We start from the raw sequence: 72,089 nt of genomic DNA, 5'->3' as shown, positions 1-72,089 counted from the left end.
ATGAGGCCACATGCCCTCAACATAGGGAGGTGCTTTGGTGTTGGAGGGCACCCCCCTCCATGTTGAGGGAATGTGGCCACATATGGTTTGGGGGGGGGCTCTCGCTCGTCCCCCCTTTTCCTGGCCTGCTGGGCTGCATGCTTGGCTAAGAGTCTAGTAATTTTGTCAAGGGGTTCCCGTCAAAATCCATAACAGACCTATGTCCCTCCTCAACCATACCAGACCACATTCCCTCAACAAGGAGGGGGGTGCCCCCCAACCCTAAAGCACCCGCCTTCATGTTGAGGGAATATATTCTGGTATAGTTCAGGAGGGGAGCGCTCACTCATCCCCCCTTTTCCTGGCCTGCTGGGCTGCATGCTTGGATAAGAGTCTAGTAATTTTGTCAAGGGGTTCCCCTCAAAATCCATACCAGACCTATGTCCCTCCTCAACCATACCAGACCATATTCCCTCAACATGGAGGGGGGTGCCCCCCAACCCTAAAGCACCCCCCTTCATGTTGAGGGAATGTGGCCTGGTATGGTTCAGGAGGGGAGCGCTCACTCATCCCCCCCTTTTCCTAGCCTTCCAGACTGCATGTTTGGATAAGAGTCTAGTAATTTTGTCAAGGGGTTCCTCTCAAAATCCATACCAGACCTATGTCCCTCCTCAACCATACCAGACCACATTCCCTCAACATGGAGGGGGGTGCCCCCCAACCCTAAAGCACCCCCCTTCATTTTGAGGGAATGTATCCTGATATAGTTCAGGAGGGGAGCGCTCACTCGTCCCCCTTTTCCTGGCCTGCCAGACTGCATGCTTGGATAAGGGTCTGGTCATTTTGTCGAGGGGTTCCCCTCAAAATCCATACCAGACCTATGTCTCTAGTATAGATTTTTGGGGGGACCTGACACTGTTTTTAAAAAAGTATTTTTGGAGTGGGGTTCTCCTAAAATCTATACCAGACCCGAAGGACCTGGCATGGATTGAGGGGCCACGTAGTTTTTGTAAAAAAATGTTTAATACCGGCATTGTTTTGCTTACGTTCAGCTGATAAATCATTGGTTGGTAGGGGTGTGGCGGCTGCCCACACCTTGACAACCGATATTCACAGCTCTTATGCAGGCCATAGACGGGTCGAAAATCAGCCATTTAAAAAAAAAAAAAAAAAAAACGAAAAATTGGTTGTTCAATCGGCCAAAGTTACCACCAACGGTTTTTGTTCCGTCTATGGCCGGCATTTTTACTTCTGTCCCTTGCAGAGAACTCCGCTATTATATTTTATATGAAAAGTCTTGCGGTTGCAACAATGTATCCATTTGTATCCATTTCGGATACAGATGTTTTTATTTGGATACAAATAGATACATTGTTGCAACCGCAATACTTTTCATATAAAATATAATAGCCGATTGGAATTCTTCTTCTTTTTTTTCGTTTTTTTCTTTATCTTCTTTTTCTTCTTCTTTCCTCTTCTTGCAGGTCATCGGTAAAACAATCGGCCGATTTGCCCATCATTGCCTGTAAAATAAGCCGATCGTCAAAATCGCTTAAAAAAACGCCTGTAGACTACAAAGTGTTACACAATGGACACAGATTACTGATGGGATCACTTTAGCTGCTTCTAGAGGTAAAAAAAAGCCAAACATTTGTAGAAGCAGCTTTTTCTTTTAAAGCCAGTGTGTACGGTGTGCATGGAGCCTCAAGATGTTCACAGATCCTGAGCCCAGAAGCAGAGTGAGCGAGGATGTCAGTGCCAGCGGCGGAGGTCAGGGACGTGACATCCGCCCATTACCGTCCACAGGCGGGTTCTACCTTAAAGAGGAACTCCACCTTTACAATAATTAAAAAATAAATCCTAAGAATTGTACGGGGCTCGGGTACATCACAATTTTTAGAATTTTTTTTTTAATTATTATTACTATTGTAAAAGTGGAATTTCAGGATTCAAATTATTTACCCAAATTTTTATTTTTTTGCAATTGTGTTATAGTTAGGGGGAGGAGGTGGGGGAGGGGAACATTAAAAAAAAAGGTGAAGGTTCGCTTTAATGAAGCAGCATTACAGTTTATTGTTATATCACATGTATGTGTGTATTTCCTGCCTGCGAACCAATCACAGCCAATACTCAAACTAAGGCCCCGCCTCTTGCTTCTGCTAACCAATCACAGTAAGCACTCACAGCAAGGTTCCGTCTCTTGTGCCTGCTTAACCAATCATAGTCAGCACACAAACTAAGGTCCCGCCTCTTGCATCTGCTAACCAATCACAGTAAGCACTCACAGCAAGATCTCGTCTCTTGTGCCTGAGTAACCAATCACAGTCAGCACTCACATTAAGGTCCCGCCTCTTATGTCTGCTAACCAATCACAGTCAGCACTTAAAACAAGGTCCCGCCTCTTGTGCCTTCTTAACCAATCACAGCCAGAACTCACAGCAAGGTCCTGCCTCTCGCGCCTTCTAAACTAAACACAACCAGCACACAAACCAAGGTCCCGCCTCTTGCATCTTCTAGCCAATCACAATAATCACTCAAGCAATGCACCGCCTCTTGTGCTTGCTTAACCAATCAACAGTCAGCACTCGCATCAAGATCCCGCCTCTTATGTCTGCTAACCAATCACAGTCAGCACTTACAGCAATGTCTCTCCTCGTGTGCCTGCTTAACCAATCACAGCCAGCATTCAAGCAAGGTCCCGCTTCTCGTGCCTTCTAAACCAACCACAGCCAGCACACAAACCAAGGTCTCGCCCCTTCTGCCTGCTAACCAATCACAGCCAGCACACACAGAAAGGTCTTGCCTCTCGTGCCTGCTAACCAATTACGTCCAGCACACAAGCAAGGTTCCGCCTCTCGTGTCTGCTAAACCAATCACAGCCAGCACATACAGCTCTAAGGTCCCATCGCTTGTTCCTGCTCATCAATCACAGCTTGAGCCCCCAAGATGGTCTTGTCTCTCGTGTCTGCTAACCAATCACAGCCTGCAGCAAAGTCCTCTCCGTGTATGACATTCAGTGCACGCTAGAATCTATTGCAGGGTTGTGTGTAGGTGGGCACCAGATAGGCGCAAACCAGCGTGAGATCAACAACCAATCGGCGTAGAGCAGACACCATATACGGTAGAGGAGATATCTCGGAGCTCCTATTATCACCCCCTAGCGGTGACTGGAGCTACGAGCGTGGCCAGAGTCCCGGGAATCTGATTGGCTTTGGTGTCTGCCTAATGGGCGGAGGGCCGCATGGGACACACCCACCCAGGTCTTCCCTATATGGAGAGGTGTGGCAGTTCAGGGAGGGGCGGGGTTGTCTGGTGTGTAAATGACCAGCTGAGCCCCGGACGTCGATAGGAGGGGCTGATTGTCATGGCCAATGACCAGCTGTGTGTGTTAAACAATGTCCCATCGTTGGTGTCATTGGGAGGAATTGTGCCCTAATATTGATCATTGGAAAGAATGTGCCCCGTCTGGTGTTATTGGGCCCCGTCATTGGGAGGAATTGTGCCCTAAATTGGTGTCATTGGTAGGAATTGTGCTCCGTCATTGCTAGGAATAGTGCCCCAACAGTGGTGTCATTGGGAGGAATTGTGCCCTATTATTGATCATTGGAAAGCATGTGCCCCGTCTTTGATGTTATTGGGCCCCATCATTGGTGTCATTGGAAGGAATTGTGCCCCATCATTGGTAGGAATTGTGCCCCAACATTGGTGTCATTGGTAGGAATTGTGCTCCGTCATTGGTAGGAATGCTCTCCAAGGATCTAGACCTTTTCAATTTTAGGTAATGTCCAGTTATCCGCTTTCCCGCCATCCTATACCAGAAATACTGCTACAGGGCGGCAGGGGTGCGCTAAGTCACATATATATGCGTGATTTTGCATTTCCTGGTAGGGGGCGTGAGCAAGCTGTGCGCACGCCCTACCTGCGCCGCCATTGGCGGCCTCACCTGTCAATCACCAGGTCCCGGATGGTGATTTCCCGCCGGCACCCGGCGATCGCCATGTATCACCATTGGGGGAGAGACCTGTATGTAAACAACACAGATCTCTCCCCTGTCAGCTCCTGCATACTGCTCTGCTTAGCAGAGCCATACAAAGCAGTATGCTTACAGTGAAGCACAAACACAGCACACAGTCAACCCTTTGTTCTCGCCAAATGTTAACCCCTTCCTGCCCAGTGCCATTAGTAAAGTGACAGTGCTTTTTATTAGTACTGATCACTGTATTGGTGTCACTGGGGATGTCAGTGACACCAAGTCAGTTCCCCCCCCAGTGTCAGAATGCCCACCACATTCCCTCTATAAGTCGCTGATCGCCGCCATTACTAGTATAAAAAAAAAATTCCAGTATCTATACTGCCATTTGTAGACGCTATAACTTTCACGTAAACCAATTAATTTATACGTATTGGGATTTTATTTTTTTTTTTAGCAAAGACATACATTTTGGCCTAAATTTATGTTGAAATTTGAATTTCTAAATTTGTTTACTGGACATGTTTAATAGCAAACTGTCAAAAATATTGTTTTTTTTCTCAAAATTGTCTTTTTTTTTTTACAGAGGTGATCAAATACCACAGAAAACTCCATATGTTGAAAATAAAGGGCATAAATTTAATTTGGGTGCAGTGTTACATGACTGCACAATTGTCAGTTAAAGAAACGCAGCACCGTAAGGCAATCATATATTATAACCTTTTTGTGATAGAATTAAATAAGAAACTAATATTCAAATTAATATATCATATATACTCAATAATAATAATACACTCAAAACATATAAAAAAAAATATTTTCCAAAAAATTGAAAAGAAAAAAATGGTCCAATGAAAAACAGTGTCCCAATAAAAAAACAGTGTCCAAAAAAAAAAAGTCCCAAATTTTCAAACTTTATGATCCAATAGGAAGGAATCCTATTTCATCCCGTGATACCTCAAAGAAAAATAAATAGATACTCTAGTGCATTACTTTTAAAACAATATATATTCACTCAGTGAAGAACACAAAAAATTGTGCAAAAACTATATATATATATTTCGTGCACATATAAATTAACTGTGACCACTCCGTGAACACTGCAACACTGTGAATCCACCGACACCAATAGTATTACATACTATTACCCTCTGTATTTATATAATCAGCATTCAATCAGAGATCTTCTATTTCCTCTCCAAAGAAATTTTCCAAGGTCCTCAAAAGACAAGAAGGGTCTCAAGACTCATGTTCAAGGTATAGGTAAAAGATTTAATAGCAACTTACATTAAAATTCCACATATCCAGCTCCAAACATGGCTCCTATGCGAGTTCTGCCAAACAAATGCAGTAAGCCATGTGTGAACAACCAAAAAAATGGCCGCGGCGACACTTCCGGTCTGCGTACGTGCGTCTCGACGTCACACCTCTAACGCGTTTCGTCACTTCCGGACTTCGTCTGAAGGGATACGGACGTCCCACATCTCACTCCTTATGAATCAATGTCTCTTAATAGTGTGAGGCCACCGCCGCCATTTTACAAAAGGGAAAACCAGGCAATACCGATTCCTCTGTCTCTCTTATGAGTACACAGGACCTAACGTATATCGGTCTGATCCAATTACAATACCCAAAGTGTAACAGAGGACTGCAGATTACTAATACATATGATAAATTACAATATATAAATATTACTCTATACATCCTTGCCTTGGTATTAGCCGAAAATAATAAATGAAATAAAACATTACACCATATATTAAACTATCTTACCTATAATCATCACCATATTAAAATCATTTTAATGAATACTAAAATAATGTTAATTATAAAATATTAATATTAATAATAGCCCCTCAGAAAAAAACACATATTTCGCTATATATCCTAACCTTTCATTGCAATCTTAATACTTTACTCCCTCCAGTGGTCATTCTCATAAATTAATTGACCTTACAAATTAGAATATATTTAATTTATTATTTAGTAGCTGCTTTTTTAGAAATAGAGGAAAACTCTTTTATATCTCAAACCTCTATTTCACCTCAAATAATATATTTCCTTTTATTAAAACTATAATAGGATTACAAATCAATAATTTTTTTAAACCATAAATTTCAAATAACCTATTATCTTACATCATTTTATAATACTCTCCTACAATTAAAACATATCATCCTACAAACCCAAACCTCTAAAAAATTCCAAAATCTAAAAATCCCAAAAAATCCTAGTTCACAGCTCTCAACTGGTATATCTAAATTTTCTAAAAATCTGAAATAAAACAATTTAAGTCAAGTTCTATATTAAGACCCCTTGGTTTTAGTGTATTCATCCTAAATATCCAAAAAGTCTCATTTTGAGACAATTTTTGGATTTTATTCCCACCCCTCCAATGTCCTTTCACAGTATCAATCCCACAGAATTTTAAAAGACTTGGATCTGAATTATGAAATTCTTTGAAATGTCTCGAGACACTATGGTCTTTTTTGCCCTTAATAATATTCCTCACATGTTCTTCCAATCTAACAGATAAATTTCTTTTAGTCCAACTATGTATTGGAAGCGGCATGGACATTCCAACAAAAATGTTACGTAACGTGTGTTACATGTGATAAACCGCTTAATGGGAAATTCTTCTCCGGTTGAATGGGATCTAAAAGATGAAATCACCCTATCTTTTATCCCAGTACTTCTACATATTCTACACTTTTTGCATGGATAAAAACCTTTAAAATTGAACATCTCAAAAACTTTATCCTTTGGTGGGGAAATCACGCCTTTTACTAAAGTACTCCTTAAATTATTTGCCTTTCTATAAATGAAGGAAGGTTTAACTGGTAGCACCGAACTTAAAATATTATCTTTTTTTAGAATTGGCCAATGTCTCATAAATATATTTTCTATTTCTCTGTATTGACAATTAAAATCAGAAATAAACGCGTACTCAATTCCATTCTTCTTTTCTTTAATTTTTAATTTATTCTTAATTTTTCCTCCCCCTAAATAATTCTGACTAATTTTAAATCTAATTTTTTCCAATTTAATTGGATCATATCCCTTAGCAATAAACCTATTTGAAATGACTTCTGATTGTGAAATGTAGTCCTCCAGTCTGGAACAGTTTCTAAAAATTCTAGTAAACTTTCCTTTAGGTATGCCCTGTATCCACCGGGGATGGTGACAACTATTTGTAGGGATGTACCCGTTTCTATCTGTGTCTTTAAAAAAAGTTTTAAAATATAACTTATTATTCAACTTAAAAATAGTTAAATCTAAAAAATTGACCAATTCCTTACTAACATTATGGGTAAAAGTTAATTCATAATCATTCTTCCCAATATAATCCAAAAATTGCTGTAGACTTTCATCCGTACCCTCCCAAACTACCAGAATATCATCAATATATCTTTTCCACGTTTTTAACCCTTTCCACTTTCTGCCAAAGATTTCCTTATCCTCCCATTTTGCTAAAAAAATGTTGGCCAAACTGGGAGCAAACTTCGCGCCCATCGCGACACCTCTCCTTTGCTCATAATATCCACCGTCATACCAAAAATAATTTTTCCCCATGGAAAATTCCAATAGTTGTATAATAAACTTTCTTTGTTTAATATGTAAGTCCGTATAGTGTTTTAAGGCCCACTTTATTGCATCTATTCCATCTTTGTGTTTTATACTAGTGTATAAAGAATTAACATCTATGGTAATTAGATACATTTCTTGCGTAATCTCCATACCCTCCAATAAATTGATAACATCTTGGCCATCCTTTAGATACGAAGGCGCTTTTTTGACCACTGGCTGTAAATAAAAATCTATATATTGTCCCACCCTTGAATGAATTGACCCTATTCCATTAATAATAGGCCTACCTGGCGGGTTAGTCAAACTCTTATGAATTTTAGGTAGGATGTATATATATGGAACCTTACAATGCAATGGAACAAGATATAATGCTTCTTTTTCATAGATAATTTTATCTTCTTCTGCTTTTTTTACCAATTTCAGGAGCTGTTTTCTATATAAAGCTGTAGGATTTTTTGGAATTTTTTCATACGTACTCCTATCTCCTAAGATTAAATTCATTTCCTCTTCATATTTCAATCTATCCATTATGACCACCCCTCCCCCCTTGTCCGCTGGTCGAATCACAACATTATTTTTCTCTTTCAATGTAAGCAGACCCTTATATATGGATTCTTCTTCTTTAAATTTCCGTACCTTTAATTCATATAAATCATCAATAGTCATCTGTTTAAACACCTCCACATTCATATTCCTAGAATTTGAAGGGTTGAACGTAGATTTGTTCTTTAAATCGCTGTGAACATATCTAGACCTAGATTGCAAATTTGCAGTAGATGTCGGCCCTGGTAGAGAAGCAAAGTATTTCTTAATAATGATTTTCCTAATGTATTTATTAATATCAATATATGTATCGAATTTGTTTAAATTCGATATGGGAGCGAACTTAAGACCTTTATCTAATACTAGAATTTCCTCATCTGTTAACGGAACTGAACTAAGATTGTAAATACCTTCCCCTATACTTCTTTTCTCTTCCTTTTGTTCTCGTTTCCTCCTTCCGCTGTGCGCTCCTCTACTTGATAATACCTTCCTGTTTCTTCTCTCGGGGCATAACCTCCCTCCCCTTCCGCTGGTTGGTAATATTGGGGATTTCTCTGTCCTCCTCTTCCCCATTGGGGTTGGAAGTATGGTCTCATAAAAGGTGGACCTGGTGGTCGACCTCTGAAGTCCCTCTGAAAAAAATTTCCCCTTCCTCTGTTTCGACCTGGGCTATAATAAACGTTCCTCGGATTGTATTGATTGTATTGGTTATTCCAGCCTTCCAATGGTTGAAATCTATTATAAACTGGAACGTTATATTCTTGATTAGCTGAATTCTTTGCTTTATAATTAGTTTTATTATCCATGGGTTTAGGTCCCTCTCCCCTCCCTCCATTTGGTATAACTTCCATCGACTTTTTTTGGCCCTGGGATACATTTCTCATATCTCCTAGGTTTTCATCAATAGATTTGACTGGAGATGATTCAGTAGACTGACAATTTTTAGAAATTACTTCCTGCCATTTATAAACTTTATTAGCCTGGAAATCTCCCATATCTCTAACAAATTTCTTATGTTTCTTTTTCTTAATCTCCCCATCCTTCTTATTGAGTTGTTCTTGTAATTTCTGAAATAATCCATACAAATCCCTCTTGTCTTTCAATTCCTCTACTTTCTTTTTCATCTCATCTAATTTAATCTCCACTGTCCTTAATTTCCTTTTTTTCCTTTCTATCAACATTTTAAGCAATTGAGTCTCGCATGTGTGGAAAAAATTCCTCCACTCACTCAGAGAATCCTCATCATGTAATCCATCATTTGGAATCAAATCCCGGGCTATTATTAATATTAATATTTTATAATTAACATTATTTTAGTATTCATTAAAATGATTTTAATATGGTGATGATTATAGGTAAGATAGTTTTAATATATGGTGTAATGTTTTATTTCATTTATTATTTTCGGCTAATACCAAGGCAAGGATGTATAGAGTAATATTTATATATTGTAATTTATCATATGTATTAGTAATCTGCAGTCCTCTGTTACACTTTGGGTATTGTAATTGGATCAGACCGATATACGTTAGGTCCTGTGTACTCATAAGAGAGACAGAGGAATCGGTATTGCCTGGTTTTCCCTTTTGTAAAATGGCGGCGGTGGCCTCACACTATTAAGAGACATTGATTCATAAGGAGTGAGATGTGGGACGTCCGTATCCCTTCAGACGAAGTCCGGAAGTGACGAAACGCGTTAGGGGTGTGACGTCGCGACGCACGTACGCAGACCGGAAGTGTCGCCGCGGCCATTTTTTTGGTTGTTCACACATGGCTTACTGCATTTGTTTGGCAGAACTCGCATAGGAGCCATGTTTGGAGCTGGATATGTGGAATTTTAATGTAAGTTGCTATTAAATCTTTTACCTATACCTTGAACATGAGTCTTGAGACCCTTCTTGTCTTTTGAGGACCTTGGAAAATTTCTTTGGAGAGGAAATAGAAGATCTCTGATTGAATGCTGATTATATAAATACAGAGGGTAATAGTATGTAATACTATTGGTGTCGGTGGATTCACAGTCTTGCAGTGTTCACGGAGTGGTCACAGTTAATTTATATGTGCACGAGATATATATATATAGTTTTTGCACAATTTTTTGTGTTCTTCACTGAGTGAATATATATTGTTTTAAAAGTAATGCACTAGAGTATCTATTTATTTTTCTTTGAGGTATCACGGGATGAAATAGGATTCCTTCCTATTGGATCTTAAAGTTTGAAAATTTGGGACTTTTTTTTTTGGACACTGTTTTTTTATTGGGACACTGTTTTTCATTGGACCATTTTTTTCTTTTCAATTTTTTGGAAAATATTTTTTTTTATATGTTTTGAGTGTATTATTATTATTATTGAGTATATATGATATATTAATTTGAATATTAGTTTCTTATTTAATTCTATCACAAAAAGGTTATAATATATGATTACTGCACTTTCTAGGGAGAAAGTATGACTTTTTGAGAAATTTTGGGGTGGAGGAGGTTATACACTGATTTATTTAACCGTAAGGCAATGGCCTGGTCAGGAAGGGGGGGGGGGGCGGGAATCCTCTGAAGGGCAAGTGGTTACATTTGTTAGCGTATGAGCTGTTTAACTCTTTCAGTGTCAGATCTGTTTTTGCATTATATTTTGCAGACGTTTAAAAAAATACATTAAAATATATATATATATTGGGACTGATGATTAGTTAATCCCCCTGACCCCAAAACATATATTTTCTGAAAGCAGAGACTCTGCAGACTAAAATAATGGTTGTTCCAATGTTCTACGTCACATGATATTGGCACAATTTATCAAGCACACATTTTCAGTAAAAAATACACTCAGGTTCATTTTAGGACACTCACACATATTATATTTTTTGGTAAAGTATAAGGCTCCATGTACACGGGACGTTTGGAAAACACTTCTGAACGATGGAAACTGACTGCTGGAAAATGTAGGTGAAAAAACATCCGTTTAGCCACATTTGCATACTGCATTTATGCGCATTTGCGTTTAGAAGCGTTTTTTTAAGATAACCTCAGGAGACCTTCCAAAATGCCCAGAATGCTCAGAAAAACAGTTAATAATTAAGATGGCATCACCCCTACTGGAGACGTGTATTGACACGAAACGCGTCTAGGAGGAGCCTACGCACGCCTTGACGTCACGCCGCCGGATCAGGAGGTCCGGCGGCTATTCTTTGATCTGTACTGGTTAGTGCTTTAGGTGTTTTTACTGCCAATTTCATTAATCTGCAGGCGAAAGGCACATTAATGTATGTGTTTTATCTCTGCATAGTGGTTTTAATAAACTTGTATTGAGTAATACTACACTATGAGCACTTCTATTTTTTACACCTGGCACTGAGCCTTCATACCCAGCATTTCAGGCATCTGTGTGTGGATCTGAGGAGCTATGTGATCTGACCAGTCCGGTACCCCCATACCAGTGAGGAGCCATCAGTGTATCTCCAGGCAGTATCCATACAGGACCTCGGCTACACATGATCTTTACATGCGCTCTAAGATTGCGCTTCTGGCAAGTGGGCAATCTATCTATTCCTTTCGGATTGTGATATTGGATGACATCAGAGCTGTCTGAAGCTGTTTTCTGGACTACTCATTTAATTTGATATGATTATATCGGACATTTACTGTTTGTCATTTTAAAAGGACAATTTATCTGTTTTTTTCTTCTATAGCGCTGCACTTTTCATTTTTTGTCTAATTTTTTGTCTAATTTTTTGTCTAATAACTATTTCAGACATTTTTAGAGGAATAGAGAGAGCAGAAGCAGAGAGAGCAGTATGTGTGGAGATGACCGGTCTTTTCTGGTTGTAGTCACTATGGATCCCATCATGAGCATAATGCGGCGTGTTCTACCATTTTTTTCCTTCACGCAAAACCTGGAACTGACTGCGGTGGTGTACCGGGTCCATTTGAATACATGGAAAACGCTTTGCATGCATTTCTGATGATGAAAAAAGACTTCGGACAGCATCTGGACATGGAACTGTTAAAAAACGCTTCTAAACGCAAATGCTTATAAACGTGGTTAGCCGCATTTACAAGCGTTTGAAACGCTGATAAAATCTACTCCTGAACGCAACTTTGGTGCGTTAAAAAAAAACAACTGTAAACTAAACTGCCTGTAAATGATGATGTGTACATTGACACCTAGGAGAACATTAGGGAGAGTTCAGGGGCTGCTGAAAAAAACACAGACAAGCTCCCAAACGTGAGTTTATCAGTTGCAGTGTACATGAGTCCTAAAAGATGAGGCGCTGTAAGGCTCTCTGTCACATTGTTACTTTGATAGCCTGTGGTTGGTAACTATACAGCCTGCCCCTGTACTCTCTCCTCTGGAATGGGGAAAGCATTACATTGTATTGCTTACAAGATACATTGTATCTTTTTCTTTTTTCTAGTGGAGATAAATGACATCATGGGCAGCGCAGTGGCTAAATGGTTGCACTTCCGCCTGGCAGTACTAGGGTCATTGGTTCAAATCCCAGCCACGGCACCACCTGCCTGGAGTTTGCATGTTCTCCCTGTGCCTGTGTGGGTTTCCTCCGGGTACTCCGGTTTCCTCCCACACTCCAAAGACATGCTGATAGGTTAATTGGATCCTGTCTAAATTGTCCCTAGTATGTGTATGTATGAATGTGAGTTAGGGACCTTAGATTGTACACCCCTTGAGGGTTAGGGACTGATGTGAATGTACAATATATATGTAAAGTGCTGCGTAAATTGACGGCGCTATATAAGTACCTGCAATAAATAAATACATCAAAAAGAAGTCTGTGAAATAAAATAAAAGCCAAATACTAGGTCAGTGACTGATCTCGGTCAGTGTCAGTGAGTTTGACTGTTTGATATTATTTAACAGCAAATAGACTGTGCACTTTGCAAATGCGGTTGCTCCAGAACTGAGTAAATGAGGGGAAGCTCTGCTTGTGACAAATGCAGATGTCCGACCACTGCTCTTCTCACCAACTTGTGACAAAGGACTGGCCAATCTCACACCGCGCTGTTATGTTCATAACAATGCCACTCTCAACTCCACCCTGCACAAAGATTTTCCATCTTGCGGAACCACAATCTAGGTGTCAGCAGCCTGACAGCGATTGTCACTGGGTTAGTTTAAGTTAAAGTGTTACCAGGGCCGTGGATAAGGGGGTCCCACCAGTCCTCCTGTATGGGGCCCAGGCCAGCAAGGGGAGCCCAGGCAGTGGGGTGAATCGGATGGAGAATCGCATGGAGGGTGATTGGCATGGCAGGGGGGCAAGTAGTGGAATTGATTCCCTGTATGGCTCTCTCTGCAGCAGCTGAAACCTGGCTCCTGTCCCGCTGGCTTTCAGTACCAATCACACGCTGTGTTCACTCATGACTGAAGCAAAGTAAGCTGTGTTTTTTTAGGGGGTAGGGGGCCCTGTCAGGTTAGCTGTATGGGGCCCTGTGATTTTTAACAGCATCCCAGAGTGTTACTAAACCCATTACCCTGCATTTGCTATATCTGGTCTCCCATGGTACACAGACCATGGAAATACAATTATTTTGGTAAATATAAACTGCTACATACCTGTTTTCATTAGCAGTATATAGCAGTCTTGTGACATCTATCAGTGTCCAGCAGAGCACTAGTTAAAGCTTGTAGGAGGAGTTTTCATTCTACCCTGATTGTCCTATGAGGGTGCATAACCCCTGACCCTCTGAACAGTGCTGATTGGCTCTGTGCTGATCACATGCACTCTCCCAAGAAAAACTCTCTAGCAATACACACTAAACTGATCATGTGTAGCTTGACCTGTGCGAGGTCCCGATCATGTGATCACTGATTGGCCAATCAGTGATCAGATGTGGAGTAGTAAGCAAGATGTCACTTCTGACATCATTGCTTACTACCTGTGAAATCTGTGAATGATCACAGAGGTCACATGGTACAAGGCTATTCACAGCAGCTTTGTACCATGTGACAAGCTGTGACCAATCACAGCTTACACATTAGTTCTCAATGGCTGCAAAAATGCAGCCAGAGAGTGGCAGCCATCTTCCTTCACTCATCTCTATGCCCAGCGCCGGGATCGATGGCTTCTCAGGTAAGGCTGAGAACTACTGGACGGCACTGGTTGGTGGGCAGTGGTGAGGGGCAGTGTATCGGTGCTTTATTTCATTTCGGCCAACAGCCAAAAGGAGTGTTTTCAACCGAAACGTTTCGGCCACCGAAATTTCGGTGCATCCCTAACTTTAATATTTTTTAAGTTTACAGTCTATGTTTTTAAACTGATGTATTATATCTATTATGTACGGCATAGCCACAAAATCATTGTTTTACATCAAATACATGACTAAGGTTTCTCAAAGCACTATGGGTTAGCTAAAGAGACAGTACATCAGTAGCAGCCTGCTTTAATGGTGGCTTTGTTTAAATGAAACCTTGAGCAGAGCTATCTAATACGGGAGTTCTCTCTTTGACTTATACTCTCGTCTGTGGATATTTGTTTAAAGCTGAATTCCAAGCTTTCCCTAACACTCTACCCCACTTTGAAGTAACTGCTGACAACAAAAATAAACTACATCTAATTACTCGTTTTACTCACCTAAATCTGCAGTCAGGTGACATTCCTGTCCTGAATCTTCTTCTGTGTGTAGGATGCATGACATGAACACTTCCTATTGGTTGTCCAGTGGTGGAGTCCTCTCAGGAGCCAGATGAGAATGACATCAGAAAAAGGAGACTTGCCAGTGCAGGTAGGTCTGCAGCATTAGATTGCTGTTCCCCCTACAACCAGGAATTGTCCTTACACTCCGGTCTGTTGTCTCTGCTGGGACCTCATGATGCTGAGATCTTGGGGCTAGGTATTAGCAACCCCATCTGTGAAATATTGGTACAAGGGGAGTAAACGTTTCCATGTGGACATTAGTCCTCATTCACACCTGGGTGAACTATTGCAAATTTCCAAAAGAGTGACAACAGTTAACATGAACTCAACATTATATTCAATGGTGACTGTTTACACTTGATCTGTTGCTGTGCAAAAAAAAGGAGGAATTGTGTGCTTTTGGACCCGAACGCTTCAATGGGACAATCTAAATGATGTAAAACACAAATGTTTTTATGCATGTAATAACCGTTCTCCTCCTTCTAGCAACCTCAAAACTGTGAATAAAGTGGAGGATTGTGGAGTGTCTATACTAGATATGGAGACTTCCTGTCAGGGCTCCGGGTATGACCAGAGGTGTGTGGCCCGACACAGGGAAACACAGACTTCAGGTATAGCGTGTAAAACGATATAATTTATTAAGGCACCACAGACATAAACGCAGTGCAACAAACCCAACCCAAAACTAACACAAATACGTACAACAAGGTGCAACAAACCCAAACCTTAACTGATATATATATATAAATATGGAGCACAAAGTAGTCAGGCGGGCCGGGTCAGTAGCAAACGGGCAGACAAGGTACAAGGAGTAGGCAGAATATTGGTCAGGAGTAGCCGAGGTCGGTGCAGGCAGAGATCAAGCAGCATCAGGATCAGGATGCAGGTACAGGGGCTCATGGGAACAATACACCAAGGCCCTGACTGCATGCCTGGCCATTCCTTAAATACACCTCCTGCAATCAGCCTCAGGTGATGGCTTGATTGCAGGAGTGAGCTTCTGGCTGCCGAGAGCTCCTGCTGGCCAACCCTGGTACTGCAGCCCACAAGGCAAGTGAGTCCCACCACCATTGGCGAGCCCATTCCTGACACTTCCATCTGCCTGGTGAGAGCCCACAAGAGCTTCTACAACCCTAGTGATGGCCATTACAAGAACCTCTATGACCCCAGTGATGCTCATTACAGGAACCTCTATGACCCCAGTGATTCCCATTATAAGAATATCTACGACCCCAGTAATTCCCATTACAAGAACCTCTGTATTCCCAGTAATGCATATTACAGTAATTTCTACAGCCCCAGTAATGCCCTTTACACAAACCTCTGTGACCCCAGTGATGACCATTACAAGAAACTCTACTAACCCAGAGATTACCATTACTGTGACTCCAGTGATGCTCATTACAAGAACCTTTAGTACCCCAGTGATGCCCATTACAAGAACCTCAACGACTCCACTGATGTGGCCATTTAAAGAACCTCTATGCCCTCAGTGATGGCCATTACAAGGACCTCTACTAACCCAGAAATTACCATTACAGAAATCTCTGCAACTTCAGTGATGGTCATTACAAGATCCTTTTGGACCCTAGTGATACCCATTACAAGAACCTCAATGATCCCAGTGATGTCGCCATTAGAAGAACTTCTAAGACTGCAGTGATGGTCATTGCAAGAACCTTTATGACCCCAGTTAATCCCATTAGAAGAACCTCTATGACCCTATTAATGCCCAATTCAAGAACCTCTACAAACCCATCAATTTCCATTCCAAGAATCTGTATGACTCCAGTGATGCTCATTACAAGAATTTCTGTGACCCCCATTGATGCCCATTACAAGAGCCTCTATGACCCCCATAATGCCCATTACAAGAACCTCTAAGACCCCAGTGATGCCCATTACCGAACCTCTATGACTTCAGTGGTATCCAATACAAGAGTTTCTGTGACCCTATTGATGTCCAGTGCAAATACCTCTACAACCCCAGTGATACCCATTACAGGAACCTCTGTGAACCCAATGATGTCCATTACAAGAACCCCGATGATCCTAGCTCATTACCATACCCATGGCAAGTGGCCCGGGAAGAAATTGGAATACTGAACATGGCTTAAGAGCTCTGATAGCATAAGACACCCAAAAACCACACAGAACAACTGTGGAGGAAGATACAAAAGTGAGGATGATAACTGATGCCACAGATGATACTGCTTTCCATTGGCCAAAACTAAAACACGTGAAACCTGGAAACAGCTAAAAAATGCTTCAACAATGTGCATTCATGTGCAAAAAAAATGGTTCACAATCACCTGAAAATGTTCATGCTCAAGTGTGATTGGGGAGGTCCAACACACCCCATAGTCAAACCTATAGCACTACAATCAGCAAAGATCATGCTCCCTGCTGATTGGAGAGCTCTGGCTCTGATTAAGTAGGTGGTTTGTCGGACTTCGGCAGAGAGACCACTGCTCCCCCCAAAGGTCTTTCTTTGCAGCTGATGGCAGTGGACAGGCTTTTCTACTCAGGTTGTGGCTGCTTTAGAAAGAAAACAAACTGTAAAATACTGAGCTTTTGTTTTGATACTAAAAAGGTTGTGAGAACCACAATTGGGCTCAGGGTAGGATTTCTGCTGCTGTTCCTATTTTTGAGATATGGATTGCGTGCACGCCGGAAAATAATTACATGGACAACTGTCCAGTACAACCACTTTCACATCATCTCATCTCTGTTTATTGCAGGGCGGTGCTTAACCTTTTATACATAGAGAACAATAGAGTATACGTCACTATTACGTATATACAGTCACATTCTGAAAGGCACATTTTGCTTGGTTGAAATATAGGAGAAATGTAGAAACTTGATGCTTGCTTCTCATCCCGTTATCTCTTCACTCCCCTTCACATTCCCAAAGTCTAAGTGAAATTGTCTCAGTGCGAAGGGAGGGGTTGAGAGCATCGCTCTGAGCAAAACAAGTTAAGGAGGACTGCAAAGCCCAGCAGACAAAACATATATATTTAGAAATATAAAAAAGTATAAAAGTAAATATGTATAAAATGTATATTTTGAACAGAAAACAGAATAGGCATTTTACCAAATCCATCACAGTCCCCCCTTAAAATGACTATTTTACTCTGTCCCTATAAAGCCTAGCTCATCTGTCCTTATGTACCTTGGAACTCTTTTATGCTGTACGTTAGACAAGTGATGACTATTTCATCACCTCCCTTGCCACAGACTTTGTACATAAGGAAGTCAGATGCTATCCCTACAAAATTGTGAAATTGCTGTTGGTGGGGAGGGACTGTAGAGGAGTGAAAGGTTTATCATCTTCCATCACAAAAAGGTCCTCCTCTTCTTGATGGAGAAATATAGGTGTGCTGTTGCCTACAACCTTACTTATTAACTTCTTTACAAATGGTAGAATACAACATACAATCAGAGCTAAAAGAACTAGAATTATTAATACCGTTACCCCTATTTGGGCGAGCACTTTTTGCCACCCACTCATCCAGCTAAAATATTGGTCCCACGGGTCTGTGATACCTGAGTTCTTTTTCAGCTCCACTAACAGACCTTCTAATTTCTTTATAGCCAATGTAACCTTACCATTCGGGCCAGTATTGTCAGGAATATATGTACAACATGTTCCGGTTCCTTCTATCATTTTACAGACACCTCTTTTTTCCGCTAAAATCATGTCCAGAGCCATCCTATTCTGGAATGTCATGTAGGATGTAGGGGCTAACTGGTCAACGATTCCTTGGAGGGCATCTCTGGTGTAATTCACAAACCTCTGTTGGTTGTAGTATATGTAATTTATCCAATCTACATTTTTATTAACAGTTATCATGGGAATCAGGGATTCAAAACCTGCTTTACTTGGTCTCTGGCTTTAAATTTATTAGGCACCCCCCTTGGGACTCCAATGGCATCTATATACACATGTGGGTCAAAACTGCCAGAAGGAGCTTTTCGCTTCCTCCTACGGCCAGGCGTTGGGTCAGGGGTATTTTCTGCTAGGATGTGGAGAGGCATAATGGCCTTTGCAAGGGCACACTCACCAGTCCAAATCCCTTACAATCTGGTTCCCAGTGATTATCCGTGACACATATATATATTTGCTCACTACTATCGGAACATGCTCGTTGTGTCAAGATCATATGGATTATGGTCATAGCAGCACATGGGATCTATACTACAGAAATCAAAGGTGAAAATAGCTACATGAATGTTGGATGAGTTGTACCAAAATATAGTGGTGTCACCTATTTCGGTGATAGCCACCTGTTGAGCCTCTGTCAGACTTATAAGAAAAAGGATATACAACATAGTTGTCATGGTGTAGATGACGCCTTTTCCTCAGGGGTTGGGACTTTCTTGCAGTGGGAGGCGTGTATCCAAGTGTTCTTCCCGGCCACCTTGTCAGAAGTGGCTGTGGTCAGCAGAACTTGGAAGGGACCATCATATCTTGGCTCAAGGAAACGTTTCCTCATAAATGTCTTTACTAATACCCAATCTCCGGGTAATAGGCTGTGAGTTCCTGTATCTGACTCAGAATCTGGAATGGAGAAAACACTTGGACATAGATACGGGTTAATTCACGTGATAATGCAGTCACATAATCAATTAACACATCAGATTGTAATTGCAGCTGTTGTGGAAAGTAACAACCAAGTCTGGGGGCTGAACCAAACAAAATTTCTTAAGGGGACAGGGCATGTTTCCCCCAGGGGGGTGTGTCTGACACTAAACAGAGCAATAGGCAAACTGTCTGGCCAACTCATGTTAGTCTCTTGGGCCATCTTTAGCATCCTGTTTTTTAGAGTCCCATTCATCCTTTCTACCTTCCCACTGCTTTGAGGGTGATATGGGGTGCGTAAGGCCAACTCGACCCCCAGTGCTGTCCAAATCTCTTTCGTAAGGGTTGCTGTGAAGGCTGGACCCTGATCACTATCACCTCTGGGACCCCAAATCTACAGACTACCTCACTCAGTAGTTTCTTAGCCGTCATGTTTATAACAGCATAGGCTTCCGGCCAACCAGAGAACATGTCCACCACCACTAGGGCATATTCATATTGTCCACTTTTTGGCATCTGTATATGATCAATCTGTATCTTCTGGAATGGATAGAGACATTTTGCCAGATGTTTCTGCGGTGTCTTTTCCGTCCTCCCCGGATTGCATTTTGCACATACTACACACGAGGCTCAGTAATTTCTGGTTAACGTAGTTATCCCTGGAGCCCAGTAATACTTGCTGATCAGTGAGTTCATTAAGTTCTTAGAGAGATGTGCATGTCTATGCTTCCATTGGACAACTGCTGGATACATATGTTTTGGTAAACAAGTTTTTCCTTTCATCGAATACAATTCTCCATGGTAGTCTGTTCCTTTATCAATCCATTCCAGCCTTTCTTCTCTATAAGCGGCCATTTACATAAAAATCAGGTATTGCTTGTCAGATGGCACATGCACTGCCAAAAGTATCTGTACTGAGGTCTCACTCTCCTCTTCAGCCACCTCAGACGTTTTTCGTTGGTTTTTCGCTGCTTCTTTGGCAGCTATATCCGCCAAGTGGTTCCCTCTGGCCTTTGAGAATTCAGTTTACCATGTGCTATAACCATCAAGACAGCCACTTGGTCAGGCAGGAGCAGTGCATCCATTAAATCCTTGATGGCTGGGCCGTGTTTTACCAGTGTTCCAGCCTCTGGCTTTCCAGATGATACCGAAGTCATAAGCTACTCCAAAGGCGTACCTTGAGTCTGTGTAAATATTAGCTCTTTTACCTTCTGCCATCTTACATGCTGTAGTGAGGGCTTGAAGCTCTGCTTCCTGGGCAGAGAAAGTTGGTGATAATACTCCTGATTGTAGGATTTCAAATTCCGAGGTCACAGCATAACCTGTGTGGTACTTTCCTCTTTGTGTGTAATCAGGGTTTTCCAGAGGAATTTCACTCACTGTAGGGAGATGTGTGGTTTCCATGCGCATCATTTCAAGGCAGTCATGTGGAGTAGTGCAGGGGTCTCCTTTTTCACCTTCGCCTTCTTCTCCCCCATTGAAAAATGGCAGAAGGGTGGCTGGGTTGAGAGTGAGACACCTTTGGAGGGTCACATTGTCAGAAATGAGGAGGGAGATTTGCAACCGTAGATGTCTGGCCGTGGACAGGTGTCGGTGTTGTACTTGATTCAGGATGGCAGCAATGTCATGCGGTGCCAGAAGAAATGGGGTGTGGTAAAACGAGGTCTGAAGTTCTGTCCAATAGTGCTTGAGCAGCGAAGACAGCTCTTAGAGATGAAGGACCACCCCTAGCTACGGGATCCAAATGACAAGAATAGTACCCAATGGGTCTGGTTTGCCCTCCATGTTTTTGAGCTAGGACCCCTGTGGCGTGACCTTGCTTTTCTGATACAAACAGTTTGAAAGATTTCTCATAATCTGGAAGTCCCAAGGCAGGAGTGGTGGATATTGCTTGCTTCAGCAGAATAAAATTGTCCAGGGGCTCACTTGACAAGGTAAATGGCATAGACTTGAGAGCATCAGGGATTCATGTCCTGCAGTAGGATATGAGTCCAAGAAAGGCATGCAGTTGTTTAGCTGCTTTAGGTTGGGGAATATCCTGGATTACAGCTACACGGTCCTCCAGTCTTGTTTGAGGATACTGCCATAAGGGGTGACACGGGTTTGCCCATTTCCTAACGAGAGTTGGGGCGTGGTGGTTGATATTTGCACTGCTCTTCCCAGGGGTCCCTGTCTTGTCTGGGATATCTTGGGACTCTGCATTCTCTTCTAAAATGTTCCCATTTTTCACAGTTATAACAGGTAATCCTTTCCCTGATATTGGGCAATGGTGGTGGACGAGTGTAGGTGGGATCTTCGTCATTGACCACCATGAGGGGCGCTGGTTTTTTCCTTTTTTAGTTTTCTATGCCTCTGGCCACCAACAGTAAGTCAGACATCTTCATAGAGTGGTATTCAGGGCGGGCCACCATCAGACCTTTCCTAATATCCTCTTTCAGCCCTGAGACAAAAGCAGTTGAGAGCATGTGTGTATGTGCCTTTTCATATTGAGAGAAGCCCAGATCATCAAAGACCTGTATGAGTCTGGCATAATACTTCTCCACAGACTCCCCTTATCTTGGGTGATGTCTTGAATCGTGGTAGTCTGATCCGCCAATTTCTCCTTTGCCCAGTCGAGGAGCTGGGCACAAAACTCCACGCCTGAAGAATAGGAAATAACACTTGTCAGGCAGGCATCATTGAAGGCCGTCTACATAACTGGCCAGAAAACGTGTCCTGCTTTAATTTGGCATAGACTGAGCAGGTCTTTCCAAGCAGCTGAGTAAGTTTCTTGTATCTGCACTACCCTGCGGTAAAAGGGTATTGGCTGTTTCTCTGGGTCAGGCAGACTCGTCACTAAGGCCGCTGCTTGTGATGGGGTAAAAGCGACATACATTACCGGTGCCCCTTCCGGTAATCTTGAATGTCGGTGTTGTCTTGTGTACTGTTCCTGTTTAGGTTGTACTCCACTGTGCGTGGGTTTGGGAATCAAATCTATTGGCGCCCTTGTCGCTTGCAGCTGTTGATCACTCCATTCAGATGCATCGTCATTCAATTGGACATCTGACATAGGTTTGGGAGTCATACCTATCGGCATCCTTCCTGCTTGAGGTTGTTGATCATCCGACTCGAATACATTGTCATTCATGTATCCGGCTTGTGAAGGTGACACTTCCATATTGGGGAAAACGGGAGTGTGGTAGGAACCATCCTGGTTTAGAACAGGGAGAACTGGATAAACTCCTTGTTTAGGCCTTCCGGGTGTACCAAGATTGCCACCGGACGGAAGTGCACTGGGCTGGACAGGAAATGACCATACAGATGTAGCAAGATGGCTGCTAGCAGGAAGTGTACTGGGCAGGGCAGGAAGTGACAACACAGGTATAGCAAGATGGCTGCTAGCAGGAAGTGCACTGGGCAGGGCTGGGGTGGTGGGCATAAAGTGGGCATTAGATGAAGGGCAGGGCTGTCCCTCCCCTCTTCCACCCCACATTCCAACATAGGGCGGTGGTTTTAGCAAACTTGAAATTACAATTTTGTGATACAAATACATTATACAATTGCCATTTTCTTGAATTTCTTCCAACTATCCTTCTTTATACAACACTTTTCCAGTTCTGTACAAAACTTCTGTCACGTTCAGCAAACCTTCATCACATAACATTCCTCTCTGTTCCTACAATGATTTATGCCAGTCCTCTGACCTTCAGCTTACAAACTTTCGCTACTTTAGATAACTTTTTAACTGCTTCACTTCCTTCTCTCCTCTTTACAATATCACATACTAATAATCCTTTCTGTGGCTTGACTATCTTCTGACCCATCTTCCCCCGTCTCTCTGGGTCACCCAACTTCTCCCTCTGTCTGTTCTTTCACCGTAGTCTCAGCTAACGGTTTCAGAGGCAGCGCGGGCAACTATTAGATTAATATCCCTCCTCCGCTGCTTTCTGTCTTATCTCAGAACAAATGGTAATCCACAAATACACTCAGAACAGGACATTACACCTGCCGCCCCTCGCTTCGTGAAGCCTCAGCAGCTGAACTAAAGCCTCAGGGGTCTCACACCGTCAACCCTGAGTCACCGTCCGTAGACGCTTGTTGCAAGGTTCTGTCTTCCAGGGGCCCACAGCTCACCTGGTCAGAAATCTCATTGCAACATATTGCAAGGTTCCGTCTTCCAGGGGCCAACAGCTCACCTGGTCAGGACACTCATTGCAACTTATCTATCAGTCTACTGAGTTATCACAGTCGCACAGCACGACAGACACTGAACAAATACACAGTCAGCAGAAATCCAGTGGCAGGTTCGTTAAACAGCCCCAGGCGAGCAATAAAAATTACCTGCCGCTCTTGATGACCTCTGGAAGCCGACAAAACTGGCGCCAAGGCTGGACAGAAACAAATCGTACAGTGGTAAGTATAAAAAGTACCTACCGTACTCTCAGGGGTGCGCAAATCCCTTTTGGTCTGTCCTGGCCAGCCGCTCAGTCTCACGCGCGGACTTCCATCGGTCACAACCTGGGGCCCCACGTTGGGCGCCAGCTAAAAAGGTTGTGAGAACCACAATTGGGCTCAGGGTAGGATTTCTGCTGCTGTTCCTAATTTTGAGATATGGATTGCATGCACGCCGGAAAATAATTACATGGACAACTGTCCAGTACAACCACTTTCACATCATCTCATCTCTGTTTATTGCAGGGCGGTGCTTAACCTTTTATACATAGAGAACAATAGAGTATACGTCACTATTACGTATATACAGTCACATTCTGAAAGGCACATATTGCTTGGTTGAAATATAGGAGAAATGTAGAAACTTGATGCTTGCTTCTCATCCCGTTATCTCTTCACTCCCCTTCACATTCCCAAAGCCTAAGTGAAATTGTCTCAGTGCGAAGGGAGGGGTTGAGAGCATCGCTCTGAGCAAAACAAGTTAAGGAGGACTGCAAAGCCCAGCAGACAAAACATATATATTTAGAAATATAAAAAAGTATAAAAGTAAATATGTATAAAATGTATATTTTGAACAGAAAACAGAATAGGCATTTTACCAAATCCATCACAATACATTTATTAATTTGATTTAATGTATAATTTCCATTGGATTTTAAGCAAAGCTTCAAACTGGCCCTCATTTGGAGGGATTGTCTTTGATTTGGAAGAAAATCCCCCTGCAAATCTCTCCCCCTAATAGTTTTATGTACAGATCTCAGTTAAAAAAACAAAGTGCTTTACTACAGTAAACCATTCCTCCAGTGTCTATATTACTGCAGTTGTTATTTTGTTTATCACTATTTTATTTTATTACTTTGTGCATTTTATTTTATTTTAATTCTATTTTGCGGTGTATTTTTATTATCTTGCAATAAATAAAGGGGAAAAACGCACTTGCAGGGCTTCATCAACCATTTATTGCATGGTCCTTGTAACTTGGAGGTAGGGGATGTGTATTTCTTCTACAAACTTTGTGCTAAAACGTATCCCTCTTCATCTCAGAAAATGTAAATCTCTATCTTTGCCAATCAAAGACGTGTGAAAGAAAAAAAAAGGAAAAATAATAATAATAAAAAAACGTGGACACAAAGTGCTGCTTTTGCCAGCTCTCCTCACCTCCACCAGTCAGTAGTCAGAGCACAACTGCCAATGAAATCACAACAGGGTGGGCACTGACAACAAATTCTGGGTGTGTCATTCAGGCAGATATGTATATATATACATACACTGTATATGCCTTAAACGATATGTTAAATAACATCATATATATATACTGTACATGCTTTAAATATGTTAAATTTTATATATGTATATATATATATATATATATATATATAATTTAACATATCATTTAAGGCATATACAGTGTGTGTATATATATATATATAGCTATGAAATACATCTTATATGTGCCCTAAATTATATATTTTAACATGATTAAAATATATATATATATATAGTAAAATCCCATATATATATTTGTTGTATAAATTATATATACAGTAATTAATGTAGGGCATATATATAAATATATATATATATATATATAATGCATTTTATAAATGGTCCAAACAAATAATATATAATCTGTAACATTAATAATTGTACAATTATATGTATCAATATATTTATAATACATATTTATGAAGAACAAATATATACATGTGTTTATTAATAGATATACGTTTGCACATTTATACATATCTCTTTTTTTCCTATACATACAATATATTCTAATAAATCTGAGTATACAATAGAGTAAGACAGGTATCACATTCTCCTTCCAGCACACATGACATTTGATCCCCGAGTACACAGTCCATAAGATGGCTGCTCCTCTCCTCCCCCCGCAGTCCCTCCCAGTCCTCCTTCCATCTGTCTCCACTATCAGCCAGACAAATATGGACGATATCCTTCCTTCTTCTATAAAGCTGGGCTCCGCCAACATGGCCGCCAGACCTCCTGTTTTGCCGACAAACTTCTTGTGCAGAGGGGTGGGGCTCCCATCATACGGCAACCCGATCAGGGAATGGGCTTAGCTCTGCGGAGTTTCCTATTGGCCGAGCGAAGAGCATCAGGTGGGCGTGTCAGTCTCCTCCCGCAGTGTCAACCGTGTCCCTTTATAAGAGGCCGATCCCACTCCGTTCCTCCTGTCTCCTCCAGCTCCGGGGCTCACATACACCTCCATTGTGAAATCAGCCATGTCCCTCACCAGTGACCCCGTCTACCAGAAACTCAACAAGTTCTACGAGGCCAACCGTGACACCCTCAACCTCAGGAAGCTATTTGAAGCGGACAAGGACAGATTCTGCAAATTCAGGTGAGACCTCCCAGCAGGGGGCGCCCTGGGTGATGGAGGGGCAATGGTCAAGTTGCTACCTGCAGTGCCCCTTAATCCAGTGACGTCATCAGACCCCCCCTACCTACCATCCTGCTGCCATTGGAAGAGTACCCATGCTAGGGAAGAGGGGTCTCCTACAGAGGGCAGCATTGCTGCTGGTTAACCACATGTGTGCTGATTGAGAATCTTCTCCTGGAATTGTCCAAAGATGGATCATGAAGAGTCCCTTTTATTGTGCGCTTGGGGGGTGGACACCCACCTCAATATTTTTGGGTTGTGGGTGAAAATTGGAACATGAGAAAAAAAAATGGAGGTAATGTAATTTGCGTGCAGATGTAGCTCCTACTGGAAATTGATCCCAAAGACCTGGTGCTGCAATGGCTTTGAGTGGATGGTTTGGCCCCCAGGCATATGCCTCATTTAAAAGGAGGGAGAGGGAGTTTATTATTATTATTATTATTATTATTATTATTTACGTTTATATGCTCTTAAAAATATTTATTTTTAAGGAGTATATAAATTAAAACAATTTTGTTATTATTAATATTTTAAGTTTTTATATGCTCCTTCAAAATATGTATTTTTAAGAACATATAACTTAAAATATTAGTTTATTCTCTTAAAAATACATATAATTGGTTTTAAGTCATATGCTCCTTAATAGAAAATATGTATTTTTAAGAGCATAACTTAAAATATTATTTTGTTATATGGGCTTTAAAAATACATTTATTTTTAAGGAGCAAATAACTTAAAACCAATTATTATAATATTGTTTTAAGTTATTTGCTCCTTAAAAAAAAAAAATGTATTTTTAAGAGATTATTATTATTATTATTATTATTATTATTAATAATATTTTACTAGCAGAACCTTTAACTTCTTGCTTGTAATTGTGACATTTCAGGCATCCCTGTCCCCTTATCAAGCTGAATGATCACATGATGATAACTCCACTATAAAAGGAAATAACACACATTGATGCAAAGTAACAATTGGCTAATAAATATAAACCTAGTAGCAATATGAAACAGAAGTAAGCCCTGACCATGGAGCTGGATCAGCACAGTGTCTTATCGTGGCCATACACACTTCAATAACTGCCCCCCCCTTTTTTGTTTTTTGTTCCCCCCCCCCCCCCAAAAGATCTTTACTCTGATAAGTATAATTGTTCCATCGTTGAAAACCCATTGGATCTCCATGGAAGTGGATTTTGATCGATCCTGGAAAATGAGATCAATAATTTACATGTGTCTCCGGTGTGGGCATGCACTCTCATATTTCAATTGATCGAATTCATGAGCAAAGCATCTCTGTGCTGCCAAACGACTGATCGTAATCGATAATTTTCTGCCCTGATCAGTTGGCTCAGTTTGATTGTCTTTACTCTAAATTGATCAGAAGGGAACTTAGGCCTGGTTTGCACTTGTGCAGGTTGCAATTAATGCATAGTGCGTTTTTGCTTTTTTTTGCGTGCGCTTTTTGGTGCATTTTTTTAAGTGTGTGTTTTCTTTTTTGGAAGGTGTCTGTTGTCATGCAGGAGAAACCAGCATAAACGCAGAATCGTTTCCATTGAAGTCTACAAAACCAAAAACACAACTTGCTATGGGACAAAAAGTCCCTGACCCTTAAACCATGTTACATGGACTGTACTGCATTTCTACAAAACTGAAAAACGTGTAGGTGTGAACAAGGCCTTAAAGCAGAGTTCCAGTCATTTTTGTGGTTTTTTTTTTTTTTTGTTTTTTTTTTACAGTCAGCGGCTACAAAAACTGTAGCTGCTGACTTTCAATAAACGCACACTCAGCTGTCCCAGGAGCCAGTGATGTTCTCACCCGCGCCGTTCCTTCTCTCCCTCTTCTTCTGCCGGCCTCTCAACTGTGCGCACCAGGCTGTGACAGGTTGCGGCTTCAAAGCCAGGTGCCTATTGCGCATGCGTGAGTCACGCTGCTCATCCATCGGTCTGGCAGTCTTCTGGGACCTGTGAAGTGTCTCGGAGGACTGCGGGAGGAAGGAAGGAGACCGAACTTCTCTCACTTCGCCGTGGTGAACTGAGCCGGAAGTGGGTGCTGGTCAAAACCAGGTATCTGCTCCCCCCAAAAAGTGCCAAATGTGGCAGTGGAGTGGGGGGGAGGCAAACAAGCCGAGCTTCTATTCTTGGTTGGAACTCCGCTTTAAGCCTATATGATTGTTTGGTTTTATTATCTGATCAATGAGTGATTCGATCAAAAAGACTGACTCAGCAAAGTGTCTATGGCTGCCATAAATCCATTGAGAAATCTGAAATGGATTAATAAATCTGGTTTATAGAAGTCCCAAATCCTAATATCCCTCTGTGGCAGTCTCCGGGGACACTCCTGGTTGGTCCTGTAAAGCTGTTGGACTATCGGTGCCGTTCACCTTCATACATACCATGAGCCCCTGGGTGACAACCATTTTTGGCCTTGACCGTTGAACTACTGCCCATGCACGAACACCTATAAATAGGCCCTATAGTCCCTGGGGGCCCCTGTGCAGCTGCACACTCTGTACCCTTGGTAGGCCCTCCTCTGTGTCTTGTCTCCTCTTTTAGTTCATTGTCATGGAGTAGCTGTAGGTAGTTGATGATCTGCAGCCTGTACCGGTTCCTGTGCTGGAGGGGTTAATGCACATGGCTTTGCTGAAAGAATTCGGTCAGCAGAAGGGGCAGTTTGTTAGCAGGGTGGGAGACCCCCAGTGTAGGGAGGCCTCGGAAGTGATTCTGCCTGGGTGACCCCGGTGCTGGTTGTCCTTCATTCATCCTTGTGGTTTGGTACGTGCTCCGGGGCACACGTCTCTGCAGCTTTGTGATCACACTCAGCTTTCCTGTACACTCATCATAGGAGTGTGTGGGGGCTGTGCGCCGTCTCCTAAGCAGCATCCTGCGTCCTTGAGCGAGCGTCGTGCTGCTGATGTATGAGAGGCGTCCATTCCATCACATGGCAAGCTGTATGCGCTCCATCCTGCAGCAAGCTCCATCCACTGCTTTTATTAATGGCATGTCTGTCTCTTCATGGGTGTTTGTGCGATCTGATATTTGATACAAGGATTAAGCAATGGCCCCATCATTGCTGTCACAGATCACAATAATAACATCAGCATTTGGTGTCAGTGACTGCAATAACCCCCAGAATTGGTGCTGGTGGCCCCAGTAACCACCCCTTGGTTGGTGCTGGCGGCTGCAGTAATGTCAACCCCAGATCGGTACTGGCGGTGGCAGTAGTAATGCCCACCCCTACATTCCTTGAATGGTGCCTGCAGCTGCAGTAATGCCCATCACTGGATCTCTAGATTGGTGTCAGTGGCCACAGTAATAACCTCCCCCTAGATTGCTGTCAGTGGCCGCAGTAATAACCTCCAACCTAGGTGCCAGCGGTGACAATATTAACCCCTCAGCCTAGGTGATGTTATCCCCCTCCTTGGTTTTTGCCAGCAACCACAGTAATGACGACCCCTAGATTGGTGCCGGCGGCTGCACTAATGCCCTTCACTTGATCCCTAGATTGGTGCCGGAGGCTGCAGTAATGCCCTTCACTAGATCCCTAGATTAGTGCCGGCAGTTGCAGTAATGCCCATCACTAGATCCCTAGATTGGTGCCAGCGGCTGCAATAATGCCCACCTGTAGGTTCCTAGATTGGTGCTGGCCGTCGCAGTAATGCCCATCACTAGATCCCTAGATTGGTACCAGTGACTGCAGTAATAACCACTCCAGATTGGTGCCGGCAGTTGAAGTAATGCCCATCACTAGATCCCTAGAATGGTGTCAGCGGCCACAGTAATAACCTCCCCTATATTTTTGTCAGTGGCCGCAATAACCCCCGGCCTAGGTAATGTTATCACCCTCCACATATTGGTGGTTGGTTGGCAGTGCTGTATACCCCACTCACTATTTACCAGATCGCTCACACACCTCTCCCTGATGACGTCGGGATGGCACTGTACTGTATTGATTGGAGAAGATTCCTCCTGATAGCGCTGGCTCAATTTCAGTGCCAGGTGAGGGAACACACAGAAGCGTCCGGCACCTGGCATCTTGCTGCCGCTCTGTAAGGCCACTGGTTGACCATCAGACCATTCATCCAAACTGATATTTTGGGCACAGTGTAGAATCGTCACTGGCTTCTTGGGAGCTACAAGAGTTTCTCTGCTCTGTAGGGGGAGTCTCCCTACTTTGGCTGCACTCTTTGTAGAGTTAAGGCAGCAAATATTCAATGAGGACGAAGGGAATCTCTTGTTGTGGCTGCAGTATGCACAGACCTCACCAGCAGTGTCCCCTCTGTCCCATTGACATCTGTCCATCCGTTTCATCCCCCCCCCCCCTTTTTTTTTTTTTTTTTTTTTTTTTTTTTTTTTTCGTGTGTATACTGCATCTGAAAATGTGGCCAGACAGCATGTTTTACTGCTGTATGTGACAGACGCTGCACACTGCATTCATTCTGAAAGGTACCTAGGTAACACCGTTGAATGCACTTGGGTTGTAGCACACCACAACACACACATGTCAACCATTGGCATTGTGCTGCATTTAGAAGAAAAGTGTATCTGATTCGCAGTGTGTTGTGATGCCCTGCTTTGCCAAAAAATTAACCGGTGCCGTTTTGAGGTGCATTGGCAACCCATATATAATAAATTGTCAGTCTTAAAGCAAATCACGTTCATGCAAAGGTGTAAAGTGTGGATAAGTCCACAGATCTATAGAATTTATATCTAAATGCCGCTTTTGGCCTGGTGGGTGTAAGGCGACTCCACACACCCATACTGGACACCCCCTCCCATTTAAAAAAAAAAAAAATAAAAAAAAAAAAAATATATATAATAGAAAAGTTCTTTGTCAATCTAGCATGACTCTGCAGAGTTGGGCTCAGATTGCTTTCCTAATACAGAGTGTTTGACACACACTTTGCCTGACATACCGGGGATGTGGAAACCTGCGGTTTATTGTTCCACATTTTCTGACCATCTCACCGCATCGAGCGCAGTCTGGTAATGGTCTATGGCCCTTCACTCCAAGATGTTTCTAGTAATTATTGTATAACAAATGTGATTGTCATTTGTTACATTTTCAGATGTACACCTCACAAAATGACCTTGTCTTTCAAGATCATGATAATAGGGGTCTATTTACACCTATGTGATTTTAATAGATGCATAGGGCCCTTAATGAGCCTCAACACAGGGAAAAAAAAACACTATATTTGGCCAAAGCAGCACATACAGTACATAGAGCGATCACATCCATGTGCTTAGGGCAGTCATGATTCTGTATACAGTGTATGTGCATTGGGGTACCATTGAAAATGAATAGCAACACACAATGCATGTTATTTCCCTCCACAATCACACACTATTCTTATTGATTGATATAGCTCTGACATATACCACAGTGCTGTACAGAGAACACTGAGCCGGTCACATCATCTCTGCATCAGAGGAGCTTACACTCTAATGTTCTCACCACAGTCACAAACCTTATTTGTTATAATTGGTGTGTGACTGTGGTGGGACATTAGAGTGTAAGCTCCTCTGGTGCAGAGACTGATGTGTGTGTGGCTGAGTGTTCTCTGTACAGCACTGCAGTATATGTCAGAGCTATATAAATGTATAATAATTGGTGTGGGACATTAGAGTGTAAGCTCCTCTGGTGCAGAGACTGATGTGACTGGCTGAGTGTTCTCTGTACAGCACTGCGGTATATGTCAATGTATAATAATTATACATTTATATAACTCTGACATACCACAGTGCTGTACAGAGAATGCTCAGCCAGTCACATCAGTCTGTGTACCAGAGGAGCTTACACTCTAATGTCCAATACAGTCACACACTCAGTGGCGTCCAGAGGCAGGGCAGGGGGTGTGCACCGCACTGGGTGACACCGGACCAGCTCCACGAAAAGGTAAGTTGTAAAGCAAGCCAACAATCCCCGCAAGATGGATCGGATCTGTGGACTGATCATAATGGATCGGAGTCGCCATGCAACCTTTATGGGGTGACACCGGACCAGCTCCACAAAAAGGTAGGTTGTAAAGCAAGCAGACGATCCCCGCAGGATGGATCGGAACTGCGGATTGGCGAGCATAATGGATCGGACTCCGATCCATAAAGGCTCAATCCGCAGATCCGATCCATTCTACGGGGATCGTCGGAGGGGGTGTCACCAAATGTTATCGCACCGGGTGACATCAACCCTAGGGACGCCCCTGCACACACTAAATAATAATCATTTTGTACTGTATATAGCTCTGACATACCACAGTGCTGTATAGAGAGCATTGAATCCTAAAGTGCAAACATAAATGTGCATTCCTGTCCTGGTGACAACGGAGTAGGAATCCTGAGAAAGAGGTTGTGTCCTCGAAACGCGTTAGCCAGTTGGTCATCCAGGGTTCCATCGTATGGACTCAGATGTTATTTGGATCATACACCTTGTTCAGTTTGACATGCCTGTGTTATTATGTCCATTGTGAGTATGATACCTATTTTGTTTCTTCAATAAATTATTTTAAACGACAATGCACTAGGTCAGTGCACCCTTTTTCTGTTTCTCCATTTGTATCCAGTGTATTCGGACCACCCCGGTCAGCAAGTCGTGCATATTCCAGAACATTCCTATTGGGTCTACTGAGTCCTTTCCTAGCGCAGGAGTAAAGTGTTTGTTGTGTTGGATTTGTAGATATTTCATCCTTATTCCTGTTTGGAGGAAACCAAGGGAAATCTCCCCAATGAGACGCAATACTCTGCCTTTATATATTGTAAGGCCAAACCATTTTGATGATCCTATGACCTGATCTTGATCTGGACAGGCAACACTTTTATTTCCTCTTCCTTTTTTTTAAGTTCTATTTTAAAAATAAATCCATTTTTAAAAAAAGAAGCAACAATTCTTTAAGGTTTTATGGGAGAACCAGTTTTCCTAATTAATGTCCGCAGCTGAAGCTCAGTTTTGGTCCCTATTCTGAATAAGAATAGAGTTGGAGAGCGCAGCAGATAGGACTGCACTGTAAATGGTCTCATCTCCCGTATTTCTATATATAGCCGACCTTCAGATATGCCATATAACCCCCACTGCCCTCTGGTTGTTGGCAGAAGAAGCAGCTGTGATCTCCAGGCAGAAGTGATTTGGCAAACGGCGTCCGCTTTCATAAGAGGACCACTTGAGCAAAATTCATCAATGATGTCAACATTTTGGGCAATGGAAATTGTTCTGCAATTTTTTTTTTTTTTTTTTTTTTTTTTTTTTTTTTTTTTAATGTGCTTGTGAAACTGAGTCTGCCGCAAGTGGAGAAAGCGAGCAAGAACTGATGTTCAGCCATAGACATGGGCTAAAATATAGTTAGTAAAATAATATTACCTATTGTAATGAGATGAAATAACATTTAAAATAAATTTGCAAACCAATTTCAGTTTTTTTTCAGGCCTGGTTCACACTAGTGCGATTTTTAGATGCCACGTCAAGTCGCACAGAATTGCACGACAATGGATACCACGCTATTGTCAGTGGTGCCCTTTATCCTCAATGCTGTGCAGCATGTGTTTGGAGGAGGTACAGGCACTACTTTGGAGTTGTAGTGTGCTTTTTGTCCTAATAGACTTCAATGGAAAGCCCAAAAGCAAGCATTCATTAATCAGTGTAACCAGGTGACTGCGCTGATAAGTGAGCACTTTTTGCTTCTGGAACTCCTCGCTAACCAGTGTGCGCTTGCCGTTGCAAGCATTATGGTGGACACTCACGGGCTGTTTATTATGGTGTATGAACGGCTACACTTGAGGCACAAGGCATGATGGAATGGGATCCAGGGGGATGATCATGATACTTGGAGCTAGTTCACCTTTTTCTTTTCTTTCTTTTTTTTTTTTTTTTTTTTTTTTTTTGGGGGGGGCGGGGAGAAAAAAAAAAGCGTGGATGGTACTCCATGCATTGCCTTGACCTGCTCCAGGACAAGTTATGAGATGATGGTGATTGGGTTTACATCCACTTTAATATACTGTGTGCTTTATTTAAATTTCGACTTTGTCAACCTTTCTACCCCAGAAAGGGTTCCTTACAGGTCTTGGTTCACCTGCTTAAAAGAAAATCCTACAGCTTGATACTTTAGTGTGATAAGTTATAGCTATATCCATAAAGAATTTGGTATATTTAGTGAATGTGATGCTAACGGCAGATCATTTACTACCCCTCATAGTTATCAGCTTAATGATGCCAAAGAAAATCAGACATTAAACATTACAGTGGGCCTTTGGAGACATGAACTCCAACATTGGTGATGTAGTCCTCCTTACACTGGTCTTCGGTGGGAGAGGAGCTCCTTGGATGAGTGGTTGGTGTGGAGAGGAGCTCCTTGGATGAGTGGTTGGTGTGGAGTGGTGCTCCTTGGATGAGTGGTTGGTGTGGAGTGGTGCTCCATGGATGAGTGGTTGGTGTGGAGTGGGGCTCCATGGATGAGTGGTTGGTGGGGAGTGGGGCTCCATGGATGAGTGGTTGGTGTGGAGTGGGGCTCCATGGATGAGTGGTTGGTGTGGAGTGGGGCTCCATGGATGAGTGGTTGGTGTGGAGTGGGGCTCCATGGATGAGTGGTTGGTGTGGAGTGGGGCTCCATGGATGAGTGGTTGGTGTGGAGTGGGGCTCCATGGATGAGTGGTTGGTGTGGAGTGGGGCTCCATGGATGAGTGGTTGGTGTGGAGTGGGGCTCCATGGATGAGTGGTTGGTGTGGAGTGGGGCTCCATGGGTGAGTGGTTGGTGGGGAGTGGGGCTCCATGGGTGAGTGGTTGGTGGGGGAGCGGGGCTCCTTGGATGAGTGGTTGGTGGGGGAGCGGGGCTCCTTGGATGAGTGGTTGGTGGGGGAGCGGGGCTCCTTGGATGAGTGGTTGGTGGGGGAGCGGGGCTCCTTGGATGAGTGGTTGGTGGGGGAGCGGGGCTCCTTGGATGAGTGGTTGGTGGGGGAGCGGGGCTCCTTGGGTGAGTGGTTGGTGGGGGAGCGGGGCTCCTTGGGTGAGTGGTTGGTGGGGGAGCGGGGCTCCTTGGGTGAGTGGTTGGTGGGGGAGCGGGGCTCCTTGGGTGAGTGGTTGGTGGGGGAGCGGGGCTCCTTGGGTGAGTGGTTGGTGGGGGAGCGGGGCTCCTTGGGTGAGTGGTTGGTGGGGGAGCGGGGCTCCTTGGGTGAGTGGTTGGTGGGGGAGCGGGGCTCCTTGGGTGAGTGGTTGGTGGGGGAGCGGGGCTCCTTGGGTGAGTGGTTGGTGGGGGAGCGGGGCTCCTTGGGTGAGTGGTTGGTGGGGGAGCGGGGCTCCTTGGGTGAGTGGTTGGTGGGGGAGCGGGGCTCCTTGGGTGAGTGGCTGGTGATGGTCTGTGTAGTGTCCTCTTAACATTCTGGTCAAGCAGAAGATCAATCCAACATTACTCAAGGAACCTTCAGGCCGCCTCCTGAAGGAAACCTGGGTGAGACAGGCTGAAGTAACCTGTTATTCTGATCAGGTGGTCCTGGAATTGATGTATGATCAGGTTATTTAATAAATTCTATTCAACTTGTTTATTTCCTCTGTCTTCTCTTTCCAGTAAAACTCTGCAGACCAGCAATGGAGACATCTTGGTGGATTACTCCAAGAATCTCATTACTGAAGAGGTCTCAAAGCTGCTCATAGAACTGGTAGGTAGTCTATTTATTACCGTGTTGTGTGTTCTGGGAGTTGTAGTCCCTCAGCAGCAAAGGCTGTGTGTTCCATTAAATAGATAAAACCGGTTTTGGGATTCAGCATGGTATACATTCCAGCTAATGGATTGCTGTAATTTTATGATGAATCCAAAAGCCTACAATGAAGTAATAGTTTAGGCCACAAGTAATTGGATTCTTGCTTGCTGTGTGGGGGAGGGGTCCTTAATGCTTTCTGTACGGGGGATCAAGAGGGTCCTCATTCCATGTTTGTTTGGGAGGGTTCTCAATGCTTCCTTTTGGGGAACCAGGAGGCTTCTTATTGCATTGCATGCTATAGGAGTGCTTATTGCTTGCTGTGTGGGGGGAGGGGTCATCATTGTCTGTTCTATGGATATGTCTAACATTTTTTTTTTTTTTTGTTTGTTTTTACTGTCAGGCCAAATCAAGAGGCGTTGAGGCAGCAAGAAAGCGCATGTTCACTGCAGAAAAGATAAACTTTACCGAGGTACAAACCTTCGCTTTACAGCCAAATGTTTTCTGTAGATCAATTTTTGTATCAAGGTTGATTTATTAAACACGAAGGATATTGCTTACTGGAGAGTCCTTTGTGCTGGTGCCAGCTGTCATAATTGAAATCCTCTGTCCTCTACCCCCTCCCATACCCCAAAGCTGTAATGTTCTGGTGCTCTGGGGGTTTATGGCGCCAAAGGACCTGTTACAGGCACTCTTCAAGAGTGCCACATATGCCCACCTTTTCAGCCCCCCCCCTCCTATTTGTAGAAGCCACAGTATAGCTTCCATCAAAGAAAAGTGCTCTAAGAATGGAGGGTGGGTGGATGAGTGAAAGGTCCATCTCCTCCATTCATAGAAGCTATAGGACCTTGAGGTCATCAGAGGACAAGGGGGCATACTTTACGTCTGGAGGAAAAGAAATGTAATCTCCAAACACGGAAAGGTTTCTTCACAGTAAGAGCTGTGAAAATGTGGAATAGACTCCCTCAAGAGTTGGTTCTGGCCAGCTCAGTGGATTGCTTTGAAAAAGTGCTGGATTCTTTCTTGGATACATAGAATATAACTGGATATAACATTTATAGGTAAAGTTGATCCAGGGAATATCCGATCGCCTGTCGGGGGATCAGGAAGGAATTTTTTTTTTTTTCCCTGCAGAAGCGAATGGGATCATGCTTTACTGGGTTTTTTTGCCTTTCTCTGGATCAACTGAGTATAGGATTATTTTTATTTTATTTTTTTTAATGGTTGAACTGGATGGACTTATCTTTTTTCAGCCAGACTAACTATGTAAGAACAAATTCCATGAATGGAGGAAAGGCGTGTGAACCGTGCATTTTATTTTAAAGAAAACTGTAGATGTAATATACTGGTAGCAACCATTAAGACTTCTCTAACCCAAGTATAAATTGGGCCGGTGTTGGGAAGTCTAGGTCTATTCACAGAATATCAGTACGTTAACTGGTTGAAGCAGCTGTGGGTGCACCACCTGCTGGCTGCAAGTGGTAAATGTGCAGTATATTTACTTTTTTTTTTTTTTTTTTTTTTTGTTTGTGGTGTTTTTTTTTTTTTTTGTTCTTTTTATCTTGAATATAATAAAATGTGTCAGTACACAGTTAAGTGATCAGTGAGTAGTTCTGCCCCATATAAAATTACACTATGACTAATGGCAATTCAGTGGAGTAGGTAGGGTTGAGGAATATGTATTTAGAACTGGAGAAGGCTTAGGACCAGTGCATGTAAAGGTATTTGCCTTTAATGCCATCTTATATTATTTTTATTTCAGGTACTTATATAGCGCCGTCAGTTTACGCAGCACTTTTACATATATATTGTACAACCACATCAGTCCCTAACCCTCAAGGGGTGTACAATCTAAGGTCCCTAACTCACATACATACACATACTAGGGACAATTTAGACAGGAGCCAGTTCACCTACCAGCATGTCTTTGGCATGTGGGAGGGAACCCGAGTAACGGGAGGAAACCCACACAGGCACAGGGAGAACATGCAAACTCCAGGCAGGTGGTGCCGTGGTTGGGATTTGAACCAACGACCCTAGTACTGCCAGGGGGGAGTGCTATCCATTTAGCCACTGTGCTGCCCACATAAAATAGTGGAACATAGGGGATTAAATTGATTTTACAAGCCCTGTGCCAGTCTTGAGAGGAGCGGGGATGGATGGTGGGGGTCTTAGGGTTGGACTGTAGGGGGTTGCATTGTCTTTGTAAGATGCATTAATTGGTGTTCATAGAGGAGGAGAATGTTGCAAACCACGGAGCAGTTTTATTTTTATTTTTTTTGCCAATTGCTGGTTCATTGTACCCATACAGTCCATGGCATGTCTGCTCCTCCAGCATTGCCTCCCTTTTTACACTCCTGTTTAATCCAGTCAGATAAATTGTGTATTGACTCTGCATTCATCTTTATAGTATAACAGGGAGCGGCTCACACAGCAGTTGGCAGCGAGCGGCAGGTTCACCTGAGGATACTTTTTTGTACATTGTATGGAAGATAATTGCTGTGCCCTTTTTCTGGGTGTGTTTTTGGTTTGCATTGGCCATTATCCTGAAGCACGATCTCACTGGAAGGCATATATTTTTAGGGCCTAATAGCATGCTATTGAAAGTGAGCAGTTGTACTAGTTATCTCTGGACTACGGAACACCTCCCCCTATGGTATGGAGATTGTAAGGTGTTCTGTAGTCCTAACTTTCCTGTCCTAGGGTGGCAACTCGTCTTCTTAATCGACACAGTACTCCTATCGGTTATGGGTGTTCCCAACTACAGAACCTCTCCCCTCCATGTTAGAGAAGAGGGGGTGGAGGTGTTCTATAGTCCTGTCCCAGGGTGACAGCACAGCTACATACAGTACAGTGAGTGTTCTCACTCCACTCTAGTACAGGAGGTGTTACTAGCAGAATCAGTAGATGAAAATAAAGGTAATAATGATGTGTGGTGGGGGGAGGGGGGAACTAATGCAACCACCACATGTATCCGTGTAATTTCATAGGTATGTGGAGGCTGATGTGTTGAGGCATCCCCAGGCTTTTTGTATGTCTTGGATACTTGATTTACTAGAGTTTTTGTGTTCCAGTTCCTCTTGTTAAGTTTTCCATAATATATAGCAAATACAAATCCAACAGGGATGTTGGGAACCCCTCATAATGGGCACAGCAGATGTACAGACCTGGGAATTCAGCACAGGGATGGTGGGAACCCCTTATGATGGGCACAGCAGGGATACAGACCCAGGAACTCAGCACGAAGATGGTGGGAACCCCTTATGATGGGCACAGCAGGTATACAGACCCAGGAACTCAGCACAGTGATGGTGGGAACCCCTTATGATGGGCACAGCAGGGATACAGACCCAGGACTCAGCACAGGGGATGGTGGGAACCCTTCATAATGGGCACAACTGGTATACAGTCCCAGGAACTCGGCACAGGGATGGTGGGAATCCTCATAATGGGCACAGCAGGTGTAAAGACCTGGGAACTCTTACACAAGTTTGGTGGAAACCCCTCATAATGGGCACAGCAGGTGTACAGACCTGGCAACATGGCACAGGGATGGTGGGAATCCCTCATAATGGGTGTACAGATCCGGAAACTCTGCACAGAGATGGTGGAAACCCCTCATAATGAGCACAGCAGGTATACAGACCTAGGAACTCGGCACAGGGATGGTGGGAGCCCTCATAATGAGCACACCTGGTATACAGACTTGTTCCAGCAAAAAAAAATCCAGCAGGGATGGTGAGAGCCCCTCATTATGGGCACAGCAAGTGCAAAGAGCCAGGTGCTCAGTGTAGGCATGATGGAAATGCCTCATAATGGGTACCGCAGTTGTGCAAACCCTGAATGTGGCACAGGGATGGTGTGAACCTCTCATAATGGGCACTGGAGGTGTACAGACCGAGGAACTTGGTGCAGAGATCCCACAAATAGTCTCTGCAAGATGGAAGAGATGGCCAGGGAATCAAGTTTGTGTTTTGCTTTTTGTTTTTTTTGTTAAAGGAAGCCCCCATCCCCCTTTGCATCTGGCCGTTGCTGTTGCCTCCACACTACAATTTCTTCAAGTAGTAGAATTAGCGGACCCCCAATGTTTGCCAGTACAGGAGGGGGTTTAGCACCCTTTTTACATTTCCAGCATTGGGACATAATTGTTGCGGGTCACTCCAAAATTGCATAATGTGTTCTATGTCTATGTATTTGTACACCCATCAGTCCTCTTCATCCTGTGTTCACCGTTCCAGAACCGCGCCGTACTTCATATCGCTCTGAGAAATCGCTCTAACACTCCCATTAATGTGGACGGTAAAGATGTCATGCCGGAAGTCAATGCAGTCTTGGAGAAGATGAAAGGGTTCTGCCAGGTATAGAGTCCTCTGCTCTGATTGGGTGGTGATGGGGCTTAATGCATAAATGACCGGACTGGTAATGACTTTTTCTTTATAGAAAGTCCGCAGTGGAGATTGGAAGGGCTACACTGGAAAAGCCATCACTGATGTGATAAACGTTGGCATCGGTGGCTCAGATTTGGTAAGTGTCTGTTTAACTTATTCATGCAAATCTCAATGGTACACATGCTTTAGGGGCCTACTATGGCACACAGAAGGTTGTCCATCCCTGCCCAGATTACATGATCTGCTGGTTTTCTAGGCAAAATATATCTATTGGAACCTCTTTAGGTATACCGGGGTATCAGAAGGATGGGAGCACCAGAAATCTTGGTTTGGTCCAATTAGAATTTCCTGATCTATAATCCAAAAGCCAACATGTTTCAGGGAGTTAAAATACTTCATCAGGGTTTGTATGCTGGAAGTGGGTACAAATTTGTATCGGGTGAAAATGCAAAATGATACAGCTAACAGGAGTTCTCGGTTGCCAAACTGACAGTCTGCTCATTATACAATTGACTAGTCTGGATTTACTGCCAGATCAGACCTTGATGAAGGCATTTTGAGTCCCCAAAAATGTTTTTGCCTTTTTTTTTTTTTTTTTTTTTTTTTTTTTTTGATTAACGTGTCATGGAAAATAAAATTGATAAGCTTTGTGGTGCTCCCATCCTTCTAATATCTCCAACGTGGTGGACATGCCTAAAAGCTGTGGCACCAGAGCCTCCAAATATTTCCAGTAGGCATCTTGCCTCCTTATGTTTATTAATCCGTAATGGACCTTGGATGGTCAATATAAAAATAGCCCCCTTTTATGGACCAGACATACAGGTGGGGGTGATGGGAGTATTTAGGAATTTCTTTCAGCCGCCCACCGCAGAGTAATTTTAAGATAAGTTGGGTAATCATGTTTTTGTGCTTGTTTTGTGTGTGGGTGTTTTGTGTTTTTTTTTTTTTTTTTTTTTTTTTTTTTTTTAAATAATCTCACTATATTAAATGACACTATATGTTGTGGAACTTGAGAAATGTGTCCTTCTCTAATGAATTTGCGGATGCTGCTGGTTTTCAGGGTCCATTGATGGTCACAGAAGCCCTGAAGCCATACTCCAAAGGTGGCCCCCGTGTTTGGTTTGTTTCAAACATTGATGGCACCCACATGGCCAAAACGCTGGCTGCGTTGAACCCGGAAACCGCCCTCTTCATCATTGCATCCAAGGTAATCATTTCCCTGCCGTCTTCTGAATATGGCCTTCAGCGTCCACTAGTCATCCCAGGACATTGTAGCCGTTCTGTATCCACCACAATCTTTTTATATAACCGTTTGGAGAACAGATTCTAAAGTGCAGGAAGGGAGAGACTTAAAGTGGAACTTCACTCTCAATCAAAATTGACTGTTTTTAATCCTTGTGCTGATAGCATTAGTAAATGTTTAGGAAAGTATATCATATTACTTGTTTCGTTTTTTGTTTTTTTTTTTCGGTTTGGGTTTTTTTTTCTCCTTTTTTTTATTTCTTCAGTTACTTCCTGGTCTCCATGCCTAGGCAAATGATGCCATGCATCCCAGGAGTCTTCAGGAGTGGTGGGAGGGTTCTCAGCTCAGCCAATGCCTGAGCTAAAGGCAGATGGATTCCAGGAAGTAAATGCTAAATTAATCATCTGCCCTTACTCAAGATGGCCCCTGCCAGAAATGCCAGGGGGTGTTTTTCAAAATGGTTTCTCCCGCAAAATAAAGCACAGACATGGGTGGATGGGTGAGTTTGCTTTGATAGTAACAATGAATTAAATAGCATTTTTGGTTTGTGGTGCTCAGATGCAGTGCATTTCCACTTTACGATTCTCCTCTTGTGTTTTAATCTGTTGGACCTAGCACCGATTGTGTTCTTGGCATTTTGGCAAATCCTGCTTCTCATAACACATACAGTATTATGCCATCTTGTGTCCTTGGGATGCTGTTCTGTCTTGTTGCTTCCTAAAGCCTCTCCAGTACAAGGCTTGTGTTTTGCACTGACAAGCGGTAACTTGCCTTAACTGTTCCTTGTGACTTGGATAAATGGCTCTATATTCAGGATGTATCTGGTGACTCTAAATCGGGGGTGTCAAAGTCCCATTTCATCATGGGCTGTATCAGCATTATGGTTGCCCTCAAAGGGCCTGTTGTATCTGTAAGACTAGATGTCCAGAGCACCCCCCCCCCCCCCCACTACATCAGATGTCAAGAATCTCACACCCTCCCTAACATCACCGTGCATCCCCTTTGGGGGCAGAGCTGGAAAGCACAAAGTGCAGGGTCTGGAGGAGGACCAGAGGAGGAGTGGAGTCAGTTACCAGAGTCTGCTGAATGCTGAGACCAGGGGAGGCAGAGATGGGGGGGGGTGTGCAGCTGCACTGAGAGGTGCAGGATTTGGCAGAGGAGTTCTAGTCTTCTCTCTGCTGCTGAGACAAGGTGGGGGCAGAGACAAGGGGGTACCTGCAGGAGAGGTGCAAGGACCATATGAAATGGCCTGGAGGTCCAGATTCGGCCCGCAGGCCTTGTGTTTGACACCTGTGCTCTAGATGGGTAGTTGGATTACCTGTTACAGATGGCATAAATGAGTAACCAGCAAAAAATGAGGCTTGGTCACCTTGTTTCTTGGATGTGTGCTGGAAATTGACAAAGCTTTCCGCTTTGAGTTCTCATTCAATTTCTCCATTCAACCCTTATGGAAATTGTCCAGAAGGCCTCTGATTTTAATCCTCTCCTTTCACATTTTCTCCTGTACCTGGGAGCAGGGTGAGGCTCTTGGCATGGTATCCATGAACAAAACCAGAATAGTCACTTTCCCTGTATGATCCCCGTCGGGGGTCATTTTGTTCCTACTTTTTTTTTTTTATCATTAAAAATCTAGAAATATAACTTCGTAACACTCAGAATTACAAATCTACACACTCCTCTTGGGCATGCAAAAAAGTCACCTGTACTTGGGAGGTGATGAGAAAAAGATGTGAAACACTGGACTTGTGATGACTTTATGGAATGGCTTTGGCAAGCTTACAACAAGGTGCCGGGGTCCCCAAGAGGCATTGAGTAAAAGGGCACCGACTGTTTATCCTAAGAGTCCACTGGCCAACCATTTTCAGGGGCAAAAGAATCTCCCTTCATCAGGGCTTAGCAGCAGTGTAAATTGTAATTAAAATACTCCTGAAGGATAATCTTGTCAAGAGTGAAAATGGCATAGTCTCAATGGAAGTGTAGTAAAGATGCAAGTGACGCCACATGTAGACTGGGGGGGGGGGGGCTAGAACAAATCTCCAGGCCTCCAGAGTCAGGGTCACATACAGATGACCTGAAGTGCCATCAATCTATTCTATATGTTTGGAATTGTTTACTAAAATTGGATTAATTTCGCCAGCTGCCTATTTGTGAATGATCAAATCCTAATTGATGCATTTATTTATTTTAAATTCATCTTTCAGACTTTCACCACTCAGGAAACAATCACCAACGCCGAAACCGCCAAGGAATGGTTCCTGCAGTCTGCCAAAGATGTAAGTCCAAGCAGTGCTCCTAGCCAGAAGACCGCTGTTGTAATGTGCACTAATGATCGGGAAGCACTTTGATTGGTTCCGATCACTATGAATGCTAACTGTGCTGATGTTGATCTAGATATACAGACTTGAAATTAAAACCGCTGTTCTGTTACCATGTTTCAGAAAATCCCCCTACGCAATTCTACATGAATGAATAGTAAATACCATTGCTCCCCCTGTTGGAAACTGTGAAGGTCCAGATTCAGCTGTTTTGGGTTCTCTCTAGCGAGCGCTGGTCCCCATAGCTGTCTAGCGAGCGCTGGTCCCCATAGCTGTCTAGCGAGCGCTGGTCCCCATAGCTGTCTAGCGAGCGCTGGTCCCCATAGCTCTCCAGCCATTTGCAGGGTGGGTTGAATTTTACTATAGCGCTGCCCTAGTGGCCACCCAGGTTATATGAACTGTGTGCATAAGCAGTAGGTCCTCTCCTGGCTCTAGCTAACTTTATTAGTGGCCGTTCAAACTACACTCTTGTTCTCAGCTAATGAAGGAGACCGAGCACTGTGCAAGCGCAGAGGTTGAACAGTCAGTGCTCTAGCGAGCACAGTATAGAGACAGTCAGCCGGTCACTGGCATATCATTCTAGTGATATTCCTTGTGCAGCCTGCTAAGAAACCATCCTGGTTGACTGCCCTCTATTTTCACTGGAGCAAAATTCATTCCTATGTACTAATGGCAGCTTCCAAAGAAAGGAATGGGGCCACTGTGTACATGCGGAGTCAGGTCCGCTTGGAAACTTTTTTTTTTTTGCAAATGCTGGATAGGGCCACTTGGGGTAGATTGGTGGAACAAAAAGACAGTAATGCATTTAAGGCGGGTGGGCTGCCCTTTGGGGTAAGGGGATTACTTAACATGGCTTGGCTAAAGGTAAAGCTGTCTTCTAAAAACAGATGTTGTACCAAGCCATCACACCAGATACGGGGTCCTGGTACCTTGTGGTCCTGGTGTCTTGTGACACAGGGGTTCTGGTATGTTGTGGCACGGTGGTCCTGGTGTCTTGTGGCACTGGGGTTCTGGTATCTTGTGGCACAGCTGCACATGGTTGGTAAAATTGTATAAGAAAAATGAAGATGTTTCTGTATAAAAACACAAACTCGATTAATGCTTGACATCCATGGCCCCAACTCTGCCAATAATCTTGGTAGTTCTTGGTGGCTTAAACATTCACCACATTACAAGTCTCCTGACTTTTTGCCGCATAATCCCCAGTAGCTGTAATAGTTGATGGTTTCGCTGCCCTTCTTGCCTAAGTAGCAGTAAAGTTTGGCTTGCTGTTTCTGCCAGCTGTCATACATTGGAATGTGGTCACTTTTTTCCACCTTTTTAAAAATAAGCAGATCAGTAGAGCATCCGCAGACAGTATGGTGCATTTTTAATGAGGTTATTACTGTGCTATAAATACGTATGTGGATTCCTGTGCTGGGTCAGAGGGGAGGAAAACCTCAGCTATTCAGAGATGGAATTCTGCAGGAGTGACCTTGCCTCCGTCTACAGAGCAAGATGGAAAGAAGCTAGGTATGTCAGATGGATTTTTATTTTATATCATAAGATTATTTTCTCATCATGAAATACATACAAATGTATCTGCAATGTAGAGTTCTGTTTTTAGACACCCCTGCCATCCTCCTGACGCAGTCCCTTTTGACTGCAAAACTGGTTGAGCATCCTCCATACTTTCCACCTGCTGAATAGAACTGTGTGCTTTCAATTATGCTGCCTATAATACATTTATTTTTAACGTTTACATATTTAATACAAATTTTTTGGTTTTTTTTTTTGTTTTTTTTAATAGTGTCGTATGGTGGGTACCTCCATTAGCCTCTCTGACATACCGATCTTATAGATATTTTTGATATGGTACCCCTATTTTTCCATGAGCTAGTACCAATATTGAAACTATAAATAAATAATTAGTGTGTGTGTGTGTGTGTGTGTGTGTGTGTGTATGTATGTATATGTGTATATGTGTGTGTATATGTATATGTATATATATATTTTTCTTTTCTCTGTAGCTTCTTGCACATGGTACTGATGATGGAGGAGCTTGTTTTGCACGTGTGTTTTTTTTTTTTTTTTTTTTTTTTCCATGTGCGTTCGCTCATTTGCACGCACAATATATTCTTAAGGAAAATTCACTAACTTTTAGGCTCATATGCACATATTTGGGCACATGCAGTGTAAATTACTGACCAAAAATGTAGAGGGTGTTGTGTGTGTTTTTTTTTGTTTTTGTGTTTTTGGTTTTTTTTTTTTTTTTTTTTTTTTTTTTTTTTTTAATTTTGTAAATTGAAGCACTTGTTTATGCACATTTGTGAAAAGGCACATAGTACATAATGGGCTACATTTTGCCTCCGTAAAAAAAAAAAAACTATACTGTGCTTTTTCAAGCTGCAGTGTGCAAGAGTCCTTAGTGTGATTTCCTGAACTGGCTTGAGGTTTGAAAATCCCAGCTGCACGATTTGAGCACCCTTCACCCATCTCCTGAACAGGACCCATAGTTGTATTATTGCTCATAGCTGGTATTTAATACAGATGGTACACTGACATCTCCTTCCTCCTATATTCCAGGCATCCGCAGTGGCCAAGCACTTTGTTGCTCTGTCTACCAATGCAGTAAGTAGCGTTCTTCCACAGCCTGCCTATAATGCCATGTAGAAGTCATATTTTATTTGCTCACATTGTATGTTATTATCTTGTATAACTTTTTTTTTTTGTTTTTGTTTTTTTTTTTTTTTCCTTTTTCTCTTCCAGCCAAAAGTGAAGGATTTTGGAATAGACACCGCCAACATGTTTGAATTTTGGGATGTAAGTCTTCTTCTCATTGTCCTGTTAGTTGGGCAAAATCTCTGTACCTTTTTAAAGCATTAAATAATATTCCACATTCTCATTAGGATAATTCTTTTAAAGGGAGTATAAGCCCTAACAATGAACTAGTCTAATTTTCTGTCCAATTTAATATATTCCTTGAAAGTTTTGTTTTACCTGTTGGGTGCCCCAAAAACCTGTTGAATCTTGTCAGAAGCTGACCTGTGTCCTCTGCACACTGCCTGTATTTTCTCAAAGAGCCCTTCTAGCCCTTGTCTTGGGACTACAGAATGATCAGCCTTTTTGTAGAGATTAGAGACTGAGGGCATTTAGTAGTTTAGCAAAAAGACATTGGGCAGGGCTGACACCACTCAATGAGTGTTATGCTGTCATTCCACAACAGGACTTTGGGGCTGAGTGATTTTCTGGCAGATCAACGGGTATTTTTCTGTACTTAACTCCTTTGCGCTGGTGCCTCCTGACCCTTTAAGAGTTTCAGAAGCCGGGCGGCGGGCAAGGTTTTAGGGTCATGTGATTCCCCATCACAGCGGTCACATGATTGAAAGGTCCCGATCGTGAGTCAGACATATGTGCTGGGAGCGTGCGTTCTCAGCACATATGTATTTTCTAATGGCACACAAATATGCAGCCGCTCGGCGTCAAGACCCAGATGCCGAGAGGCCGCATATTTGTGCGCGCTTGGCGTCTAGGGGTTAAAGGGACAAAACATGAAGAAATTTCAATGTGCATTCATTGCCGAGATATATTGCATATGTTTATTATGCAGAAGGATGATGGGATTTTTAGCCTCACAACAGCTGCAGTGCCGAGATCACCTACCCCAGTCCTATATCCTAAATGAAGGCCCAGTGGCCTTTCTGCCCTCTGTTGCTGCCAATATCATTTAGTCTAACCCAATTCCAGGTCAGTTTGCAGCCCGCTCAAAGTGATTCTAAAGAACTTATTTTTTTCCTACAAAAAAAAACAAAACATGGCAGCACAGTGTGTAAATGGTTAGCACTTCTGCCTGGCAGTACTCGGGTCATTGGTTTGAATCCCAGCCACGGCACCTCCTGCCTGGCGTTTGCATGTTCTCCCTGTGCCTGCGTGGGTTTCCTCCCACACTCCAAAGACATGCTGGTAGGTGAATTGGCTCCTGTCTAAATTGTCCCTAGTATGTGTATGTATGAATGTGAGTTAGGGACCTTAGATTGTACGCCCCTTGAGGGTTAGGGACTGATGTGAATGTGCAATATATATGTAAAGCGCTGTGTAAATTGATGGCGCTATATAAGTACCTGAAATAAAATGAAATGTCTATACCTACCTACTGTGTGCAGTGCTTTTGCACAGAGCAGCTCAAATCCTCTTCTTGGGTCCCCTGCAGGCTTTCCTGGCCCCTCCTTACCGTCAGGTGCCTACACATCAAGCAGATTGCTATGGGGGAACCCGCTGCTCCGTGTCCAATCATACATTGAGCCGTAGCTTGGCTCCGCCCCTCTCCTCATTGGCTTACAGGCTGTGATTGACAGCTGTGGAAGCCAATGGCTTCCACTTCTGTCTCAGCCAATGAGAAGAGGGAGTCCCAGGATAGCCGAGACTACAGTGCACATCGCTGGACCGAGAGGGTCCTTAGGTGAGTATTAGGGGATGCTGCACACCGAAGGGTGTGTTTGTGTTTTTTTTTTTTTTGTTTTTTTTTTCCATTTTTGGTTTGGCTTGCATGAGCATAGTACAGATTTGCTTTGTGTATTATAGGAAGGTAAAATCAAGGCAGGCGTATTATTGCTATCCGTTGTCTTATTGGCTGGATAGGAAATTTTCAGGTGGTGTAGGAAATGCTAGCAGCAGGGTGCAGAGGATACTCTATTGGTTTCTATACCTGACAACCAGCGAAAACCATGTCACATAACCCGTACTTCTACCTCTGTGGGAATCTCCACGGCCCCCAGTCTGAAGATCCCTGGCTACAGACAGCTGCCGGGTAACATGACCTCCCTGCTCTCTGCTAGTTATTCTCAGGACTGACCTTTTTTTATGCTGCTTGGGGCTGGCTGACTACTGTACACATGAAAGGTCAGAGAGCATTTCAATATCAAGACAAACTATTCTGAGTGCTGACCTTTAAATGGATCGTGTTTTTAATATATACATGTTTTATTTATTTTTTACTAATTTTACCTTATTTTTCAGTGGGTTGGAGGCCGTTATTCTCTCTGGTCTGCAATTGGTCTCTCAATTGCCCTTCATATTGGTAAGTACAAGTTATGTCTATTTTCCCCCCCCCCCCCCCACCTATATACCAGCTCATTTCCGTGGCTCCTCCACCTTGAATGCAGTTGTTGTCTAGTGAGGCTAGGTTCACATTTGCCTGCATTCTGCATGCTGGTTTCAGGAATTGCACCTGCAGTCAAATCGTCCCGCTCTTACAAGACGCACGTGGCTGCCATTCATTCTGAATGGCACCCCATGCATCTCAGTCCTCAGCGCGTTTGTGGGTGCAGGAACATTGCATGATCAAGAAGACCATGGGGGCTCCCTGTGGCTGCATTTTTTAAAAGGGTGCATGCACCTTTTTTCTGCTGGGAAATGTAGGCACAGCAGCGCATTCAAATGAAAGGGCTGCCATGCCCGAGCAAATGCTAGCCACACGGCCCACAATGGTGTGAACCTTGGCTAAAACTTCCTCCAGCCCTGTAATCAAGCAGCTGCAGGAATAGCCTACGGAAGGAGAGATGGTCACTGAAATTGTTGCTGTGCTTTTAGAACACACCTGAAGGTCCAGAACGGTTCTATTAGAGAATCGGGGACTTTAATCAGATATATTCGGAAAGCTATGAGCCAAAATTAATTGTACCCGAGCCTCACTGGATAACGAGAAGAATCCTAGGTTTTACCTGTAATGCAGCCTTACGGCACCAGACCCCATGCAGATGGAACCCTGTGCAGTTTTAAATCTGCCCAAGGCGCTTCCAGCAGGGTGCCAAACTGGTCCAAGGAAGGGGCTCCTCAGTATGGAGTCCTTGAAGGTCTGTATGACAATACCTGCCATAATGGGTAAAGGTTGGTGCCTGCCGGAACTCTGGGACCTGCGGTGGGACTGGTAAGATTTATTTATTTATTTTTTAGTTTTTATTATTTTTGAGGCCCATTGCATCTCACTCTTTTGCCTGCACTTTTTTACAAGGAGTGATGCCTATTGATCCTCCTGTCAGGTTGCCTTTGCCTGTGTCCTCGGGACCTGAACTTTGTTTTAGAGCTTTTTCAAAAAACCACCATTTGAACCTATTGGAAAGGTGTTGTTTCTAGTGGCAATCACTTCTGTGAGAAGGGTGTCGGAGCTGGCAGCTCTTTCTTGCAGAGAACCATTTCTGGTTTTGCATCATAAGGTGGTGTTGCAACCTCAACTGACTTTTTTTTTTTTTTTTTCTTTCCAAAAGTGGTTTCTAGTTCATCTCAATTATGACATAGTTCTGCCTTCAATCTTTCTTTACCCTGCTGTAAAAGTTTTTTCTTGAAGGTGACTGCAAAGGTCAGGAGGGCGAATGCTCTGTTCATGCTGCCAGAGGGGCCTAGGAAAGGGCAGGCAACATCCAAAGCGACTATCTCACATTTGGATTCGCCAATTGATAATTCAAGCCTATGGTTTGAAAGGTGAAGGCACTCTGCCAGGAGTGTGGGGCATCTTGGGCAATCCGCCATAAGGCGTCAGTGGCTCAGGTTTTCAAGGCTGCTACATGGTCTTCAGTTCACACATTTCACAAGGTTCTACCAGGTGGATATCAGAACCTCAGAGGACTCTACCTTTTGGCCACAGTGTTTTACAGGTGGCTGAGTAGGTCCTGAGGGATTATGGATGGTGGCTATCATGGTGTCACCCTCCCCTCAAATTTCTTATTGCTTTGGGACATCCCACATGGTCATGAATAGCCTGCTCTGTCCTATGATGTACAATAAAGAATTTTTTTTTTTGTTTTTTTTTTCCCCCCCCTACATACTTGCCTGTAAAATCCATTTCTTGGAGTACATAACGGGACACAGAGGTCCAGCCCCTCTTTCTGGAATTTCATTGCTTGCTACAGAAACTGAAGTACTTCCTGTATAGGAGGGGTTATATAGGGGAGGACCTCTCTGGCCGTCCAGTGTCCATCTATAGGTGGCCTATAACCCCCATAGTCCTGAATAGCCTGCTCTGTGGCTTTTTTTTTTTTTTTTTTTATGTACTGCAAGAAATTTGATTTTACAGGTAAGTATGTAGAGAAAAATCTAATATTTATTTGTGTTGTGTTTTTTTTTTTTTTTTTTCTTTAGTAAATATGCCCTATTTTGTGTAGGTTTTGTAAGCTCGACTGATGCATCTCAAAGACATAATTTGCTGCTCACATGTTGCAATTGGCTTGCTTCTGAGGCTGATGCCTTTTGTACACTTACCATTATATACCCAGTTGAATTCCAGGAAATGTTAGCTAATGCTAAAATATACTGTAAAAGTGACCAGTACTGCCACCCTTGAAAATTGCCTACCTAGGCAAATATGCTGCTGCCTTACGTTGGTGGCCAGTGGGAAGAATACCCTTTACGTTGGTGGCCAGTGGGAAGAATGCCCCTTACATTAGTGGCCAGTGGAGAAAAAGGCTAGAAAGATAATTGGTGTCACTGGTTGCATATCTAAGAGTCAGAAATTTAGCATTGTTCAAGGAACCCCTAGCAACCTCCAGGAGAACTCTAGTTGGTCTAAGGAAAAGTGGCAGTTTTATTTAATGTAGTAATTGCCATTTTTGTTTTCAGGTTATGATAACTTTGAGAAACTTCTGGAGGGAGCTCACTGGATGGTAAGTGGTCACTGTACTCTGGTCATTCAATCTCCTTCCCCACTGTATTATCTGTCTTGGCTGGTCCTGATTGCATGTGTGTGTGATCCGTGGGATTCTCTTATTTTGCAGGCACATGGCTTGGAATTGTATAGCCCACAATCTATTACCCTGCCCCTCCTTCTCTGGTGGACAGAGGTTTTGTAATAAAAAGTACTTGGCCCCCCTGCCCCCCCCCCCCCCCCCCCCCCCGAGGTCTGCTGCCATGTTCTGATCCTGTAGACCGCCTCTGCCAGGAATTTGCCATCTCTTGGGAAGTGAAGCTACCAAATGCATTTTTTTTTTTTTTCTCTACATATTAGATGCAGATCTTATAATTTATTAAAGAGCTTTACTAAGCAACGGCTGCTGCTAATCCGGCACCAGTCTGCGTATTGGCCATCCAGCTTCAGAACTGACAAGTTATCTTGGCTTCAGCTACTTGTAACTAGACAAACTTCTAAAGTTTTTGAGGCTTGGGCTCCATGTACACTGGCTTTAAAAAAAAAAAAAAAATGCCAGGGCTCTTGGCAGGAAAACCGCTAATTTTGAGTTTCTTCTTCTTTCTTCCTTCCTCCTTCCTTCTTTCTTCTTCTTCCTTCTTTCTTCTTCTTCCTTCTTTTCTCTCCTTCCTTCTTTCTTCTCTCTCCTTCCTTCTTTCTTCTTCTTCCTTCTTTTCTCTCCTTCCTTCTTTCTTCTCTCTCCTTCCTTCTTTCTTCTCTCTCCTTCCTTCTTTCTTCTCTCTCCTTCCTTCTTTCTTCTCTCTCCTTCCTTCTTTCTTCTCTCTCCTTCCTTCTTTCTTCTCTCTCCTTCCTTCTTTCTTCTCTCTCCTTCCTTTCCTTCCTTCTTCTCTCTCCTTCCTTTCCTTCCTTCTTCTCTCTCCTTTCTTTCCTTCCTTCTTCTCTCTCCTTTCTTTCCTTCCTTCTTCTCTCTCCTTTCTTTCCTTCCTTCTTCTCTCTCCTTTCTTTCCTTCCTTCTTCTCTCTCCTTTCCTTCCTTCCTTCTTCTCTCTCCTTTCCTTCCTTCCTTCTTCTCTCTCCTTTCCTTCCTTCCTTCTTCTCTCTCCTTTCTTTCCTTCCTTCTTCTCTCTCCTTTCTTTCCTTCCTTCTTCTCTCTCCTTTCTTTCCTTTCTTCCTTTCTTTCTTCTCTCTCCTTCCTTTCTTTCTTTCTTTCTTTCTTTCTTTCTTTCTTCTCTCTCCTTCCTTCCTGCAGAAAAAAAAAGGTTGTGGTGTTTTTTTGTGATTGGATTTTTTTTTTTTTTTTTTGTCCCCCCCAGTGTGTAGAGTCTTAATGTATGTAAGTTTACAAAGAGCCAAAATCATAATAGAGGGGACATCTTCCACTGGTGACCTCCTGTGTCGGTGACAACTGTCTAAGGCTTTTTTCACCCACTTCCTCTTTGGGGAGATTTCCCCCTCATTTCCTGTCCCATAGCCAGTGGGATGCAGAGGATGAAAACTATACTAACTGAGGTTTTAATCTCTCATTCTTTAGAAGAGGAAAAAAAAGTTTTGCTTTAAATCTTTATTTCACTGCTTGATGTTCATTGTGTTTCAGGACAATCACTTCTACAATGCTCCTCTGGAAAACAATATCCCAGTAATTCTGGCCATGCTGGGTATCTGGTACATCAATTTCTACGGGTGTGAGACCCAGGCCCTGCTTCCCTATGACCAGTACATGCATCGCTTTGCTGCCTACTTCCAGCAGGTGTGTAAGCCAAGGATTGTCAGTTTTCTGATTTTTAAGTGCAAAAGGTTGAATTGGAATTTTATTTAACTTTTTTTTTATTTTTTAATTCCCCATAAAGGGTGACATGGAATCCAATGGAAAATACATCACCAAGTCAGGGGCACGTGTCAACTACAACACTGGGCCTGTAGTGTGGGGGGAGCCTGGAACCAATGGGCAGCATGCCTTTTATCAGCTCATACATCAAGGTTTGTATGTGTGCCATATGGACATGGCTGTAATTGACCACAAATGGGTTTAAATGCTAATAATTTAGAGTACGCAAGTACCAATTTCTGTTTACATCAGCATCAATAGACCCTTTAAAAAAAAAAAAAAAAAAAAAAAAAATGAAAAGAATCGTTTTCTTTACACTATATTTTTAGATGCAGTGATGTTATCAGTGGGTCTCTGTGATTATCTGTGCAATGTAGGCAGATCATGGCTGATGGGCAGGGACGGTCCTGTACACAACTTCCTGATAACACCTCAGTACTCCTGTGGAGAGCCTTCAGTCCAGTTGACTGGCTCTTGGGAGCAGATATGTAAATGTGAAAACATCTTGATGGATGAGTGTCAGTCTGGAGGAGTGGGTGTTCCTAGGCAGGCTGCTTTTGCATGCCGACCACCCTAGATAACATTTCACATGTGATTCTGAGCCTCCCGGAATGCAAAACTGAAATCCAGTGAATGCAAGGAGAGGGCAAGGGACAGTCGGGCTGGGGAGGAAAGAGCTATTTGATGCCGGATGTCCAGGAAATGAGGTGGAGCTCTGTCTGACTTGCTGCAACTTCTAATGCACATTGTGAGAAGCTCAGTGTGCAGTGAAATCAGAGTAAGCCATTTCAGTCCAGGAGAGGAGCCGGTACACCTGTGCAGGACTGAAGGGGAGGCCGGGGGTCAGATGTTTAGTTTTAACAATTCTGATCTCTCTATAGGAACTCGCAGGATTCCATGTGACTTCCTGATCCCGGTACAGAGCCAACATCCAATCAGGAATGAGCTGCACCACAAGGTGAGAACGGTACACCACTGCACCCATTTCTGTACACTTCCCTTTGGGTTTTTGGGAATTTCCTGATGACCTCGGAATCCCGCCAGTGCCTTCTCCTGTATTGTGATTAATGTGTGTGCCAAAATGTACATAATTGTGCCTAAAGGCCCATTCCCAAATATCACCCCCCCAACCATTTGAACAGCATATGGTTGGGGGGGGGGGGGGGCGGGTGGGTGATTTGGGAATCGGAAATTTAGACTTTGACTATGGCACACCTGATACTGCCGGTATACTCCATATTTTTTTTTTTTTACCTCTCCTGAATCTCTCAAATGGCAGCAGAGCTGATAATATTTAATTCTTCTGTTAGAGTGGACATCATCCAGGCTACTACAGCCTTTTCTGTCAGGTTCAGCTCCACTTATAACTGATCTTCTCTCTCATTAGATCCTGTTGGCTAACTTCCTGGCCCAGACAGAGGCTCTGATGAAGGGAAAGTCTACAGAAGAAGCCAAAGCTGAACTGCAGGCCTCTGGAATGAGCGGAGAGCCACTGGAGAAGCTGCTTCCACATAAGGTGACTTCATCCTTTAATTTTATATCCGCCAACCCTTGTGTGATTGGAGGTTGTTGATGCCTAGAATGTCAGACCAATTATTAAGCAACTTCAGTTAACTTTCATTTTTATATTCATCATGGGGGGATGTGGTTCTGTGTTTTTTTTTTTTTTTTTTTTTGTTTTTTTTTAGAACAAATTATCTGCTCAGGCTTAAATAAGAAAAAGATTTATTAAAAAAATTAGGTATTTTAATTTTTTTTTTTTTAACAGCTAGAATAAGGCTGTTTTCACACTGTTCTGTTTGAAAACTGTGTGGGTTTGTTTTTTTTTTTTTTTGCCACGTTTCCCCCATGTTGCATTAACCTTAACATAATGCATGATTTTTTACGTGGTTTCCATTAATTTCAATGGAAAATTACTTTTTTTTTTTTTTTTTTTTTTTTTTTTGCAGTTTTAAACTGCAACTGAAGCGCAGCAGACCTTTGTGAAAAGCTACAGAGGATTTAAAGGGATGCTGTGTGGGTTTTTTTTTTTTTTTCTTCACTGAATGCACCAAAACTGGATCAGTGTGCAAGCCGCCTGATTGCAGCTGTTGCTTCATAGGAGACATGATGAACAAATGCAGGAAAACCAGCCGTTTGATTTAAAAGATTTCTTGTAATTTTGCTTTTATATCCTCCCTTTTTGTAATTTTGCTTTTATATCCTCCCTTTTTTTTTTTTCTTTTTAATCGATCTCATCACTGTTTACATGTTATATTATCATTTTTAATTAAATTTTTTTTTTTTTGGACAGTTTATTGGTTCTTGGTCCTGATTACATGCTAGTTGCTCTTCTGTTGCAGTGTGGAAAAGTTATCTGTCTTGTTTTTGATGAATGCTAGGGTCTTCCACTTGAAGCAGAGATCCTTTTTAATAAGACTGATGCCTCCTTCTTGGTGTGGGTGATTTGTACGCTGGAATTAATATTTGTTTTTTTTTTTTTTTTTTTTTTTTTTTATTAATAGGTTTTTGAGGGGAACCGACCAACAAATTCCATCATGTTCCCTAAACTGGACCCATTCATCTTGGGAAGTTTAATCGGTAACTATTGTGATGTTTGGATGTTTTTTTGTGTGTGTGTGTGTGTGTGTGTGTGTGTGTGTGTGTGTACCCTGCACACTAATGACTTTTTTTTTTTTTTCTTTTACTCCTAGCTATGTATGAACACAAAATCTTTGTCCAAGGTACTGTGTGGGATATCAACAGCTACGACCAATGGGGGTGAGTATCCTTATTTCTGCAACAGCACACACGTGAAACTTGGTCGTGTGTGTGTATGCATGCATACATACAACCAAGTTTCAAAATTATGTATGTGTGTGTAAAATATATATATATATATATATATATATATATATATATATATATTCTCTTTCAGTATAACTGAGTACACCCCTTTTGAAAAGTAAGATCTCAATGAACACAAGAAGAACAATTTGCGAAATTGTGACAACTGAATTTTATAGAACATTTTGTTTTGGCTCATTACAGGAAAGGAAAGTTAATAATATAACTTGGATTACAAAATCTTCAGTTTTACTCAAATTAGTTGATGCAAAAATGAATACACCCCACAACAAAAATAAACTCAATCTAGTATTTTGTATGACCTCCATGATTTGTAAGGACAAAACCACAAATAAAGGAGTGCTCCCAGCTCTATGGAAGTCAATGGTCACACGCCTAGGAATCAATAAAATTGAAATTCACTTTAATGTTGGGTTAAAAAGCAAGACATGTAGGAGTGCCCAGATAAACACATCTATTATTCAAAACCTTTTTCTTAACCTTAACTCGATTAATAAATCAAAAAATAAAATTTAAATAAAGGCCCAAAAATTAAATTTTCAAGTCCACCAAAATCTCTCAATCCTGTGTGTCCAACTTCAATATTTCCAGCATTCCAGACCCAATGATTTACCTCGAAAAAATGAAACTAAAAATAGTGTATTACCTTCAAATATGTGTGTATATACCTTTCAAACAAATAAGTATATACTATATCTGTGCAAAAATTAACATAAAATAGATTCAACTGTGAGTAACACGTGAATCATGCAAAATCACTCTGTACACTATAAAACTAATATATGACAAATTGTGTACACTCAAAATCAAAAAATTAAGACTTTAAAATGATAAATATAATTAACAAATAAAATAATTAAACCAAATCAATTAAATAACAGAAATAAAATAAAATTTAAATTAAATATATCAAACTAAGTGAACACTCCGTGACCACCTCTAAATGGCAAGAATGCATACAATTACCCTCATGGAGTAATATCAAGCCTTAAGGGATAATCCAATGTTATAGCAGTCACTTCCAAGCTCTCAATAGCTGTATGTAGGGTAAACCTTCAATGCACCATCATCCTCATAAAAGATAGAAAAGAACCCATGTAGCATGATCTAATATGTATCAAAACATTTATTGCAGCATCTTACATTAGGGACTTTGAACACTCAGTGAGACTCCCATGATCCAGCCATAGCAGCTTCCTAAGATCAAAAAACGTGTTTTTCCAGTCAGCAAAATGGCTGCGCCGTCACTTCCAGTTTAGCACAATTACGTCAGACGTCACATCCCCTGGCACGTTTTATCACTTCTGGACTTCTTCTGAAGGGATAGATACATCACCAAGCCAGTGGAGAGGAGAAACATATTCCCGGAAGCTGGAGGATGACACTATGGGGTTTTACCCAAAGTCTACTTTTTATCTAATGGGATTGAATTATAAATATTTTCAAAGATTCTTGCAATCTTCACCCAGGATGCACATATATTCTAAGTGACCCCCCCCCCTTCCACACCCCCATAGTGTGTATAGGAATGTTGAAATTGAGTTCTGTTTTTAATCTGGATTTTTTTTTTTTTTTACATTTCTGCTTTCTTGGAAGCAATATGGTATGGAGCTGCTTGGATCTGCTCTGTACACTGTGAACTGAGCCATTGGATGACTGTTCACATCACAACCATTAGTGGGCACAGTGGCCACCCAGGGGGGATTTCTGGGCTCCCATTTTATAAATGGCACTCCAGAAACAGAAGTCCACTTCCCTGCCATTATTTTACAATACAGCAGTAGGGTGATGATTAAAGATAGGCTGTCATGACAGAAAATATGGAGGATTTGTCTTTCCAATCATCTAAAAACCTCACCTGATTATACTCTGACACCAACACATTTGTGTCTGAACAGGGTGGAGCTCGGGAAACAGCTGGCCAAGAAGATTGAGCCTGAACTGGAGGGCGATGCACCCGTCACCTCCCATGACTCCTCCACAAACGGCCTCATTAACTTCATCAAGAAGCACCGGCACTGACTAGGAGCCCTTCCAGACCACCGCGTTTCCGGTGCCCCTCTGTCCAGTTCTCGGCTTTAGCATAAAGGCACTTTTCTTTTGATTTGTAGTCTGTGTTTTGTGACCTTTTCTGTCGTTGTGTTCCGGTCAGTACACGGCAAAAACCACAAATGACAGCTTTTGTCCTGTATGTCAGTTAGGGTTTATGTACAGTAGATGTTGCTGCACTGTTCAGATTGCAGGGATCCGAGGACCACCGAGTCTGCACCGGGCACCCACAAACATGTCCTGCATCATGCACTGTCCACTGTCCTGTTCTGTGAAAACTGGAGTTACAGAATAAAAACAATCACAAAAGATGCATGGAAATTTTGCTTTATTTATTCCTGGGGTTGAATTTTGTTTGTTTCTTTTTTTTAACTTCTAGTTTTTGCTAACAACATAAAGAAATCTTTAAAACTTTCCATTTTCAATATGTTTATTTTAGGTCATCTCTGTGCTTCGCTATGCAATGCAGGCAGATTATGGCTGGTGGGAGGGGCTGGCAGGGTACTGTACATTGCTTCCTAAAAACATCACAGCCCCCTGCCCCACTACTCCTCTCAATTAGCCCTCAGTCCTAATGCAAGCAGTGGGTGGGTTCTTGGGAGGAGTTATGTAAACATCAAAATGCCCTGATGGGTAGGTGTCAGTCTGAAGGAGTGGGCGTTCCTAGGCAGGCTGTATTTACATAAATGCAGGACAGGGACAAGCTGGCAAGGAAAGGGCTAGATGTCCACCAGCCAATCACAGAGGTGAGCTTTTATCTGACTTGCTGCAGCTTCTAATGCACATTGTGAGACTGTGTGCACTGAAATCAGAAAGTGCATGAGAGGAGCCTGTACAACTGAATGGAAGGCTGGGGGTCAGATTTTAAAATGCACCTATTTTGTTATGAGTTTGGGGGAGTTGGATAAAACTGCTACTAATGTAGCACTTCAAATGATTGGATATGAAAAAAATTAATTTCCATCTGAATGGACACATAGAAACTGCTATATCAATAATTCAATAAATAATAATTTATATTAAGAGAAATAAATAAAATTTTAGTCATTATAAAATAATGAATTATAGAGAGAGAGATAGATATAGATATAGATAGATAGAGATATATATATATATATATATATATATATATATATATATATATATATATATATATATATATATATTTATATATATATATATTTGTGTTCAAAATAATAGCAGTCAGATATCACTAACCGGATCAATCACTGTTTTTGGTAGAAATTCTATTTCTACATGGCAAATAATTTACTAGCAGGTGTAGTAGAGTAATAGAAATCCAACAGACCCAACAGTCATGACATGCATGCTGCTGATTCTGTGTAATTGAATCACTCATTGAAAGGGGCATGTTCAAAATAATAGCAGTGTGGAGTTCTATTAGTGAGGTCATTCATTCTTTGAAAAACAGGTGGCAATTATTGCCCTTATTGAAGGAAGGAAGGCAGCAAATGTTGTACATGCTGGTTACAGAGAATTTCAGAGAGAAATGCAGAGGAAAATGGGTCATTCCAGTCATTGTTCAGAAGAACAGTGTACCTTGATTAAAAAGTTGATTGGAGAGGGGAAAACATATAAAGAAGTGCAGAAAATGATCGGCTGCTCAGCTAAAATGATCACAAATGCTTTAAAATGGCAACCAAAACTACTATTCGAATGGATAGGAGGATAACCAAAATGGCAAGGACTCAGCCAACAATCAGCTCCAGGAAGATGAAAGAAGGTGTGACGTTCCCTGTGAGGACTGTTACAATTAGACTCCTATGTGAAGCCAAGCTATCTGCAAGAAGCCCCCGCAAAGTCCCACTGTTGGAAAAAAGACATGTGCTGAAGAGGTTACAACTTGCCAAAGAGCACATTGACTGGCCTAAAGAGAAATAGCGCAACATTTTGTGGACTGATAAAAGTAAGATTGTTCTTTTTGGGTCTAGTGGCCGGAGACAGTTTGTCAGACGACCCCCAAACACTGAATTCAAGCCACAGTACACTGTGAAGACAGTGAAGCATGGTGGTGCAAGCATCATGATATGGGGATGTTTCTCATACTACGGTGTTGGGCCTATTTATCACATACCAGGGATCATGGATCAGTTTGAATACATCAGAATACTTGAAGAGGTTATGCTGAAGAGGAAATGCCCTTGAAAAGGGTTTTCCAACAAGACAACGACCCCAAACACACCAGTAAACATGTAACATCTTGGTTCCAGACCAACAAGATGGACGTTATGGAGTGGCCAGCCCAATCCCCGGATCTTAATCCAATAGAAAACTTGTGGGGTGACATCAAAAATGCTGTTTCTGAGTCAAAACCAAGAAATAGAGAAGAACTGTGGAATGTCGTCCAATCATCCTGGGCTGGAATACCTGATCACAGGGGCCAGAAGTTGGGTGACTCCATGCAACACAGATGTACAGCAATTCTCAAACAGTGGTTATACAGGTGAAAATCAAAATTAGAATATCGTGCAAAAGTTAATTTATTTCAGTAATGCAACTTAAAAGGTGAAACTAATATGAGATCGACTCATTACATGCAAAGCAAGATAGTTCAAGCCGTGATTTGTCATAATTGTGGTGATTATGGCTTACAACTCATGAAAACCCCAAATCCACAATCTCAGAAAATGAGAATATTGTGAAAAGGTGCAATATTCTCGGCTCAAAGTGTCCCACTCTAATCAGCTAATTAAGCCATAACACCTGCAAAGGGTTCCTGAGCCTTTAAATGGTCTCTCAGTCTGGTTCAGTAGGAATCACAATCATGGGAAAGACTGCTGACCTGATACCATCGACACCCTCCATAAGGTGGGAAAGCCTCAAAAGGTAATTGCAAAAGAAGTTGGATGTTCCCAAAGTGCTGTATCAAAGCACATTATTTGGAAAGTTATGTGGAAGGGAAAAAAGTGGAAGAAAGGTGTACAAGCAGCAGGGATGACCACAGCCTGGAGAGGATTGCCAGGAAAAGGCCATTCAAAAGTGTTTCCACTTTCACAAGGAGTGGACTGAGGCTGGAGTCAGTGCATCAAGAGCCACCACACACAGGCGGATCCTGGACATGAGCTTCAAATGTCGTATTCCTCTTAAGTCCCTCCTGAACAACAAACCATGTCAGAAGCGTCTCACCTGGGCTAAAGAAAAACAGACCTAGTGTGTTGCTCAGTGGTCCAAAGTCCTCTTTTCTGATGAGACCACTTTTGCATCTCATTTGGAAACCAAGGACCCCGAGTATGGAGGAAGAATGGAGAGGCCCAAGGACCCCGAGTATGGAGGAAGAATGGAGAGGCCCAAGGACCCCGAGTATGGAGGAAGAATGGAGAGGCCCAAGGACCCAGAGTATGGAGGAAGAATGGAGAGGCCCAAGGACCCAGAGTATGGAGGAAGAATGGAGAGGCACACACTGCAAGATGCTTGAAGTCCAGTGTGAAGTTTCCACAGTCTGTGTTGATTTGGGGAGCCATGTCATCTGCTGGTGTTGGTCCACTGTGCTTCATTAAGTCCAGGGTCAATGCAGCCGTCTACCAAGAGATTTTGGAGCACTTCATGCTTCCTTTATAGGGATGCTGACTTCATTTTCCAGCAGGACTTGGCACCTGCCCACACTGCCAAAAGCACCAAAACCTGGTTCAATGACCGTGGGATTACTGTGCTTGAAGGGCTAGCAAACTTGCCTGACCTGAACCCCATAGAGAATCTATGGGGCATTGCCAAGAGAAAGATGAGACATGAGACCGAACAATGCAGAAGAGCTGAAGGCCGCTATTGAAGCCTCCTGGTCTTCCATAACACCTCAGCAGTGCCACAGGCTGATAGCTTCCATGCCACGCCGCATTGAGGCAGTAATTGCTGCAAAAGGGGCCCAAACCAAGTACTGAGTACATATGCATGCTTCTACTTTTCAGAGGTCCGATATTGTTCTATGTACAATCCTTGTTTTATTGATTGCATGTAATATTCTCATTTTCTGAGATTGTGGATTTGGGGTTTTCATGAGCTGTAAGCCATAATCATCACAATGATGACAAATCACAGCTTGAACTATCTTGCTTTGCATGTAATGAGTCTCATATATTGGTTTCACTTTTTAAGTTGCATTACTGGAAATTAACTTTTGCACCATATTCTAATTTTTCGAGTTTCACCTGTACAACTAAATATTAATGAAGTGATTCAAAGGAAAGCAAAATCTTCAAACATTTTTCAGTTTATATAGTGAATGTTTGAGTTTGTAAAGAATACAAACACTGCTATTTTTTTGAACAGTCTAATATTCCCTTTTCTTCAATTTTTTTTTTTTTCTTTTTTTTTTTTTTTTTGAGGAACACAAATTTTGATATTTTTTTTCTTCATGTTTTGATTTGGAATAGAATGTGTAGTGTTTCCAACGCATTTTGTGTGTAATGGAAATAAAAGCTATTAGAAGGATTTTGAGCTTCACTTTTTTCAACACACTGCTATTATTTTGAACACAACTGTGTGTGTGATAAATAAATAAATAAAAAAAAATATATATATAATCTCTCACCAGCCACTTTATTTGGTACACATTTTCAATTGCTTGGTGACACAAATTGCTAATCAGCCAATCACATGGCAGCATCTCAATGCATTTTAGGCAAGTAGAGATGGTAAAGACAACTTGCTGAAGTTCAAACCAAGCATCAGAATGGGGAAGAAAGGGGATTTAAGTGACTGAAAGTGGCGTGGTTGTTGGTGCCAGACGGGCTGGTCTGAGTATTTCAAAAACTGCTGATCTACCGGGATTTTCACATACTACCATCTCTAGGGTTTACAGAGAATGGTCCAAAAAAGAGAAAATATCCAGTAAGAGGCAGTTGTGTGGATGAAAATGTCTTGTTCATGTCAGAGAAGAAAGGGTAGACTGGTTGCTGCAACATTCAGATGGTAGGGTCAGAATTTGGAGTAAACCTGAAGGCATGGATCCATCCTGCCTTGTATCAACGGTTCAGGCTGGTGGTGGTGTCATGGTGCGGGGAGATTTTCTTGGCACTAGCACGGTGTAACTAATAAAGTGTATGTATTGCACCCAGCAGGTAAAATAAGTATTGAACACATCACCGTTTTTCTAGGTAACTATATTTCTAAAGGTGCTATTGACTTGAAATTTTCACCACAAGTCGATAACAACCCATGCACTCCATACATACAAAGAAAACAAAACAAATAAGTTCAGAAATTTAAGTTATGTGTAATAAGCTGGAATTCTACAGTGAAAAAGTGTTGAACACACTAACTGAAATTTATTTAATACTGCATACAAAATCCGTTTGTTGGTAATGACCGCTTCAAGACGCCTCCTGTATGGAGAAACTATTGGCCTGCATTGCTCAGGTTTGATTTTTGGTCCATTCTTCCACACAAACAAATCTTGAAGGTTCTGTGGCCTCTTCTATGAACTCTGATGTTTAGTTCTTTCCATAGATTTTCTATTGGACTCAAGTCAGGTGATTGGCTGGGCCATTCTAGCATCTTTTATTTTCTTTCTTTGAAAACGGTTGAGTTTCCTTGGCTTTGTGTTTGGGATCATTGTCTTCCTGAAATGTCCATCCTTGTTTCATCTTCATCATCCTGGTAGATGGCGGCAGATTTTTATCAAGAATGTCTTGGTACATTTTTCCATTCATCCTTCCTTCAACCACATGATGTTTGTCAGTACCATATGCTGAAAAACCGCACCACCCCATGATGTTCCCACCACCATGCTTCACTGTTGGTCTGGTGGTTTTGGGGTGATGTGCAGTGCCATTTGATCTCCAAACATGGTGTGTATTATGGCATCCAAAAAGTTAAATGTTGGTCTCTTCTGACCAGAATATATTCTCCCGGTATTTCTCAGGCTTGTCCTAAATGTTGTGCAGCAAACTTTAAACAAACGTCAACATGCTTTTTCTTTCACCAATGGAGTCTTGTGTGCTGAGCGTGCATACAGCTCATGGCGGCTGAGTGCATTACTTATTGGTTTCTTTGAAGAGTTGTCCAAAAGGAATACTTGTGGAGAGCTTCAGGAAGACCTGGAATTAGCAGGTACAATTGTTTCAAAGTTCTTTCCACTTCATCAGAAATCTTGCGAGGAACATCCTGGTTGTGGCCAGTTTATGGTGAAATGATGTTCTTTCTACTTCTGGATTATGGCCCCAACAGTACTCAGTGAAACAATCAAAAGTTTAGAAATCCTTCTGTAACCAATGCCATCAGTATGTTTTGCAACAATAAGATTGTGAAGATCTTGAGAGAGCTCTTTGCTTTTACCCATCATTATTATTATGATACAGTATTTATAAAGCGCCAATAGTTTGCTCAGCGCTATACATTACAAAGGGGGACAGAACATGTGACAGAACAATACCAATACAATGCAAAACATGAGGGGATTGAGGGCCCTGCTCTTTCGAGCTTACAATCTAGGAGGGAGGGGATGGTGGCACAGGAGGAACCATCATGAGATGTTTCTTGTAGGAGACCTTGTTAATGAGACTTTTTTTTTTTTTTTATAGTCCCATCCGCTGAGACTGAACCAGCTGATATTAATTTGCACCGACAAGAGGCAGGATTGCTTTCTAATTACTGATAGATTTCAGCTGGTGTCTTGGCTTTCCATGCCTTTTTTGCACCTCCCTTTTCTTCATGTGTTCAATACTTTTTTTCCTGTGTCATTCCATTTTATTACACATAACTTCTGAACTTATAATATTCATATATAATTGTTTTTTGGTTTTGCTAAATTGATTGATCAGTACTTAAGAGCCCATGTTTCGGGAAGGTTCAATGTTTTTCAGTGAGCAGATTTGGGGTAATTTTCCAGCCTTTTACTGTAAAGAGTTTTGATGTGTTCACATATTCCATATTTGTTAATGTATTAGAGATTTTTAGACTTGCCACTAGAGGGCATTCTGTAGCTCGGTGCAAATGCTGTCAACACTAACCTCCAATTAAAATGCTGGGTTGTCATGCTGACCCTGTTGCTTTGATCAATTTAAACTGCTGGCCTGGGACAAGTGTACAGATCGATTTACTCTGCATGGCTGCCCCCAACTGGGACTGCATCTGCCTTAACCCCTCCTGGCGGTATTCCCGAGTGTAGCTCGGGGTAAAGTTTCAGTACCAGAGATGGTAACCCCAAGCTACACTCGGGAATACACGGCAGTGTTGCTTCGGGATCCCTCCAGCACTTACATTGTCCTGTGCTCCTGCGATGTCCGCCCCGCAGTGTCCCTGGCAATGTCCTCTGGCGGATGCCGGCATCTGTCTTCCGGGTTCCATTCCCTGCGATGTACGTGGATGGAACTGGCGGGAAATTTGAAAATGTCAAAGTGACATTCACTAAATACACTAAAATCACATAGTATAACATTCCTGTATCAAACCATTTCACATACATTTTGTCCCGAGTGCTTTGTCCGGCTCCCTGCCTGCACTTTACTATTCTTTCTGCCTGGAAACTGAGAAACGTCCATGGCATCCAAAAAGCGTCCCTTTAGGTTAAAATCGGTTTTAGACCGGCTAGAGAACAGCGATAGTAAATCAGAACCACTTGCAGAATTGAGTGATAATGATTCGTGGGGGAAATTCATGATCAGACACTGAAAATTATTTTGCGACTTTGCTCAGCGATGTGCGAACTTGGCGCTATATTTCACATTTCAGTGTTTTTGGTTTGATTATATTATTGAATTAAATTTTTTTTTTTTTTATGATTATTAAATTATTTATGATTTTGTGTTTCAAATTTTATCATACCCGGGATGTTTACTAGACTCTTATTTGCATAGATTTCAGACAGTTGTTTCTAAGAATTACAGGTCTACAATAAAAAAGACATTTCCATGCAAAAAAAGTACCGCTTTGAGCACAGAAATATGGACATAATCAGACCGCTACGGAGGCTACAAGATGCACAGTTTCTAGACCTGACCAGACGGGCGGGCGGGCGGGCAACTCCTTCACAAGATGGCTGCTTTGCCCACCAGCATGTGATTGGCTGATTTGTGCCGAAATGATCATGGTTGCATGCAAAGGACCATGGGACACATAGCCCCTATATCAGGGTAGCAGGTGATTCCCCTTATGCCTGCCTCTGAGCTGAAGGTCAATAAAGTGCTTTGAACAGGAGGAGGCCGTGGGTGCAAATACAAAAGGTAAAACTACGCAACACGATTAGTTGCACAAAGGGAAATTAAAGTAGAAGTCCGGGCTAATACTGTCAGCTTAAAACGGCTCCCACCCCCATTCTAAGCCCTATAATAACTCTCCGGAAAAGCAGGGATGACCAACCTTCTGACCTTCCGAGGTCACGCTGGAAAAAGAGGAATTGTCTTGGTGTCGCACATAAAATACACTAACAAGGAGAGCTGATGAGCGGAAAAAGTCTGGCAGATCACAAGTTAAAAAAAAACGATTATACAGAAGTTACCGATCTAATAAAACTTCATTTTTTTTTTTGTAATTATTTTAAATTATAAAAGTAAAGGAAGGGAACCTAAAACTAGTGTGATATTTGACACAAACAAACGCAGCAATGTCTGCTTCAATGGATGTAGTAGCAATTCTCAAGGTGCTCATCAATATTTTGGTTCGAATTTTGTCCTTTACACCACGGTCGCATCAAGCCTGACTTTAAAATTGTGCGACTTACATTGAACCCGTATGATTTCAAAGTCAGGTGAGATGCCGATTTGAGGTGCGATTTGCATAGACATCTGACATCTGCAAATCGCACCAAAAGTAGTGCACGTACTACTTTAGAAATCGGTGCGGCTCCAACATGACCATTGTAATTGCGGACAATAGGGTTCGACTTGGCATGTGATTTGCATGCCCTGCAACTTGCAAATCGCATGCTAAGTCGCACCTGATGTGATGGGGTGTTATCCTCGAAACAGTTCTCACAAATACTGAAAACTGATAAAATGAATGAGACAAAGACATGCTGGTAGGTGAATTGGCTCCTGTCTAAATTGGCCCTAGTATGTGTATGTATGAATGTGAGTTAGGGACCTTAGATTGTACACCCCTTGAGGGTTAGGGACTGATGTGAATGTACAATATATATGTAAAGTGCTGCATAAATTGATGGCGCTATATAAGTACCTGAAATAAATAATTATTATTATACAGTATTTATATAGCGCCAACATAATGAGTGGGATATTTTTCTTTGGGAAGATAAAACTCATAAAAAGCCAGTAAAGAGACATTGCCAAATTTTTCTTCGGCTGCATGTGTTTGCTAAGTGTAAAATCATTTTTAACCACTTCAAGTCCGGACACTCCCCCCCCCCCCTTCCAGTCCAGGCCAATTTTCAGCTTTCAGCGCTATCATCCTTTGAATGACAATTATGCGGTCATGCAACACTGTACCCATATGAATTTTTGTAGCATTATTTTGAGACAGATAAAACTTTATTTTGGTGGTATTTATTCACCACTGGGATTTTAATTTTTTTTTTGCTGTATAAATGAAAAAATCTACAAATTTTGAAAAGTGTTTTTCTTATAAAATTTTGCAAATAAATAATCTTTCTTTATAAATCTTGGCCAAAATTTATACAGCTATCTTTTTAGTAAAAATAAAACAAATTAGTTTATACCCAAAAATTATAATTTTTAAAAAAATGTTTACATTTTTAATTTTTTATATTTGTGTTTTTTTTTTTTGTTTTTGTTTTTTTTACATACTGCCACCCTAGTGACACTGTACTACTTGTGGGGGGTGATGAAGTTTTTTTTTTTTTTTTTTACACTGATTGATTTTACACCCATAAAGGCTGTAAAAGCAATCATTTCTCCTTCTCTCTGGCTGCATTCTTGCAGCCATTGAGAAATACTGTGTGAGCTGTAATTGGTCACAGCTTGTGATCATTCAGATTTCACAAATGGTAAGCAATGATGTCAGAAGTGACATCTTGCTTACTACTATTCATGTGATCACTGACTGGCCAATCAGTGATCACATGATCGGGAACTCTCACAGAGGTCCCGTACAGCAATCCAGCGGTGCCGAGCGCTCCTAGGGAGCACGCACAAGCATTGAAGCGGGAGGACATTCATAAACAGACACCCGCCCCTGCACTGCTCCTGTCCACCGTTTATATACATGGGATGGACAGAAAGTGGTTAAATAAAATTGTTTAAATAATTTTTAAGAACATTTTGTGTTAGGCCTGGTTCACACCAATGCATTTTTTAGTGCTTTTTGCAGAAATGCACTGCAGTCCATAAGGGACACATTCACATCCATTTTGAGCACCTGTGTTTTTCGAAAGGGTCTGGGACTTATTTAAACACAAACAGTATTTTTGCTATAGCAGTGTTCAATGGAGGTGCTGTTGAAACACATTTAGTGCATTTTTGCCACATTTTGCTTTTTCATTCTGTCTAGCAACAAAAATATTTCCCCTTCAACAAAAAACAAACAAAAAAAAAATTGCAAAACGTAAAAATGCATGTGTAAAAACACAAAGTGAAAAGCAAAAGCAAAAATGGATCGAAAGCAAACTGCATAGGTGTGAACCAACAGTAACCAGAAACCAGCGCTCAGGTCTTTCTTGCTGCACTCAAAATACGGAATCCGGCACTTACTGAGGTGCCACCCTTGATAGATCGGGGAATCTTGGTACTAGCAGAAAAGAACAAAACAGGGCGTACTCTTCTCGTGCATAACCATGCTAGTAAGAAATTTATTATAAAAATACAAATGCATATTCACAAGCCAAAAAGGTCCTAAAAACAGAGACAAGGAGTCAAAGATGCCAGTCAAGGGCAACATAGGTCCTCGGGTAAAGTCTAACGCGTTTCGGGAGTGGAACTCTCTTCCCCAGAAATAAATCTTTATCTCTAATTAAATTTTCGAAATCTCTAAATACATTTTTATCTATTGCTGAGGAAGGGAGTTCAACTTCCGAAATGCGTTAGCACTTTACCTGAGGACATATGTTGCCCTTGACTGGCATCTTTGACTCCTTGTCTCTGTTTTTAGGACCTTTTTGGCTTGTGAATATGCATTTGTATTTTTATAATAAATTTCTTACTATCACGGTAATGCAGGAGGATAGTGCGCCCTGTTTTGTTCTTTTCTGACAGGTGTGAACCAAGCCTTAGGCCGCATTCATAGCTGAAAGCTGTCTATACTTACCCAATGTAAGGAGGCTCTGGTCCTGTTGTATGATCTCCCCACTGCCGGCTTCAGTGGTGTATTTAGGTTCTGTGCTGCCCTAGGCAACACGAAAATCGTCTGCCCCCGCAGACACTGACCAACACCACCACCCCTTTCCCCTCCAGCGGAGAGAGCCTGACATTGACTATCAACAGCCCGGTCCCCCACTTGGGAGAGCCTTCTACTACCCCCCCTCCCAGCGATAGAGAGAAACACTCTAATCTTCACAGCTCCAGATATCCCCAGGAACGTGAGTCAGGCTCTACATAGACCATCAAGCAGCCCGCAGCCTCTCTCAGATCCCACCTGGTTCCCATGGAACCAGGGGCGGACTCACAACTCATGGGACCCCCGGGCAATAGGGGATCATGGGGCCCCTGTGTCCTTGCCCAAACTCAAAAAAGCCTATGAAAAAGGTACCAGGGGCATCTCGTGGGGCCCCCTACTGACCCTGGGCCCTCGGGCAGTGCCCGAGTTTCCAAATGGTCAGTCCGCCCCTGCATGGATACATGTCCCTTCTTTCACCCCTTCTTCTGAGGGGAGGTGCTGCCCCCCTGAAAAATGCCACCTTAGGCAAGTGCCTTGTTTGCCTTGTAGTAAATACGCCCCTGGCCTGCTTCATTGAAGAGGAGAGATCAGTGAGAACGACCGCAGAGCCTGTGCGCTGACATCACCTATAGGATTACTATGGGACATCCGTTGTTGACTATCTCATCTCTCCCCTGAAGCATTTGCTGGGAGCCGATTGTGTGCCTGGGCCGGAAGTCACGCGGATGCATCCATAGGCGGCTGAGAGTTCAGTGCTGAGAGCGCACTCACCGCTCATTCCCAGCACAGTGACAGCTCTCAGTCTCTAGTAATAATCAGGAATTGGCAAAACCGGCTCCCAATCATGATCACTGTGGATGCCAATCACAGTTACCATCCTACCCCCTGTGCATAATAGCTCAGCTGAAGGGCAGCACAGTGGCTAAATGGTTAGCACGTCCGCCTGGCAGCACTCGGGTCATTAGTTCAAATCCCAACCACGGCACCAACTGCCTGGAGTTTGCATGTTCTCCCTGTTCCTGTGTGGGCTTCCTCCCACACTCCCAAAAACATGCTGGTAGGTGAATTGGCTCCTATCTAAATTGGTCCTAGTATGTATGAATGTGAGTTAGGGACCTTAGATTGAGGGTTAGGGACTGATGTGAATGTATTATACATATATATATATATATATATACACATGTAAAGCACTGCATACATTGATGGTGCTATCAAGGGTGGACTGACCATTTGGAAACTCGGGCACTGCCTGAGGGCCCAGGGTCAGCATGGGGCCCCATTAGATGCCCCTGGTATCTTTTTCATAGGCTTTTTTGAGTTTGGGCAAGGACACAGGGGCCCCATGATCCCCATTGCCCGGGGGCCCCATGAGTTGTCAGTCCGCCCCTGGGTGCTATAGAAGAACCTGTAATAAATAAAAATAAATAACCACTTTAATCTTACTTTGTCCTTTTTAATTCCAGGACATGCAATACCAAACATGCCCGTTAGGTGGCCCTCACGTTCCAAGGAACTGCAGGAGCCCCTGTTAGCTCTTTGAACAACTTACAGCAGAGATCAGGTTGGGTTGAAATTTTCCAAGTTCACTGTATGGTGCACAATGTGTGCCAAGAATCTGCCAGCCACAGTGGCAGGAGATACCTGGGTGAAGATACAAATACAGTATATGACCAGGTAGTGGAGCGGGGAGCGGTAACGGTAACCCGAAGTCCAGAATGTTGGGCAGAAGCCATTGTCCCGGCTATGAACGTCCTGAAGGAACTGGGCCTACCCCCCTTGCTGGCAAAGACCGAACAATCGTGTAGATGTGTGCAGTCAGTTTTGTTGGGTTTAGGAAAAATTGAAATCAGTCATCTAGGGGAAGATTAGACACTCTGAACATATCTAGACACAGGTATGATTAAACGCAGGAGACACTGCAACAGGAAATTTGGACATACTTCCCAGACTGATTCCTTCTGCAGTTAAAGCAAACCAAAGGAGTGGTTTAGCAATAAAACAATCTAGGTGCCACTAAAGGCCAACTCCGGCCAAAACTGTCATTGGAGTGTTCAGCTGGTAATTATTGAGTCTTTGTCCCTCCCACAATAGATCCACCCCAGTAGTTTGTGTCCCTGCCCCTCCAACAAAGGTGTTATTTTTCTATCCTAGTTTAGTAGTTTATGTCTCCACCCCTCCCCCAATAGTTAGATCCCCTCCCACAATGGGGAGATTTCCTGCAGTAGTTTGTGTCTCTGCCCCTCCCACAATGGGGAGATATCCTTCAGTAGTTTGTGTCTTTTCCCCTCCCACTTCTTGCAGAAGTTTGTGTCTCTGCCCTTCCCACAATGGGGAGATTTCTTGCAGTAGTTTGTGTCTCTGCCCCTCCCACAATGGGGAGATTTCCTGCAGTAGTTTGTGTCTCTGCCCCTCCCACAATGGAGAGATTTCTTGCAGTAGTTTGTGTCTCTGCCCCTCCCACAATGGGGGGATTTAATACAGTAGTTTGTGTCTCTGCCCCTCCCACAATGGGGAGATTTCCTACAGTAGTTGTGTCTGCTCCTCCCACGATGGGGAGATTTCCTGCAGTAGTTTGTGTCTTTGCCCCTCCCACGATGGGGAGATTTCCTGCAGAAGTTTGTTTCTCTGCCCCTCCCACGATGGGGAGATTTCCTGCAGTAGTTTGTGTCTTTGCCCCTCCCACAATGGGGAGATTTCCTGCAGAAGTTTGTTTCTCTGCCCCTCCCACAATGGGGAGATTTCCTGC

General features: G+C 42.5%; 1 protein-coding gene across 1 annotated transcript; it reads left to right on the top strand.

The window, feature by feature from the left end:
* The first annotated feature begins 25,913 nt into the window (after positions 1–25,913).
* On the top strand, positions 25,914–58,413 carry GPI (glucose-6-phosphate isomerase). The gene is made up of 18 exons (XM_089662866.1): positions 25,914–26,103; positions 35,692–35,782; positions 36,225–36,293; positions 40,060–40,179; positions 40,262–40,345; positions 41,270–41,416; positions 43,654–43,725; positions 46,333–46,377; positions 46,516–46,569; positions 48,763–48,823; positions 51,358–51,401; positions 52,976–53,128; positions 53,229–53,358; positions 54,088–54,164; positions 54,594–54,722; positions 55,711–55,786; positions 55,900–55,966; positions 57,952–58,413. The coding sequence occupies exons 1-18, from the start codon at positions 25,985–25,987 to the stop codon at positions 58,073–58,075; spliced, it is 1,662 nt and encodes a 553-aa protein (XP_089518992.1). The 5' UTR covers positions 25,914–25,984; the 3' UTR covers positions 58,076–58,413.
* Positions 58,414–72,089: the final 13,676 nt, after the last annotated feature.

The sequence above is a fragment of the Staurois parvus genome, unplaced genomic scaffold (genome assembly GCF_062004578.1).
Source record: "Staurois parvus isolate SC_StPar_1 unplaced genomic scaffold, SC_StPar_1.0 ptg001570l, whole genome shotgun sequence".
NCBI lineage: Eukaryota > Metazoa > Chordata > Amphibia > Anura > Ranidae > Staurois > Staurois parvus.
Note: the sequence above shows the minus strand (reverse complement) of the source record. Positions and strands in the feature narration are given on the sequence as shown.

Bases quoted from the DNA above. Each gene is read 5' to 3' on its own strand.
- GPI (XM_089662866.1), top strand. From the start codon at position 25,985: ATGTCCCTCACCAGTGACCCCGTCTACCAGAAACTCAACAAGTTCTAC. The intron at 53,129-53,228 runs GTGTGTAAGCCA...TTCCCCATAAAG, and splicing joins TTGCTGCCTACTTCCAGCAG to GGTGACATGGAATCCAATGG. The intron at 54,723-55,710 runs GTGACTTCATCC...TTTTATTAATAG, and splicing joins AGAAGCTGCTTCCACATAAG to GTTTTTGAGGGGAACCGACC.